Source organism: Chiloscyllium plagiosum, unplaced genomic scaffold, assembly GCF_037043375.1.
Source record: "Chiloscyllium plagiosum isolate Xiang-an unplaced genomic scaffold, Cpla_swu_hap1 HiC_scaffold_45, whole genome shotgun sequence".
Lineage (NCBI taxonomy): Eukaryota > Metazoa > Chordata > Chondrichthyes > Orectolobiformes > Hemiscylliidae > Chiloscyllium > Chiloscyllium plagiosum.
This window is the reverse complement of record NW_028270183.1, coordinates 55,148,702-55,219,087: the sequence shown is the minus strand read 5'-3', so window position 1 is coordinate 55,219,087 and position 70,386 is coordinate 55,148,702. Positions and strand designations below refer to the sequence as shown.

At 45.4% G+C, this 70,386-nt stretch overlaps 3 non-coding genes across 3 annotated transcripts; 2 read left to right on the top strand and 1 right to left on the bottom strand.

Annotated features, from left to right (window-relative positions):
• The first annotated feature begins 49,788 nt into the window (after window positions 1–49,788).
• trnas-uga (transfer RNA serine (anticodon UGA)) lies at window positions 49,789–49,870 on the top strand. Its single transcript has one exon. It is a non-coding gene; the product is annotated as a tRNA-Ser (tRNA).
• Window positions 49,871–56,146: 6,276 nt separating this feature from the next.
• trnas-aga (transfer RNA serine (anticodon AGA)) lies at window positions 56,147–56,228 on the top strand. The gene has a single exon. It is a non-coding gene; the product is annotated as a tRNA-Ser (tRNA).
• A 1,773-nt stretch (window positions 56,229–58,001) lies between these two features.
• Window positions 58,002–58,083, bottom strand: trnaf-aaa (transfer RNA phenylalanine (anticodon AAA)). The gene has a single exon. It is a non-coding gene; the product is annotated as a tRNA-Phe (tRNA).
• Between the last annotated feature and the right edge of the window lie 12,303 nt (window positions 58,084–70,386).

The window sequence follows — 70,386 nt, the reverse complement described above, 5'->3', positions numbered from 1 at the left end:
GAGAGAGTATGAGAGTATGAGTGTGAGAGAGTGAGAATGTGTGAGAGTGAGAGAGTGAGAGAGTGAGAGTGTGAGAGTGTGAGAGAGTGGGAGTGTGAGAGAGAATGAGAGTATGAGTGTGAGAGAGTGAGAATGTGTGAGAGTGAGAGAGTGAGAGAGTGAGAGTGTGAGAGTGTGAGAGAGTGGGAGTGTGAGAGAGAATGAGAGTATGAGTGTGAGAGAGTGAGAGAGTGAGAGTGTGAGAGTGTGGGAGAGTGGGAGTGTGAGAGAGTATGAGAGTATGAGTGTGAGAGTGTGAAAGAGTGAGAGAATGAGAGAGAGAGAGTGAGAGTGTGAGAGAGCGAGATTGTGAGAGTGTGAGTGTGAGAGTGTGCGAGTGTGAGAGAGTGAGAGAGTGAGAGAATGAGAGAGTGAGAGAGTGAGTAAGTGAGAGGGTGAGAGAGTGAGTGAGTCTGAGAACTTGAGACAGTGAGAGTATGAGAGAGTGAGAGATTGAGAGAGTGTGACAGTGAGAGTGTGAGAGAGTGAGAGATTGAGAGTGTGAGAGAGTGAGAGTATGAGAGAGTGAGAGACTATGAGAGTATGAGAGGGAATGTGTGAAAGAGTGAGAGTGTGAGAGTGTGAAAGTGAGAGAGTGTGAGAGAGTGAGAGAATGACAGAGTGAGAGTGTGAGAGAGTGAGAGAGTGAGAGAGTGAAAGAGTGTGAGAGAATGACAGAGTGAGAGAATGAGAGAGTGAGAGTGCAAGTGTGAGAGTATGAGAGTGTGAGTGTGAGAGTGTGAGAGTGTGAGAGAGTGAGATAGTGAGAGAGTGTGAGAGTGTGAGAGTGTGAGAGAGTGAGAGAGTGCGAGTGAGAGAGAGAGAGTGTGAGAGTATGAGATTGTGAGAGTGAGAGAGAATGTGAGTGAGTGTGAGAGGCTGAGAGTGTGAGAGTATGAGAGTGTGAGAGAGCGAGAGAGAGTGAGAGTGTGAGAGAATGAAAGAGTATGAAAGTATGAGAGTGAGAGAGTGAGAATTGTGAGAGTGAGAGAGTGAGAGTGTGAGAGTGTGAGAGAGTGGAAGAGTGAGAGAGTATGAGAGTATTAGTGTGAGAGAGTGAGAATGTGTGAGAGAATGATAGAGAGAGAGTGAGAATGTGAGAGAGTGAGAGAGCGAGATTGTGAGAGTGTGAGTGTGAGAGTGTGCAAGTGTGAGAGTGTGAGAGAATGAGAGAATGAGAGAGTGAGAGAGTGAGAGGGTGAGAGGGTGAGAGAGTGAGTGAGTCTGAGAGCGTGAGACATTGAGAGTGTGAGAGAGTGAGAGAATGAGAGAGTGTGACAGTGAGAGTGTGAGAGAGTGAGAGAGTGAGAGTGTGAGAGAGTGAGAGTGTGAGATAGTGAGAGACTATGAGCGTATGAGAGGGAATGTATGAAAGAGTGAGAGTGTGAGAGTGTGCGTGTGAGAGAATGTGAGAGTGTGATAGAATGACAGAGTGAGAGATTGAGAGAGTGAGAGAGGGAAAGAGCGAGAGTATGAGAGTGTGATAGAGTGAGAGTGTGAGAGAGTGAGATAGTGAGAGAGTGTGAGAGGGTGAGAGTGTGAGAGTGGGAGTGAATGTGTGTGAGAGTGAGAGTGTGTGAGAGTATGAGATTGTGAGAGTGAGAGAGAGTGAGATTGTGAGAGTGAGAGAGTGAGAGTGTGAGAGAGTGAGAGTGTGAGATAGTGAGAGACTATGAGCGTATGAGAGGGAATGTATGAAAGAGTGAGAGTGTGAGAGTGTCCGTGTGAGAGAATGTGAGAGTGTGATAGAATGACAGAGTGAGAGAATGAGAGAGTGAGAGAGTGAAAGAGCGAGAGTATGAGAGTGTGATAGAGTGAGAGTGTGAGAGTGTGAGAGAGTGAGATAGTGAGAGAGTGTGAGAGTGTGAGAGTGTGAGAGTGGGAGTGAATGTGAGTGAGAGATGTGAGAGTATGAGATTGTGAGTGTGAGAGAGAGTGAGAGTGTGAGAGAGTGAGAGTGTGAGATTGTATGGGAATATGAGCGTATGAGAGTGAAAGAGTGAAAGAGTGAGAGTCTGAGAGTATGAGAGTGAGATAGTGAGAGATTGTGAGAATGTGAGAGAGTGTGAGTGAGTGAGAGAGTGTGAGAGTGTGAGTATGAGAGTGTGAGAGAGCAAGAGAGAGTGAGAGTGTGAGAGAATGAGAGAGTATGAGAGTATGAGTGTGAGAGAGTGAGAATGTGTGAGAGTGAGAGAGTGAGAGAGTGAGAGTGTGAGAGTGTGAGAGAGTGGGAGTGTGAGAGAGTATGAGAGTATGAGTGTGAGAGAGTGAAAGAGTGAGAGAATGAGAGAGAGAGAGTGAGAGTGTGAGAGAGCGAGATTGTGAGAGTGTGAGTGTGAGAGTGTGCGAGTGTGAGAGAGTGAGAGAGTGAGAGAATGAGAGAGTGACAGAATGAGAGAGTGTGAGAGTGTGAGAGTGTGAGAGAGTGTGAGTGAGAGAGATAGAGAGTGTGAGAGTATGAGATTCTGAGAGTGAGAGAGAGTGTGAGTGAGTGAGAGAGGGTGAGAGTGTGAGAGTATGAGAGTGTGAGAGAATGAGAGTGTGAGAGAATGAAAGAGTATGAAAGTATGAGAGTGAGAGAGTGAGAATTGTGAGAGTGAGAGAGTGAGAGTGTGAGAGAATGATAGAGAGAGAGTGAGAATGTGAGAGAGTGAGAGAGCGAGATTGTGAGAGTGTGAGTGTGACAGTGTGCGAGTGTGAGAGAGTGAGAGAATGAGAGAGTGAGAGAGTGAGAGTGTGAGAGGGTGAGAGAGTGAGTGAGTCTGAGAGCGTGAGACATTGAGAGTGTGAGATAGTGAGAGATTGAGAGAGTGTGACAGTGAGAGTGTGAGAGAGTGAGAGTGAGAGAGAGTGAGAGTGTGAGATAGTGAGAGACTATGAGCGTATGAGAGGGAATGTATGAAAGAGTGAGAGTTTGAGGGTGTGCGTGTGAGAGAAAGTGAGAGTGTGATAGAATGACAGAGTGAGAGAATGAGAGAGTGAGAGCGTGAAAGAGCGGGAGTATGCGAGTGTGATAGAGTGAGAGTGTGAGAGTGTGAGAGAGTGAGATAGTGAGAGAGTGTGAGAGTGTGGGAGTGTGAGAGTGGGAGTGAATGTGAGTGAGAGTGAGAGAGTGTGAGAGTATGAGATTGTGAGAGTGAGAGAGAGTGAGAGTGTGAGAGAGTGAGAGTGTGAGAGTGTATGGGAATATGAGCGTATGAGAGTGAAAGAGTGAAAGAGTGAGAGTCTGAGAGTGTGAGAGTGAGATAGTGAGAGAGTGTGAGAGTGTGAGTATGAGAGTGTGAGAGAGCAAGAGAGAGTGAGAGTGTGAGAGAATGAGAGAGTATGAGAGTATGAGTGTGAGAAAGTGAGAATGTGTGAGAGTGAGAGAGTGCGAGAGTGAGAGTGTGAGAGTGTAAGAGAGTGGGAGTGTGAGAGAGTATGAGAGTATGAGTGTGAGAGAGTGAAAGAGTGAGAGAATGAGAGAGAGAGTGAGAGTGTGAGAGAGCGAGATTGTGAGAGCGTGAGTGTGAGAGTGTGCGATTGCGAGAGAGTGAGAGAGTGAGAGAATGAGAGAGTGAGAGAGTGAGAGTGTGAGAGGGTGAGAGAGTGAGTGAGTCTGAGAGCTTGAGACAGTGAGAGTGTGAGAGAGTGAGAGTGTGAGAGATTCAGAGACTATGAGCGTATGAGAGGGAAAGTGTGAAAGAGTGAGAGTGTGAGAGTGTGAAAGTGAGAGAGTGTGAGAGTGTGAGAGTGTGAGAGAGTGAGAGAATGACAGAGTGAGAGTGTGAGAGAATGAGAGAGTGAGAGAGTGCAAGAATGAGAGTATGAGAGTGTGAGAGTGAGAATGTGAGAGTGTGAGAGAGTGAGATAGTGAGAGAGTGTGAGAGTGTGAGAGAGTGAGAGAGTGTGAGTGAGAGAGAGAGAGTGTGAGAGTATGACATTGTGAGAGTGAGAGAGAGTGTGAGTGAGTGAGAGAGGGTGAGAGTGTGAGAGTATGAGAGTGTGAGAGAGTGAGAGAGAGTGAGAGTGTGAGAGAATGAAAGAGTATGAAAGTATGAGAGTGAGAGAGTGAGAATTGTGAGAGTGAGAGAGTGAGAGTGTGAGAGTGTGAGAGAGTGGGAGAGTGAGAGAGTATGAGAGTATTAGTGTGAGAGAGTGAGAATGTGTGAGAGAATGATAGAGAGAGAGTGAGAATGTGAGAGAGTGAGAGAGCGAGGTTGTGAGAGTGAGTGTGAGAGTGTGCGAGTGTGAGAGAGTGAGAGAATGAGAGAATGAGAGATGAGAGAGTGAGAGTGTGAGAGGGTGAGAGAGTGAGTGAGTCTGAGAGCGTGAGACATTGAGAGTGTGAGAGAGTGAGAGTGTGAGATAATGAGAGACTATGAGCGTATGAGAGGGAATGTATGAAAGAGTGAGAGTGTGAGAGTGTGCGTGTGAGAGAATGTGAGAGTGGAATAGAATGACAGAGTGAGAGAATGAGAGAGTGAGAGAGTGAAAGAGCGGGAGTATGAGAGTGTGATAGAGTGAGAGTGTGAGAGTGTGAGAGAGTGAGATCGTGAGAGAGTGTGAGAGAGTGTGAGTGAGTGGGAGAGGGTGAGTGTATGAGAGTATGAGAGTGTGAGAGTGGGAGTGAATGTGAGTGAGAGTGAGAGAGTGTGAGATTATGAGATTGTGAGAGTGAGAGAGAGTAAGAGTGTGAGAGAATGAGAGTGTGAGAGTGTATGGGAATATGAGCGTATGAGAGTGAAAGAGTGAAAGAGTGAGAGTCTGAGAGTGTGAGAGTGAGATAGTGAGAGAGTGTGAGAGTGTGAGAGAGTGTGAGTGAGTGAGAGAGTGTGAGACTGTGAGTATGAGAGTGTGAGAAAGCAAGAGAGAGTGAGAGTGTGAGAGAATGAGAGAGTATGAGAGTATGAGTGTGAGAGAGTGAGAATGTGTGAGAGTGAGAGAGTGAGAGAGTGAGAGTGTGAGAGTGTGAGTGAGTGGGAGTGTGAGAGAGTATGAGAGTATGAGTGTGAGAGAGTGAAAGAGTGAGAGAATGAGAGAGAGAGAGAGTGAGAGTGTGAGAGAGCGAGGTTGTGAGAGTGTGAGTGTGAGAGTGTGCGAGTGTGAGAGAGTGAGAGAGTGAGAGAGTGAGAGTGTGAGAGGGTGAGAGAGTGAGTGAGTCTGAGAGCTTGAGACAGTGAGAGTGTGAGAGAGTGAGAGATTGAGAGATTGAGAGTGTGTGACAGTGAGAGTGTGAGAGAGTGAGAGAGTGAGAGTGTGAGAGAGTGAGAGTGTAAGAGAGTGAGAGACTATTAGCGTATGAGAGGGAATGTGTGAAAGAGTGAGAGTGTGAGAGTGTGAAAGTGAGAGAGTGTGAGAGTGTGAGAGTGTGAGAGAGTGAGAGAATGACAGAGTCCGAGAATGAGAGTATGAGAGAGTGAGAGTGTGAGAGTGTGAGAGAGTGAGATAGTGAGAGAGTGTGAGAGTGTGAGATTGTGAGAGAGTGAGAGAGTGTGAGTGAGAGTGAGACATTGTGATAGTATGAGATTGAGAGAGTGAGAGAGAGTGAGAGTGTGAGAGAGTGAGAGTGTGAGAGAGTATGGTAATATTAGCGTATGGGAGTGAAAGAGTGAAAATGTGTGAGTCTGAGAGTGTGAGAGAGTGAGATAGTGAGAGAGTGTGAGAGTGTGAGAGAGTGTGAGTGTGTGAGAGAATGTGAGAGTGTGAGAGTATGAGAATGTGAGAGAGCGAGATAGAGTGAGAGTGTGAGAGAATGAGAGAGTATGTGAGTATGAGAGTGAGAGTGAGAATGTGTGGAAATGAGAGAGTGGAAGTGTGACAGTGTGAGAGAGTGGGAGAGTGAGAGAGTATGAGAGTTGAGTGTGGGAGAGTGAAAGAGTGAGAGAATGAGAGAGAGAGAGTGTGAGAGAGTGAGAGAGCGAAATTGTGAGAGTGTGAGTGTAAGAGTGTACGAGTGTGAGAGAGTGAGACAGTGAGAGAATGAGAGAGCAGAGAGAGTGAGAGAGTGTGAGATTGTGAGTGAGAGATTGAGTGTGTGAGACAGTGTGAGAGTGTGAGTGTCAGAGTGAGAGTGTGTGAGAGTGACTGAGTTTGATTGTGATTGTGATTGTGGGAGTGAGAGTGAGATTGAGTGTATAAGAGTGATAGTTAGACTGTGAGAGTGACAGTGTGAGTGTGAAAGTGTGAGTGACTGTGAGTGAGAGTGAGAGTGTGAGAGTGAGAGTGAGAGACAGTGATATTGAGTGCGAGTGTGAGAGACTGAGAGAGTGTGAGAGTGTGAGAGAGTGAGAGAGTGAGAGTGTGTGAGAGTGAGAAACTATGAGCGTATGTGAGGAATGTGTGAAAGAGTAGGAGTATGAGAGTGTGAAAGTGAGAGAGTGTGAGAGAGTGAGAGAGTGACAGAGTGAGAGTGTGAGAGAGTGTGAGAGTGAGAGAGTGAAAGAGTGTGAGAGAATGACAGAGTGAGAGAATGAGAGAGTGAGAGAGTGAAAGAGTGAGAGTATCAGAGTGTGAGAGAGTGAGTGTGTGAGAGTGTGAGAGAGTGAGATAGTGAGAGAGTGTGAGAGAGTTAGAGTGTGAGAGTGAGAGAGTGTGAGTGTGAGAGAGAGAGTGTGAGAATATGAGATTGTGAGAGTGAGAGGGTGTGAGAGTGTGAGAGAGTGAGAGTGTGAGATAGTGAGAGACTATGAGCGTATGAGAGGGAATGCATGAAAGAGTGAGAGTTTGAGAGTGTGCGTGTGAGAGAAAGTGAGAGTGTGATAGAATGACAGAGTGAGAGAATGAGAGAGTGAGAGAGTGAAAGAGCGGGAGTATGAGAGTGTGATAGAGTGAGAGTGTGAGAGTGTGAGAGAGTGAGATAGTGAGAGAGTGTGAGAGAGTGTGAGTGAGTGGGAGAGGGTGAGTGTATGAGAGTATGAGAGTGTGAGAGAGCGAGAGAGAGAGAGTGGGAGAGAATGAGAGAGTATGAGAGTGAGAGAGTGAGAATTGTGAGAATGAGAGACTGAGAGTGTGGGAGTGTGAGAGAGTGGGAGAGTGAGAGAGTATGAGAGTATGAGTATGAGAGAGTGAGAATGTGTGAGAGAATGAGAGCGAGAGAGTGAGAGTGTGAGTGTGAGAGTGTGCGAGTGTGAGAGAGTGAGAGAGTGAGAGAATGAGAGAGTGAGAGAGTGAGAGTGTGAGAGGGTGAGAGAGTGAGTGATTCTGAGAGCATGAGACAGTGAGAGGATGGGAGAGTGAGAGATTGAGAGAGTGTGACAGTGTGAGTGTGAGAGAGTGAGAGTGTGAGTGTGAGAGTGAGATAGTGAGAGAGTGTGAGAGTGTGAGAGAGTGAGTGAGTGTGGGTGAGAGAGAGAGAGTGTGGGAGTATGAGATTGGGAGAGTGAGAATGTGTGAGAGAATGAGAGAGAGAGAGAATGAGAGTGTGAGAGAGTGAGAGAGCGAGATTATGAGAGTGTGAGTGTGAGAGTGTGCGAGTGTGAGAGAGTGAAAGAGTGAGAGTCTGAGAGTGTGAGAGAGTGAGATAGTGAGAGTGTGTGAGAGAGTGTGAGTGAGTGTGAGAGTGTGAGAGTATGAGAGTGTGAGAGAGCGAGAGAAAGTGAGACTGTGAGAGAATGTGAGAGTATGAGAGTGAGAGAGTGAGAATGTGTGAGAGTGAGAGAGTGAGAGTGTGAGAGTGTGAGAGAGTGGGAGAATGAGAGAGAGAGAGTGAGAGTGTGAGAGGGTAAGAGAGTGAGTGAGTCTGAGAGCGTGAGACAGTGAGAGTGTGAGAGAGTGAGAGAGCGAGATTGTGAGAGTGTGAGTGTGAGAGTGTACGAGTGTTAGAGAGTGAGAGAGTGAGAGAATGAGAGAGTGAGAATTGTGAGAGTGTGAGAGGGTAAGAGAGTGAGTGAGTCTGAGAGCGTGAGACAGTGAGAGTGTGAGAGAGTGAGAGATTGAGAGAGTGTGACAGTGAGAGTGTGAGAGAGTGAGAGACTATGAGCGTATGAGAGGGAATGTGTTAAAGAGTGAGAGTGTGAGAGTGTGAAAGTGAGAGAGGGTGAGAGTGTGAGTGTGTGAGAGTGAGTGAGTGACAGAGTGAGAGTGTGAGAGAGTGAGAGAGTGAGAGTGTGGGAGTGTGTGAGAGTGTGAGAGAATGACAGAGTGAGAGAATGAGAGAGTGAGAGAGGGAAACAGTGAGAGCCAGAGAGTGAGAGTGTGAGAGAGTGAGAGAGTGTGAGTGAGAGAGAGTGTGAGAGTATGAGATTGTGAGAGTGAGAGAAAGTGAGAGTGTCAGAGAGTGAGAGTGTGAGAGAGTATGGCGGTATGAGCGTATGAGAGTGAAAGAGTGAAAGAGTGAGAGTCTGAGAGTGTGAGAGAGAGATAGTGAGAGAGTGTGAGAGTGTGCGAGAGTGTGAGTGAGTGAGAGGGTGTGAGAGTGTGAGAGTATGAGAGTGTGAGAGAGTGAGAGACTGAGAGTGTGAGAGAATGAGTGAGTATGAGAGTGAGAGAGTGAAAGTGTGTGAGAGTGAGAGAGTGAGAGTGTGAGAGTGTTACAGAGTGGGAGAGTTAGAGAGTATGACAGTATGAGTGTGAGAGAGTAAAAGAGCGAGAGAATGAGTGTGAAAGAGTGAGTGTGAGTGAGAGAGTGTGCGAGTGTGAGAGAGTGAGAGAGTGAGAGAATGAGAGAGTGAGAGAGTGAGAGTGTGAGAGAGTGAGAGAGTGAGAGAGTGTGAGAGTGAGAGTGTGAGAGTGTGAGAGTTTGCGAGAGTGAGAGAGTATGAGTGCGAGAGAGTGAAAGAGTGAGAGAATGAGAAAGTGAGAGAGAAAGTGTGTGAGAGAAGAGAGAGTGTGAGATTGTGAGCGAGAGAGAGTGAGAGGGTGAGACAGTGAGAGTGTGAAAGAGTGAGAGATTGAGTGTGTGAGACAGTGTGTGAGTGTGAGTGTCAGAGTGAGAATGTGTGAGAGTGACTGAATTTGTTTGAGATTGTGATTGTGGGAGTGAGAGTGAGAGTGAGTGCATAAGAGTGAGAGTTAGACTGTGAGAGTGACAGTGTGAGTGTGAAAGTGTGAGTGACTGTGAGTGAGAGTGAGAGAGCGAGATTGTGAGAGTGTGAGTGTGAGAGTGGGCGAGTTTGAGAGAGTGAGAGAATGAGAGCATAAGAGAGTGAGAGAGTGAGAGGGTGAGAGGGTGAGAGAGTGAGTGAGTCTGAGAGCGTGAGACATTGAGAGTGTGAGACAGTGAGAGATTGAGAGAGTGTGACAGTGAGAGTGTGAGAGAGTGAGAGAGCGAGAGTGTGAGAGAGTGAGAGTGTGAGATAGAGAGAGACTATGAGCGTATGATAGGGAATGTATGAAAGAGTGAGAGTGTGAGAGTGTGCGTGTGAGAGAATGTGAGAGTGTGATAGAATGACAGAGTGAGAGAATGAGAGAGTGAGAGAGTGAAAGAGCGAGAGTATGAGAGTGTGATAGAGTGAGAGTGTGAGAGTGTGAGAGTGAGATAGTGAGAGAGTGTGAGAGTGTGAGAGTGGGAGTGAATGTGAGTGAGAGAGTGTGAGAGTATGAGATTGTGAGAGTGAGTGAGAGAGTGTGAGAGAGTGAGAGTGTGAGATTGTATGGGAATATGAGCGTATGTGAGTGAAAGAGTGAAAGAGTGAGAGTCTGAGAGTGTGAGAGTGAGATAGTGAGAGAGTGTGAGAGTGTGAGAGAGTGTGAGTGAGTGAGAGAGTGTGAGAGTGTGAGTATGAGAGTGTGAGAGAGCAAGAGAGAGTGCGAGTGTGAGAGAATGAGAGAGTATGAGAGTATGAGTGTGAGAGAGTGAGAATGTGTGAGAGTGAGAGAGTGAGAGAGTGAGAGTGTGAGAGTGTGAGAGAGTGGGAGTGTGAGAGAGAATGAGAGTATGAGTGTGAGAGAGTGAGAGAGTGAGAGTGTGAGAGTGTGAGAGAGTGGGAGTGTGAGAGAGTATGAGAGTATGAGTGTGAGAGTGTGAAAGAGTGAGAGAATGAGAGAGAGAGAGAGTGAGAGTGTGAGTGTGAAAGTGTGCGAGTGTGAGAGAGTGAGAGAGTGAGAGAATGAGAGAGTGAGAGAGTGAGTAAGTGAGAGGGTGAGAGAGTGAGTGAGTCTGAGAACTTGAGACAGTGAGAGTGTGAGAGAGTGAGAGATTGAGAGAGTGTGACAGTGAGAGTGTGAGAGAGTGAGAGAGTGAGAGTGGGAGAGAGTGAGAGTATGAGAGAGTGAGCGACTATGAGCGTATGAGAGGGAATGTGTGAAAGAGTGAGAGTGTGAGAGTGTGAACGTGAGAGAGTGTGAGAGAGTGAGAGAATGACAGAGTGAGAGTGTGAGAGAGTGAGAGAGTGAAAGAGTGTGAGAGAATGACAGAGTGAGAGAATGAGAGAGTGAGAGTGCAAGAGTGAGAGTATGAGAGTGTGAGTGTGAGAGTGTGAGAGTGTGAGAGAGTGAGATAGTGAGACAGTGTGAGAGTGTGAGAGTGTGAGAGAGTGAGAGAGTGCGAGTGAGAGAGAGAGTGTGAGAGTATGAGATTGTGAGAGTGAGAGAGAATGTGAGTGAGTGTGAGAGGGTGAGAGTGTGAGAGTATGAGAGTGTGAGAGAGCGAGAGAGAGTGAGAGTGTGAGAGAATGAAAGAGTATGAAAGTATGAGAGTGAGAGAGTGAGAATTGTGAGAGTGAGAGAGTGAGAGTGTGAGAGTGTGAGAGAGTGGAAGAGTGAGAGAGTATGAGAGTATTAGTGTGAGAGAGTGAGAATGTGTGAGAGAATGATAGAGAGAGAGTGAGAATGTGAGAGAGTGAGAGAGCGAGATTGTGAGAGTGTGAGTGTGAGAGTGTGCAAGTGTGAGAGTGTGAGAGAATGAGAGAATGAGAGATTGAGAGAGTGAGAGTGTGAGAGGGTGAGAGAGTGAGTGAATGAGAGAGTGTGACAGTGAGAGTGTGAGAGAGTGAGAGAGTGAGAGTGTGAGAGAGTGAGAGTGTGAGATAGTGAGAGACTATGAGCGTATGAGAGGGAATGTATGAAAGAGTGAGAGTGTGAGAGTGTGCGTGTGAGAGAATGTGAGAGTGTGATAGAATGACAGAGTTAGAGATTGAGAGAGTGAGAGAGTGAAAGAGCGAGAGTATGAGAGTGTGATAGAGTGAGAGTGTGAGAGAGTGAGATAGTGAGAGAGTGTGAGAGGGTGAGAGTGTGAGAGCGGGAGTGAATGTGAGTGAGAGTGAGAGAGTGTGAGAGTATGAGATTGTGAGAGTGAGAGAGAGTGAGAGAGTGAGAGAGTGAGAGTGTGAGAGAGTGAGAGTGTGAGATAGTGAGAGACTATGAGCGTATGAGAGGGAATGTATGAAAGAGTGAGAGTGTGAGAGTGTGCGTGTGAGAGAATGTGAGAGTGAGAGAGTGAAAGAGCGAGAGTATGAGAGTGTGAAAGAGCGAGAGTATGAGAGTGTGATAGAGTGAGAGTGTGAGAGAGTGAGATAGTGAGAGAGTGTGAGAGTGTGAGAGTGTGAGAGTGGGAGTGAATGTGAGTGAGAGATGTGAGAGTATGAGATTGTGAGAGTGAGAGAGAGTGAGAGTGTGAGAGAGTGAGAGTGTGAGATTGTATGGGAATATGAGCGTATGAGAGTGAAAGAGTGAAAGAGTGAGAGTCTGAGAGTGTGAGAGTGAGATAGTGAGAGATTGTGAGAATGTGAGAGAGTGTGAGTGAGTGAGAGAGTGTGAGAGTGTGAGTATGAGAGTGTGAGAGAGCAAGAGAGAGTGAGAGTGTGAGAGAATGAGAGAGTATGAGAGTATGAGTGTGAGAGTGTGAGAATGTGTGAGAGTGAGAGAGTGAGAGAGTGAGAGTGTGAGAGTGTGAGAGAGTGGGAGTGTGAGAGAGTATGAGAGTATGAGTGTGAGAGAGTGAAAGAGTGAGAGAATGAGAGAGAGAGAGTGAGAGTGTGAGAGAGCGAGATTGTGAGAGTGTGAGTGTGAGAGTGTGCGAGTGTGAGAGAGTGAGAGAGTGAGAGAATGAGAGAGTGAGAGAGTGAGAGAGTGTGAGAGTGTGAGAGTGTGAGAGAGTGAGAGAGTGTGAGTGAGAGAGAGAGAGAGTGTGAGAGTATGAGATTCTGAGAGTGAAGAGAGTGTGAGTGAGTGAGAGAGGGTGAGAGTGTGAGAATATGAGAGTGTGAGAGAATGAGAGTGTGAGAGAATGAAAGAGTATGAAAGTATGAGAGTGAGAGAGTGAGAATTGTGAGAGTGAGAGAATGAGAGTGTGAGAGTGTGAGAGAGTGGGAGAGTGAGAGAGTATGAGAGTATTAGTGTGAGAGAGTGAGAATGTGTGAGAATGATAGAGAGAGAGTGAGAATGTGAGAGAGTGAGAGAGCGAGATTGTGAGAGTGTGAGTGTGACAGTGTGCGAGTGTGAGAGAGTGAGAGAATGAGAGAATGAGAGAGTGAGAGAGTGAGAGTGTGAGAGGGTGAGAGAGTGAGTGAGTCTGAGAGCGTGAGACATTGAGAGTGTGAGATAGTGAGAGATTGAGAGAGTTTGACAGTGAGAGTGTGAGAGAGTGAGATGAGAGAGAGTGAGAGTGTGAGATAGTGAGAGACTATGAGCGTATGAGAGGGAATGTATGAAAGAGTGAGAGTTTGAGAGTGTGCGTGTGAGAGAAAGTGAGAGTGTGATAGAATGACAGAGTGAGAGAATGAGAGAGTGAGAGAGTGAAAGAGCGGGAGTATGAGAGTGTGATAGAGTGAGAGTGTGAGAGTGTGAGAGAGTGAGATAGTGAGAGAGTGTGAGAGTGTGGGAGTGTGAGAGTGGGAGTGAATGTGAGTGAGAGTGAGAGAGTGTGAGAGTATGAGATTGTGAGAGTGAGAGAGAGTGAGAGTGTGAGAGAGTGAGAGTGTGAGAGTGTATGGGAATATGAGCGTATGAGAGTGAAAGAGTGAAAGAGTGAGAGTCTGAGAGTGTGAGAGTGAGATAGTGAGAGAGTGTGAGAGAGTGTGAGTGAGTGAGAGAGTGTGAGAGTGTGAGTATGAGAGTGTGAGAGAGCAAGAGAGAGTGAGAGTGTGAGAGAATGAGAGAGTATGAGAGTATGAGTGTGAGAAAGTGAGAATGTGTGAGAGTGAGAGAGCGAGATTGTGAGAGTGTGAGTGTGACAGTGTGCGAGTGTGAGAGAGTGAGAGAATGAGAGAATGAGAGAGTGAGAGAGTGAGAGTGTGAGAGGGTGAGAAAGTGAGTGAGTCTGAGAGCTTGAGACAGTGAGAGTGTGAGAGAGTGATAGATTGAGAGAGTGTGACAGTGAGAGTGTGAGAGAGTGAGAGTGTGAGAGAGTCAGAGACTATGAGCGTATGAGAGGGAATGTGTGAGAGTGAAAGAGTGAGAGAATGAGAGAGAGAGAGTGAGAGTGTGAGAGAGCGAGATTGTGAGAGCGTGAGTGTGAGAGTGTGCGATTGCGAGAGAGTGAGAGAGTGAGAGAATGAGAGAGTGAGAGAGTGAGAGTGTGAGAGGGTGAGAAAGTGAGTGAGTCTGAGAGCTTGAGACAGTGAGAGTGTGAGAGAGTGATAGATTGAGAGAGTGTGACAGTGAGAGTGTGAGAGAGTGAGAGTGTGAGAGAGACAGAGACTATGAGCGTATGAGAGGGAATGTGTGAAAGAGTGAGAGTGTGAGAGTGTGAAAGTGAGAGAGTGTGAGAGTGTGAGAGTGTGAGAGAGTGAGAGAATGACAGATTGAGAGTGTGAGAGAGTGAGACAGTGTGAGAGTGTGAGAGAATGACAGAGTGACAGAATGACGGAGTGAGAGTGTGAGAGAGTGAGAGAGTGTGAGAGTGTGAGAGAATGACAGAGTCCGAGAATGAGAGTATGAGAGAGTGAGAGTGTGAGAGTGTGAGAGAATGAGATAGTGAGAGAGTGTGAGAGTGTGAGATTGTGAGAGAGTGAGAGAGTGTGAGTGAGAGTGAGACATTGTGATAGTATGAGATTGAGAGTGTGAGAGAGAGTGAGAGTGTGAGAGAGTGAGAGTGTGAGAGAGTATGGTAATATTAGCGTATGGGAGTGAAAGAGTGAAAATGTGTGAGTCTGAGAGTGTGAGAGAGTGAGATAGTGAGAGAGTGTGAGAGTGTGAGAGAGTGTGAGTGAGTGAGAGAGTGTGAGAGTGTGAGAGTATGAGAATGTGAGAGAGCGAGATAGAGTGAGAGTGTGAGAGAATGAGAGAGTATGTGAGTATGAGAGTGAGAGTGAGAATGTGTGGAAATGAGAGAGTGGAAGTGTGACAGTGTGAGAGAGTGGGAGAGTGAGAGTGTATGAGAGTTGAGTGTGGGAGAGTGAAAGAGTGAGAGAATGAGAGAGAGAGAGAGAGTGTGAGAGAGTGAGAGAGCGAAATTGTGAGAGTGTGAGTGTAAGAGCGTACGAGTGTGAGAGAGTGAGAGAGTGAGAGAATGAGAGAGCAGAGAGAGTGAGAGAGTGTGAGATTGTGAGTGAGAGAGTGTGAGAGTGTGAGACAGTGAGAGTGTGAAAGAGTGAGAGATTGAGTGTGTGAGACAGTGTGAGAGTGTGAGTGTCAGAGTGAGAGTGTGTGAGAGTGACTGAGTTTGATTGTGATTGTGATTGTGGGAGTGAGAGTGAGATTGAGTGTATAAGAGTGAGAGTTAGACTGTGAGAGTGACAGTGTGAGTGTGAAAGTGTGAGTGACTGTGAGTGAGAGTGAGAGTGTGAGAGTGAGAGTGAGAGAGACAGTGATATTGAGTGCGAGTGTGAGATAGTGAGAGAGTGTGAGAGTGTGAGAGAGTGAGAGAGTGAGAGTGTGTGAGAGTGAGAAACTATGAGCGTATGTGAGGAATGTGTGAAAGAGTAGGAGTATGAGAGTGTGAAAGTGAGAGAGTGTGAGAGTGTGAGAGAGTGAGAGAGTGACAGAGTGAGAGTGTGAGAGAGTGTGAGAGTGAGAGAGTGAAAGAGTGTGAGAGAATGACAGAGTGAGAGAATGAGAGAGTGAGAGAGTGAAAGAGTGAGAGTATCAGAGTGTGAGAGAGTGAGTGTGTGAGAGTGTGAGAGAGTGAGATAGTGAGAGAGTGTGAGAGAGTGAGAGTATGAGAGTGGGAGAGAGTGAGAGACTGAGAGTGTGAGAGAATGAGTGAGTATGAGAGTGAGAGAGTGAAAGTGTGTGAGAGTATGGGAATATGAGCGTATGAGAGTGAAAGTGTGAAAGAGTGAGAGTCTGAGAGTGTGAGAGAGTGAGATAGTGAGAGAGTGTGAGAGAGTGTGAGTGAGTGGGAGAGGGTGAGTGTATGAGAGTATGAGAGTGTGAGAGAGCGAGAGAGAGAGAGTGGGAGAGAATGAGAGAGTATGAGAGTGAGAGAGTGAGAATTGTGAGAATGAGAGACTGAGAGTGTGGGAGTGTGAGAGAGTGGGAGAGTGAGAGAGTATGAGAGTATGAGTATGAGAGAGTGAGAATGTGTGAGAGAATGAGAGCGAGAGAGTGAGAGTGTGAGTGTGAGAGTGTGCGAGTGTGAGAGAGTGAGAGAGTGAGAGAATGGGAGAGTGAGAGAGTGAGAGTGTGAGAGGGTGAGAGAGTGAGTGATTCTGAGAGCATGAGACAGTGAGAGGGTGGGAGATTGAGAGAGTGTGACAGTGTGAGTGTGAGAGAGTGAGAGTGTGAGTGTGAGAGTGAGATAGTGAGAGAGTGTGAGAGTGTGAGAGAGTGAGTGAGTGTGGGTGAGAGAGAGAGAGTGTGGGAGTATGAGATTGTGAGAGTGAGAATATGTGAGAGAATGAGAGAGAGAGAGTGAGAGTGTGAGAGAGTGAGTGAGCGAGATTATGAGAGTGTGAGAGTGTGCGAGTGTGAGAGAGTGAAAGAGTGAGAGTCTGAGAGTGTGAGAGAGTGAGATAGTGAGAGTGTGTGAGAGAGTGTGAGTGAGTGTGAGAGTGTGAGAGTATGAGAGTGTGAGAGAGCGAGAGAAAGAGAGACTGTGAGAGAATGTGAGAGTATGAGAGTGAGAGAGTGAGAATGTGAGAGAGTGAGAGAGTGAGAGTGTGAGAGTGTGAGAGAGTGGGAAAATGAGAGAGAGAGAGTGAGAGTGTGAGAGGGTAAGAGAGTGAGTGAGTCTGAGAGCGTGAGACAGTGAGAGTGTGAGAGAGTGAGAGAGCGAGATTGTGAGAGGGTAAGAGAGTGAGTGAGTCTGAGAGCGTGAGACAGTGAGAGTGTGAGAGAGTGAGAGATTGAGAGAGTGTGACAGTGAGAGTGTGAGAGAGTGAGAGACTATGAGCGTATGAGAGGGAATGTGTTAAAGAGTGAGAGTGTGAGAGTGTGAAAGTGAGAGAGGGTGAGAGTGTGAGTGTGTGAGAGTGAGTGAGTGACAGAGTGAGAGTGTGAGAGAGTGAGAGAGTGAGAGTGTGGGAGTGTGTGAGAGTGTGAGAGAATGACAGAGTGAGAGAATGAGAGAGTGAGAGAGGGAATCAGTGAGAGTCAGAGAGTGAGAGTGTGAGAGAGTGAGAGAGTGTGAGTGAGAGAGAGTGTGAGAGTATGAGATTGTGAGAGTGAGAGAAAGTGAGAGTGTCAGAGAGTGAGAGTGTGAGAGAGTATGGGGGTATGAGCGTATGAGAGTGAAAGAGTGAAAGAGTGAGAGTCTGAGAGTGTGAGAGAGAGAGATAGTGAGAGAGTGTGAGACTGTGCGAGAGTGTGAGTGAGTGAGAGAGTATGAGAGTGCGAGAGTATGAGAGTGTGAGAGAGTGAGAGACTGAGAGTGTGAGAGAATGAGTGAGTATGAGAGTGAGAGAGTGAAAGTGTGTGAGAGTGAGAGAGTGAGAGTGTGAGAGTGTTACAGAGTGGGAGAGTTAGAGAGTATGACAGTATGAGTGTGAGAGAGTAAAAGAGTGAGAGAATGAGTGTGAAAGAGTGAGTGTGAGTGAGAGAGTGTGCGAGTGTGAGAGAGTGAGAGAGTGAGAGAATGAGAGAGTGAGAGAGTGAGAGTGTGAGAGTGTGAGAGAGTGAGAGAGTGAGAGAGTGTGAGAGTGAGAGTGTGAGAGTGTGAGAGTTTGCGAGAGTGAGAGAGTATGAGTGCGAGAGAGTGAAAGAGTGAGAGAATGAGAAAGTGAGAGAGAAAGTGTGTGAGAGAAGAGAGAGTATGAGATTGTGAGCGAGAGAGAGTGAGAGTGTGAGACAGTGAGAGTGTGAAAGAGTGAGAGATTGAGTGTGTGAGACAGTGTGAGAGTGTGAGTGTCAGAGTGAGAGTGTGTGAGAGTGACTGAATTTGTTTGAGATTGTGATTGTGGGAGTGAGAGTGAGAGTGAGTGCATAAGAGTGAGAGTTAGACTGTGAGAGTGACAGTGTGAGTGTGAAAGTGTGAGTGACTGTGAGTGAGAGTGAGAGTGTGAGAGTGAGAGTGAGAGAGACAGTGATATTGAGTGCGAGTGTGAGAGAGTGAGAGAGTGTGAGAGGTTGAGAGTGTGAGAGAGTGAGAGAGTGACAGAGTGAGAGTGTGAGAGAGTGAGAGAGTGAGAGAGTGAGAGAGTGAAAGAGTGTGAGAGAATGACAGAGTGAGAGAATGAGAGAGTGAGAGAGTGTGAGAGTGAGAGTGTGAGAGCGTGAGAGAGAGAGATAGTGAGAGAGTGTGAAAGTGTGAGAGTGTGAGAGAGTGAGAGAATGTGAGTGAGAGAGAGAGTGTGAGAGAGTATGAGATTGTGAGAGTGAGAGAGAGTGAGAGTGTGAGAGAATGACAGTGTGAGAGTGTATGGGAATATGAACGTATGAGAGTGAAAGAGTGAAAGAGTGAGAGTCTGAGAGTGTGAGAGTGAGATAGTGAGAGAGTGAGAGAGTGTGAGAGTGTGAGTATGACAGTGTGAGAGAGCAAGAGAGAGTGAGAGTGTGAGAGAATGAGAGAGTATGAGAGTATGAGTGTGAGAGAGTGAGAATGTGTGAGAGTGAGAGAGCGAGATAGAGAGAGACGATGAGCGTATGATAGGGAATGTATGAAAGAGTGAGAGTGTGAGAGTGTGCGTGTGAGAGAATGTGAGAGTGTGATAGAATGACAGAGTGAGAGAATGAGAGAGTGAGAGAGTGAAAGAGCGAGAGTATGAGAGTGTGATAGAGTGAGAGTGTGAGAGTGTGAGAGTGAGATAGTGAGAGAGTGTGAGAGTGTGAGAGTGGGAGTGAATGTGAGTGAGAGAGTGTGAGAGTATGAGATTGTGAGAGTGAGTGAGAAAGTGTGAGAGAGTGAGAGTGTGAGGTTGTATGGGAATATGAGCGTATGTGAGTGAAAGAGTGAAAGAGTGAGAGTCTGAGAGTGTGAGAGTGAGATAGTGAGAGAGTGTGAGAGAGTGTGAGTGAGTGAGAGAGTGTGAGAGTGTGAGTATGAGAGTGTGAGAGAGCATGAGAGAGTGAGAGTGTGAGAGAATGAGAGAGTATGAGAGTATGAGTGTGAGAAAGTGAGAATGTGTGAGAGTGAGAGAGTGAGAGAGTGAGAGTGTGAGAGTGTGAGAGAGTGGGAGTGTGAGAGAGAATGAGCGTATGAGTGTGAGAGAGTGAGAGAGTGAGAGTGTGAGAGTGTGAGAGAGTGGGAGTGTGAGAGAGTATGAGAGTATGAGTGTGAGAGTGTGAAAGAGTGAGAGAATGAGAGAGAGAGAGAGTGAGAGTGTGAGAGAGCGAGATTGTGAGAGTGTGAGTGTGAGAGTGTGCGAGTGTGAGAGAGTGAGAGAGTGAGAGAATGAGAGAGTGAGAGAGTGAGTAAGTGAGAGGGTGAGAGAGTGAGTGAGTCTGAGAGCTTGAGACAGTGAGAGATTGAGAGAGTGAGAGATTGAGAGAGTGTGACAGTGAGAGTGTGAGAGAGTGAGAGAGTGAGAGTGTGAGAGAGTGAGAGTATGAGAGAGTGAGAGACTATGAGCGTATGAGAGGGAATGTGTGAAAGAGTGAGAGTGTGAGAGTGTGAAAGTGAGAGAGTGTGAGAGAGTGAGAGAATGACAGAGTGAGAGTGTGAGAGAGTGAGAGAGTGAGAGAGTGAAAGAGTGTGAGAGAATGACAGAGTGATAGAATGAGAGAGTGAGAGTGCAAGAGTGAGAGTATGAGAGTGTGAGAGTGTGAGAGTGTGAGAGAGTGAGATAGTGAGAGAGTGTGAGAGTGTGAGAGTGTGAGAGACTGAGAGAGTGCGAGTGAGAGAGAGAGAGAGTGTGAGAGTATGAGATTGTGAGAGTGAGAGAGAATGTGAGTGAATGTGAGAGGGTGAGAGTGTGAGAGTATGAGAGTGTGAGAGAGCGAGAGAGAGTGAGAGTGTGAGAGAATGAAAGAGTATGAAAGTATGAGAGTGAGAGAGTGAGAATTGTGAGAGTGAGAGAGTGAGAGTGTGAGAGTGTGAGAGAGTGGATGAGTGAGAGAGTATGAGAGTATTAGTGTGAGAGAGTGAGAATGTGTGAGAGAATGATAGAGAGAGAGTGAGAATGTGAGAGAGTGAGAGAGCGAGATTGTGAGAGTGTGAGTGTGAGAGTGTGCAAGTGTGAGAGTGTGAGAGAATGAGAGAATTAGAGAGTGAGAGAGTGAGAGTGTGAGAGGGTGAGAGAGTGAGTGAGCCTGAGAGCGTGAGACATTGAGAGTGTGAGAGAGTGAGAGAATGAGAGAGTGTGACAGTGAGAGTGTGAGAGAGTGAGAGAGTGAGAGTGTGAGAGAGTGAGAGTGTGAGATAGTGAGAGACTATGAGCGTATGAGAGGGAATGTATGAAAGAGTGAGAGTGTGAGAGTGTGCGTGTGAGAGAATGTGAGAGTGTGATAGAATGACAGAGTGAGAGATTGAGAGAGTGAGAGAGTGAAAGAGCGAGAGTATGAGAGTGTGATAGAGTGAGAGTGTGAGAGAGTGAGATAGTGAGAGAGTGTGAGAGGGTGAGAGTGTGAGAGTGGGAGTGAATGTGAGTGAGAGTGAGAGAGTGTGAGAGTATGAGATTGTGAGAGTGAGAGAGAGTGAGAGTGTGAGAGAGTGAGAGAGTGAGAGTGTGAGAGAGTGAGAGTGTGAGATAGTGAGAGACTATGAGCGTATGAGAGGGAATGTATGAAAGAGTGAGAGTGTGAGAGTGTGCGTGTGAGAGAATGTGAGAGTGTGCTAGAATGACAGAGTGAGAGAATGAGAGAGTGAGAGAGTGAAAGAGCGAGAGTATGAGAGTGTGATAGAGTGAGAGTGTGAGAGTGTGAGAGAGTGAGATAGTGAGAGAGTGTGAGAGTGTGAGAGTGTGAGAGTGGGAGTGAATGTGAGTGAGAGATGTGAGAGTATGAGATTGTGAGAGTGAGAGAGAGTGAGAGTGTGAGAGAGTGAGAGTGTGAGATTGTATAGGAATATGAGCGTATGAGAGTGAAAGAGTGAAAGAGTCAGAGTCTGAGAGTGTGAGAGTGAGATAGTGAGAGATTGTGAGAATGTGAGAGAGTGTGAGTGAGTGAGAGAGTGTGAGAGTGTGAGTATGAGAGTGTGAGAGAGCAAGAGAGAGTGAGAGTGTGAGAGAATGAGAGAGTATGAGAGTATGAGTGTGAGAGAGTGAGAATGTGTGAGAGTGAGAGAGTGAGAGAGTGAGAGTGTGAGAGTGTGAGAGAGTGGGAGTGTGAGAGAGTATGAGAGTATGAGTGTGAGAGAGTGAAAGAGTGAGAGAATGAGAGAGAGAGAGTGAGAGTGTGAGAGAGCGAGATTGTGAGAGTGTGAGTGTGAGTGTGCGAGTGTGAGAGAGTGAGAGAGTGAGAGAATGAGAGAGTGAGAGAGTGAGAGAGTGTGAGAGTGTGAGAGTGTGAGAGAGTGAGAGAGTGTGAGTGAGAGAGAGAGAGAGTGTGAGAGTATGAGATTCTGAGAGTGAGAGAGAGTGTGAGTGAGTGAGAGAGGGTGAGAGTGTGAGAGTATGAGAGTGTGAGAGAATGAGAGTGTGAGAGAATGAAAGAGTATGAAAGTATGAGAGTGAGAGAGTGAGAATTGTGAGAGCGAGAGAGTGAGAGTGTGAGAGTGTGAGAGAGTGGGAGAGTGAGAGAGTATGAGAGTATTAGTGTGAGAGAGTGAGAATGTGTGAGAATGATAGAGAGAGAGTGAGAATGTGAGAGAGTGAGAGAGCGAGATTGTGAGAGTGTGAGTGTGACAGTGTGCGAGTGTGAGAGAGTGAGAGAATGAGAGAGTGAGAGAGTGAGAGTGTGAGAGGGTGAGAGAGTGAGTGAGTCTGAGAGCGTGAGACATTGAGAGTGTGAGATAGTGAGAGATTGAGAGAGTGTGACAGTGAGAGTGTGAGAGAGTGAGAGTGAGAGAGAGTGAGAGTGTGAGATAGTGAGAGACTATGAGCGTATGAGAGGGAATGTATGAAAGAGTGAGAGTTTGAGAGTGTGCGTGTGAGAGAAAGTGAGAGTGTGATAGAATGACAGAGTGAGAGAATGAGAGAGTGAGAGAGTGAAAGAGCGGGAGTATGAGAGTGTGATAGAGTGAGAGTGTGAGAGTGTGAGAGAGTGAGATAGTGAGAGAGTGTGAGAGTGTGGGAGTGTGAGAGTGGGAGTGAATGTGAGTGAGAGTGAGAGAGTGTGAGAGTATGAGATTGTGAGAGTGAGAGAGAGTGAGAGTGTGAGAGAGTGAGAGTGTGAGAGTGTATGGGAATATGAGCGTATGAGAGTGAAAGAGTGAAAGAGTGAGAGTCTGAGAGTGTGAGAGTGAGATAGTGAGAGAGTGTGAGAGAGTGTGAGAGAGCAAGAGAGAGTGAGAGTGTGAGGGAATGAGAGAGTATGAGAGTATGAGTGTGAGAAAGTGAGAATGTGTGAGAGTGAGAGAGTGCGAGAGTGAGAGTGTGAGAGTGTGAGAGAGTGGGAGTGTGAGAGAGTATGAGAGTATGAGTGTGAGAGAGTGAAAGAGTGAGAGAATGAGAGAGAGAGAGTGAGAGTGTGAGAGAGCGAGATTGTGAGAGCGTGAGTGTGAGAGTGTGCGATTGCGAGAGAGTGAAAGAGTGAGAGAATGAGAGAGTGAGAGAGTGAGAGTGTGAGAGGGTGAGAGAGTGAGTGAGTCTGAGAGCTTGAGACAGTGAGAGTGTGAGAGAGTGAGAGATTGAGAGAGTGTGACAGTGAGAGTGTGAGAGAGTGAGAGTGTGAGAGAGTCAGAGGCTATGAGCGTATGAGAGGGAAAGTGTGAAAGAGTGAGAGTGTGAGAGTGTGAAAGTGAGAGAGTGTGAGATTGTGAGAGTGTGAGAGAGTGAGAGAATGACAGAGTGAGAGTGTGAGAGAATGAGAGAGTGAGAGAGTGCAAGAATGAGAGTATGAGAGTGTGAGAGTGAGAATGTGAGAGTGTGAGAGAGTGAGATAGTGAGAGAGTGTGAGAGTGTGAGAGAGTGAGAGAGTGTGAGTGAGAGAGAGAGTGTGTGAGAGTATGACATTGTGAGAGTGAGAGAGAGTGTGAGTGAGTGAGAGAGGGTGAGAGTGTGAGAGTATGAGAGTGTGAGAGAGTGAGAGAGAGTGAGAGTGTGAGAGAATGAAAGAGTATGAAAGTATGAGAGTGAGAGAGTGAGAATTGTGAGAGTGAGAGAGTGAGAGTGTGAGAGTGTGAGAGAGTGGGAGAGTGAGAGAGTATGAGAGTATTAGTGTGAGAGAGTGAGAATGTGTGAGAGAATGATAGAGAGAGAGTGAGAATGTGAGAGAGTGAGAGAGCGAGGTTGTGAGAGTGTGAGTGTGAGAGTGTGCGAGTGTGAGAGAGTGAGAGAATGAGAGAATGAGAGATGAGAGAGTGAGAGTGTGAGAGGGTGAGAGAGTGAGTGAGTCTGAGAGCGTGAGACATTGAGAGTGTGAGAGAGTGAGAGTGTGAGATAATGAGAGACTATGAGCGTATGAGAGGGAATGTATGAAAGAGTGAGAGTGTGAGAGTGTGCGTGTGAGAGAATGTGAGAGTGTGATAGAATGACAGAGTGAGAGAATGAGAGAGTGAGAGAGTGAAAGAGCGGGAGTATGAGAGTGTGATAGAGTGAGAGTGTGAGAGTGTGAGAGAGTGAGATAGTGAGAGAGTGTGAGAGTGTGAGAGTGGGAGTGAATGTGAGTGAGAGTGAGAGAGTGTGTGATTATGAGATTGTGAGAGTGAGAGAGAGTGAGAGTGTGAGAGAGTGAGAGTGTGAGAGTGTATGGGAATATGAGCGTATGAGAGTGAAAGAGTGAAAGAGTGAGAGTCTGAGAGTGTGAGAGTGAGATAGTGAGAGAGTGTGAGAGTGTGAGAGAGTGTGAGTGAGTGAGAGAGTGTGAGACTGTGAGTATGAGAGTGTGAGAAAGCAAGAGAGAGTGAGAGTGTGAGAGAATGAGAGAGTATGAGAGTATGAGTGTGAGAGAGTGAGAATGTGTGAGAGTGAGAGAGTGAGAGTGTGAGAGTGTGAGTGAGTGGGAGTGTGAGAGAGTATGAGAGTATGAGTGTGAGAGAGTGAAAGAGTGAGAGAATGAGAGAGAGAGAGTGAGAGTGTGAGAGAGCGAGGTTGTGAGAGTGTGAGTGTGAGAGTGTGCGAGTGTGAGAGAGTGAGAGAGTGAGAGTGTGAGAGGGTGAGAGAGTGAGTGAGTCTGAGAGCTTGAGACAGTGAGAGTGTGAGAGAGTGAGAGATTGAGAGATTGAGAGTGTGTGACAGTGAGAGTGTGAGAGAGTGAGAGAGTGAGAGTGTGAGAGAGTGAGAGTGTAAGAGAGTGAGAGACTATTAGCGTATGAGAGGGAATGTGTGAAAGAGTGAGAGTGTGAAAGTGAGAGAGTGTGAGAGTGTGAGAGTGTGAGAGAGTGAGAGAATGACAGAGTGAGAGTGTGAGAGAGTGAGACAGTGTGAGAGTGTGAGAGAATGACTGAGTGACAGAATGACGGAGTGAGAGTGTGAGAGAGTGAGAGAGTGTGAGAGTGTGAGAGAATGACAGAGTCCGAGAATGAGAGTATGAGAGAGTGAGAGTGTGAGAGTGTGAGAGAGTGAGATAGTGAGAGAGTGTGAGAGTGTGAGATTGTGAGAGAGTGAGAGAGTGTGAGTGAGAGTGAGACATTGTGATAGTATGAGATTGAGAGAGTGAGAGAGAGTGAGAGTGTGAGAGAGTGAGAGTGTGAGAGAGTATGGTAATATTAGCGTATGGGAGTGAAAGAGTGAAAATGTGTGAGTCTGAGAGTGTGAGAGAGTGAGATAGTGAGAGAGTGTGAGAGTGTGAGAGAGTGTGAGTGAGTGAGAGAGTGTGAGATTGTGAGAGTATGAGAATGTGAGAGAGCGAGATAGAGTGAGAGTGTGAGAGAATGAGAGAGTATGTGAGTATGAGAGTGAGAGTGAGAATGTGTGGAAATGAGAGAGTGGAAGTGTGACAGTGTGAGAGAGTGGGAGAGTGAGAGAGTATGAGAGTTGAGTGTGGGAGAGTGAAAGAGTGAGATAATGAGAGAGAGAGTGTGAGAGAGTGAGAGAGCGAAATTGTGAGAGTGTGAGTGTGAGAGTGTACGAGTGTGAGAGAGTGAGAGAGTGAGAGAATGAGAGAGTGAGAGAGTGAGAGTGTGAGAACGTGAGAGAGTGAGTGAGTCTGAGAGCATGAGACAGTGAGAGTGTGAAAGAGTGAGAGATTGAGAGAGTGTGACAGTGAGAGAGTGAGAGAGAGTGAGAGTGTGAGGGAGTGAGAGTGTAAAAGAGTGAGAGAGTGAGAGAGCGTGGGAGTGAGAGCGTGAGACTGTGAGATTGTGAGAGAGTGCGAGAGTATGAAAGTATGAGTGAAAGAATTTGAGAATGAGAGAGTGAGAGAGTGAGAGTGTGAGAGAGTGAGAGATTGAGAGAGTCTGAGAGTGTGTGAGGGAGTGAGAGAGTGAGTGTGTGAGTGTGAGAGAGTGGGAGTGTGAGAGAGTGAGAGAGTATTTGATTATGAGATTGAAAGTGAAAGAGTGAGAGAGTGAAAGAGTCAGTGAGAGAGTGAGAGAGTGAGAGAGTGAGAGAGTGTGAGTGTGAGAGAGTGGTTGTGTGAGAGAGTTAGAGAGTGAGAGTGTGAGTTTGACAGTGACAGTGTGTGAGAGTGTGAGAGTGAGAGAGCGAGAGTTAGAGTGCGAGTGAGAATGACAGTGACAGCGATATTGAATGAGAGTGTGAGACAGTGAGAGTGTGAGAGTTTGAGAGAGTGACAGTGTATGAGAGTATGAGAGTGAAAGAGTGAAAGAGTCAGAGAGTGAGAGAATGAGAGTGTGAGAGAGTTTGAGAGTGTGATAGTGTGAGACAGTGAGAGTGTGAGAGACTGAGAGTGTGAGAGAGTGAGAGTGTGAGAGAGTGAGAGACTATGAGCGTATGAGAGGGAATGTGTGAAATAGTGAGAGTGTGAGAGTGTGAAAGTGAGAGTGTGAGAGTGTGAGAGTGTGATAGAGTGAGAGTGTGAGAGAGTGAGAGAGTGTGAGAGTGTGAGAGAATGACAGAGTGAGAGAATGAGAGAGTGAGAGAGTGAAAGGGTGAGAGTATGAGTGTGAGAGTGTGAGAGAGTGAGATAGTGAGAGAACGTGAGTGTGAGAGTGTGAGAGAGTGAGAGAGTGTGAGTGAGAGAGAGAGTGTGAGAGTATGAGATTGTGAGAGTGAGAGAGAGTGAGAGTGTGAGAGAGTGCGAGTGTGAGAGAGTATGGGAATATGAGCGTATGAGAGTGAAAGACTGAAAGAGTGAGAGTCTGAGACTGTGAGAGAGTGTGATAGTGTGAGAGAGTGAGAGTGTGAGAGAGTGTGAGTGAGTGAGAGAGTGTGAGAGAGCGAGGGAGAGTGAGAGTGTGAGAGAGTGGGAGAGTGAGAGAGTATGGGAATATGAGTGTGAGAGAGTGAAAGAGTGAGAGAATGAGAGAGGGAGAGTGAGAGTGTGAGAGTGAGAGAGTGAAATTATGAGATTGTGAGTGTGAGAGCGTGCGATGTGTGAGAGAGTGAGAGAGTGAGAGAATGAGAGAGTGTGAGAGTGGAAGTGTGAGCGGGTGAGAGAGTGAGTGAGTCTGAGAGCCTGAGACAGTGAGTGTGAGAGAGTGAGAGATTGTGAGAGTGTGACAGTAAGAGAGTGAGAGAGTGAGAGAGAGTGAGAGTGTGAGACAGTGAGAGTGTGAGAGAGTGAGAGAGGGAGAGAGTGTGAGAGTGAGAGTGTGAGACGGTGAGAGTGTGAGAGAGTGAGAGAGTATGAAAGTATGAGTGTTAGAGAGCGAAAGAATTTGAGAATGAGAGAGTGAGAGAGTGAGAGTGTTAGAGGGTGAGAGATTGAGAGAGTCTAAGAGTGTGTGAGAGTGTGAGCGAGTGAGTGTGTGAGTGTGAGAGAGTGGGGGTGTGAGAGAATGAGAGTGTGAGAGAGTGACTGTGAGAGAATGAGAGAGTATTTTATTATGAAAGTGAGTGAAAGAGTGAGTGAGAGAGTGAGAGAGTGTGAGTGTGAGAGAGTGAGAGTGCGAGCGAGAATGAGAGCGACAGCGATATTGAGTGAGAGTATGAGAGAGTGAGAGTGCGAGAGTTTGAGAGAGTGGGAGAGTGACAGAGTGAGAGTGTGAGAGAGTGAGAGAGTGGGAGAGTGTGAGAGTGTGAGAGTGTGAGAGAATGACAGAGTGAGTGAATGAAAGAGTGAGAGAGTGAAAGAGTCAGAGTCTGAGAGCGGGAGAGTGTGAGAGTGTGAGAGAGTGAGAGAGTGTGAGTGAGAGAGTGTGAGGGTATTAGATTGTGAGAGTGAGAGAGAGTGAGAGTGTGAGAGTGAGAGTGTGAGAGAGTATGGGAGTATCAGCGTATGAGAGTGAAAGAGTGAAAGAGTGAGAGTCTGAGAGTGGGAGAGAGTGAGATAGTGTGAGAGTGTGAGAGTATGAGAGTGTGAGAGAGCGAGAGAGAGTGAGGGTGTGAGAGAGTGAGAGAGTGAGATTGGGAGTGTGTTAGTTTGAGAGTATGAGAGTGAGAGAGTGAGTGTGTGAGAGTGAGAGTGTGAGAGAGTGAGAGTGTGAGACTGTGAGAGAGTGGGAGAGTGAGAGAATGAGAGAGAGAGAGAGAGTGAGAGTGTGAGAGAGTGAGAGAGTGAGATTGGGAGTGTGTTAGTGTGAGAGTGTGCGAGTGTGAGAGAGTGAGAGAGTGAGAGAATGGGAGAGTGAGAGAGTGAAAGTGTGAGAGGGTGAGCAAGTGAGTGAGTCTGAGAGCATGAGACAGTGTGAGTGTGAGAGAGTGAGAGATTGAGAGAGTGTGACAATGAGAGTGTGACAGAGTGAGAGAGAGTGAGAGTGTGAGAGAGTGAGAGAGTGAGAGAGTGAGAGTGTGAGAGCGAGAGTGTGAGACTGTGAGAGTGTGAGAGAGTGAGAGAGTATGAAAGTATGAGTGTGAGAGAGTGAAAGAATTTGAGAATGAGAGTGTGAGAGAGTGTGAGTGTGAGAGAATGAGAGATTGAGAGAGTCTGAGAGTGTGTGAGAGTGTGAGAGAGTGAGTGTTTGAGTGTGAGAGAGTGGGAGTGTGAGAGAATGAGAGGGTGAGAGTGAGTGTGAGAGAGTGAGAGAGTATTTGATTATGAGAGTGAGAGTGAAAGAGTGAGTGAGAGAGTGAGAGAGTGTGAGTGTGAGAGTGAGAATGTGAGAGAGTTAGAGAGTGAGAGTGTGAGTTTGACAGTGATAGTGACAGTGTGTGAGAGTGTGAGAGTGAGAGAGTGAGAGAGCGAGAGTGAGAGTGCGAGTGAGAATGAGAGTGACAGCGATATTGAGTGAGAGTTTGAGAGAGTGAGAGTGTGAGAGTTTGAGAGAGTGAGAGTGTATGAGAGTATGCGAGTGAAAGAGTCAGAGAGTGAGAGAATGAGAGTGTGAGAGTTTGAGAGTGAGAGTGTGAGAGAGTGTGTGAGTGAATGGGTATGAGAGTATGGGAGTATGAAAGAGAATCAGAAAGTGAGAGTGTGTGTGAGAGAGAGTATGGGAGTGAGAGAGTGAAAGAGTGAAAGAGTCAGAGAGTGAGAGTGTGAGAATGTGAGAGAGTGAAAGAGTGAGAGTGTGAGAGAGTGAGTGTGTGAGAGAGTGTGAGAGTGTCAGATTGTGAGAGTGTGAGAGGGTGTGGGTGAGTGAGAGAGAGAGTGTGAAAGTGTGAGAGTAAGAGTGTGTCAGCGTGAGAGAGAGTGAGAGTGTGAGAGCGTGAGAGAGTATGAGAGTATGCGAGTGGGAGAGTGAGAGTGTTGGAGACTGAGAGTGTGCGTGTGTGAGAGAGTATGGGAGTATGAGCGTATGAGAGTGAAAGAGCAAGAGTCTGAGAGTGTGAGAGTGTGAGAGAGAGAGATAGTGAGAGAGTGTGAGAGTGTGAGAGAATGAGAGAGTGTGAGTGAGTGAGAGAGAGTGTGAAAATGTGAGAGAGTGAGAGTGAGAGAGAGTGAGACTGTGAGAGAGTGTGGGAGTGTGAGAGTGAGAGAGTGAGAGTGTGTGAGAGTGAGAGAGTGAGAGAGTGAGAGTGTGAGAGTGTGAGAGAGTGGGAGAGTGAGAGAGTGAAATAGTGAGAGAATGAGAGAGAGAGAGTGAGAGTGCGAGTGTGAGAGTGTGCGATTGTGAGAGAGTGAGAGAGTGAGAGAATGAGAGAGTGAGAGAGTGCGAGTGTGAGAGAGTGAGAGAGTCTGAGAGTGTGAGACAGTGAGAGTGTGAGAGAGTGAGAGTGTGAGAGTGACAGTGTGAGAGTGACAGTGTGAGAGTGAGAGTGTGAGAGCGAGAATGTGAGTGTGAGAGTGGGAATGTGAGAGAGTGAGAGTGTGAGAGAGTGAGTGAGTGAGAGGGTATGAGAGTATGAGAGTATAAGAGAGAATCAGAAAGTGAGAGTGTGAGAGAGAGAGAGAGTATGGGAGTGAGAGAGTGAAAGAGTGAAAGAGTCAGAGAGTGAGAGTGTGAGAGTGTGAGAGAGTGAGAGTGTGAGAGAGTGAGAGTGTGAGAGAGTGAGAAACGATGAGCGTATGTGAGTGAATGTGTGAAAGAATGAGAGTGTTAGAGTGTGAGAGTCTGAAAGTAAGAGAGTGTGAGAGAGTGAGAGAGTGACAGAATGAGTGTGAGAGAATGAGAGAGTGTTAGAATGTGAGTGAGTGCCCTAGCCCCATTCTCCCACTTAGGGGTGCGCTCCTCTAATTCTCTCATCCATTTAATGATACACTGTACAAGTTCTCCCAGTTACTGCTATACTGCACCAATTACCACATTATCTGATGCACTGTTCTTACTGAGATAAACACTTACCCAATTCCTCCATTTCATCATTCTTTGCAATGACTCTGTAATTCATTGCTGCTCTGTTGAATTCTTAAAGGTAGGCATGGATATGGTGGAACGAATGGTCTGTCTCTGTGCAACACATTTCTATGATTCTATTGAGGGTCTCACTGCCCTGAAACAACTCTCCCATTCATCAATCCTGCACAAATCCTGAAGCTGCAACAACTATCCCATTGTGTATTAACACGCCCCAGTTCTCCCATTTAAAATTCAGTAGCAACAGCCTGAATTCTCCAATTGTTGACCTCCTGTATCAGTTCATTCCATTTAATTGTTCTTTTCCACATCGGGGTGCCCTGCTCATTTTTGTTTTCATTTTGTGGTACACTAATCCAAATCTCTAACTTTCTGATGCTTCCAACATTTCTTGTTTTCACTGATTCCCAGCACCGATTCTCCCATGAAGATATGAACTGCTCCAATTCTATAACATGTTGGCACTTCCAACAATTTTCTAATCTCCCAATAAATGATGCAAACCCATTCGCCCATTTCCTGGTAACTCCATGCAGTTTTCCCATTCCCTCATACCCGAATACTAATTCTCCCACTTCCTCCTTGGACAATAATAATTCTTCCGTTTCCACATGCCCTTACACTAATTCTCTCATTTTTTGATGCCCTAGACCAAATTTCCCATTTTGGGGTTCCCTAATTTAATTCTCTCAAGCACGAATTCTCTAATTTAGATACACGCTACACCAATTCTTCCATGACTTATGTCTCTACAATGATTCCCCCATATAGTGGTCCACTGCAGAATTTCTCCAATTTTGGTGTTTTCTGCATCAAATCTGCAAACCTGCACAAATGCTCCTTCTCGTCATGAACGAAACAAACTTGCACATTGGGTGTTGTCTTGCCCCAGCTCTCTCATTTGGTTGTTTCCTGGTATATATCTTCCACATAACGGTACCCTGCCCAAATTATTTTCATGTAGTGGTGCCCTGTATCGAATTTTCACTTTGCTGCTCTTTCCAACATTCTGCGACACACTGATTCTCTGTTCGAGTTCTCTCGTTCACATATGCTCTGTTGTAGTTCTCTATGTTATTTGCACCTCACACTAATTCTCCCATTCAGTCTCTCCGTAAACCAATTCTCATATTCACTAATGCCCCAACCCAATTCTCCTCGTGAGGTGTGCACTGCTCAAACACGGTGTGTCATAATACATCAGAACAGATCGATTAAAATTAAACTTGGACGGTCAGATGTTCCCTTTATTGAATCTCCATCATTACTCCTTTGTAACATTTGTCCGATGTCCAGATTCACAGCCCGTGTTCTCCAATTTCCTCTAATTCTTGAAGATAAAGTCCCAATTCTTTCATTTTATGATGCCCTGTGCCAGTTCTCCAGTTCAGGGTACTGCAATACTAATTTCCCCATTTACTGACTTCTGTAAGAGGTTCTCCACTCAGTGACGCCCAGTACCAATTCTCAGATTTACTGGTGCACAAGCTAAATCTCCAATTCAGTGTTGTCCTGCCCCAATTCTCCCACTCAGATTTGTACTTCCCATGTTTTCCCATTTAGAGCGACACTGGCCCAACTGTCCCATTTTCTGCTACACTGCCCCAGTTCTCCCGTTTAGTGCTACACTGCCTCTTTGACATTGTCAAATGTCCTCTGACGGTGTGGCACTGCCTCAGAGTTACACTGTGACGATGAGACACGGTCTCAGTCTGACTCTCTGACAAAGAGACACTGCCTCTGGCTGACCCTTTCACGGTGAGGCACTGCCTTAAGCTGACTCTCTGACGGTGAGGCAGTGCCTTTTCAGAATGAGGTTCTGGTGGTGAGTCATTGCCTCAGGACTGAAATTGCCGTCCTTCTTCAGGCGAATCGTTATCCTCGAGCTGCAATACACACAGTGCTGATCTCTCATCGTGAGGATCTCCTTTAATTCTCTGGCGGCAAGCATATAACCAGGAATGGGGCACTTCTTTGGTTCTGGCCATCTTGCAGGAGGGTGCTTAACATTCGTTGCTGGCCTTCTAATAAGGTTTTGTAAGAGCTCCGTTCTCACCCTGCAGTAGTGTGGCCGCCCTCCGTTTTTGCCTCACTGTGCTGAGGCAATTGGGGGACTGCATTAGGAACACAGCGGCAATATTCAGCCTGTGACTCTTTGTGCTGAAGGTTGGGGGTCCAGTGCTGTGGTATTCGAACTCTGTCGGAGTGATGGTATGGGAAAGGGCTCCCTTGTTGGGAGTGTCAGAGTTGGGGAAATGTCTTATTGTCTGAGATTCAGTCCTGAGGGATTGACTTTTCACGGAGACAGTGATGTTGCATTGTCTGAGAACTTACCGAGTGCGCTCGCTCCATTCTTGCATTTCGAATACCCTCTTCTAATTCTCCCATCCAGAATTTCCCTACCTAGTTTACTGCTAAACTTCACCAAATCTCCATTTTCTGCTACACTGCACCAATCCCCTCATTATCTGATGCCGTGTTCCAAATTCTCTCAGTGAGATAAACCCTTGCACAATTCTTCCATTTCGTCATCCCTTGCAGTGATTCTCCTGTTGTTTGGTGCGCTGTTAAATTCTTAAATTTTAAGCATTGACAAGTTCCATTTGTAACTTTGGGGCACGTCTCTATGATTCTATTTCGTGTTTCACTGCTCTGCACCAATTCTCCCAATTATCAATCCTGCATAAATCCTGGAACTGCACCAACCCTCCTATTAAAGATCTTCCTGACCCAGTTCTTCCATTTAGTATTTAATAGCACCTTCCTGAATTCCCTAACTATTGATATCGTGCATCAATTCATTCTATTCAGTTGTACCCTGATACAACTCTTCCACATGCCCTTCTCATTTATTTTTCATTTCGTGGTGCACTGACCCGATTGTCTATTTTACTGATGCTTGCAGGGTTTCTATTTTTCACGGATTCCCTGTCCCGATTTTGCATTTTGATGTGCTCTGCTCCATTTCTCTCACGTATTGGCACTCCCACCAATTTTCTAATCTCCCTGTTTACTGATGCCCACCAATTCATCCATTTATGCATATCCCTACACTAATCATCCCACTTCCTCACGCCCCGACACTATGTCTCCCACCTCCTCAAACTGCCAATAATAATTCTCCCATTTCCTCATATCCCGATACAAATAATCTAATTTCCTGTTGTCCTCGTCCAGATATCCCACTTAAGGGTGCCCTACGCTCATGTTTGCATTTAAAGGTGCCTTTCACGAATTTTCTGATTTAGTTCCACTCTGCACCATTTCTTCCATTAACTATTTCTCTGCAATGATTCTCCCATGTGATGGTCCACTGCCAGAGTTCTCCAATTTTGTTTTTTTTTCTGCATAAAATCTCTAAATTGGCAAACCTGAACAAATCCTGACTTTAATGATGAACTGCACAAACTCTCCCATTGAGTATTGTCTTGTCCCAAGACTCCCATTTGGTTGCTTCCTTATGTACATCTTCCACATAATCGTGCCATGCTCAAATTCTATTCATTTAGTGTTGCCAGAATCGAATCTCCACTTTCCTGCTCTTTATAACATTCCTCTGACCTACTCATTCCATGCCCGTGTTCTCCCATTACACATGCTCTGTTCCCATACTCTATGCTGTGAGTACCCCACACCAATTCTCCCATTCAATGTTACCCGAAACAATTATCATATGCATTGACAATCAAACGAAATTCTCCTAGCGAGGGGTGCCGTACTGTGACTCGCTGAGTTAGTGGTGCCATACTCCAATTAGCTGTAAACCTTCCACTGCACAGTTTTTCCATTCTCGTGGTTCGGACAACAAGTTTCCCAAATACAGCTTCACTTCCGTGCACCATTGTCCCATTTTAGAATCCTACAGAAATACTCTTTCAGTCAGAAACTGCACTCCAGCTGCATTGAGTATGATCCAGCACCATTTCTCCCAATTCCTGCACCAATTCTCTAATATTGTTTAGCTATCACCATTGTTAACAACTAACCCGATTATGCAACTTTAAAAAAAGGGTTTTGTGATTTACACATGAAAGAATTGAAATTATCACTGCATTCCAACAGATGAAATGCTTATCAGACAATCAATTCTTCAATGTATAATATCAGTTATATCACACTGCAAATGTTTGCTTTAAATTCTGTGTTACGATCGAGTCCTCCACAACCACCTGGTGAAGGAGCGTCGCTTCGAAAACTAGTGTGCTTCCAAGTAAACCTGTTGGACTATAAAATGGTGTTGTGTGATTTTAAACTTATTAAAATTTAATCTAGACGGTCCGTTTTTTCCTTGAGTTAATCTCCATCATAACCCTTAGCATTTATCCGATTTCCTGATTCGGTGCCTCTGTTCATCAATTTGCTGCAAGTCTCGAAGATATTAGTGTCTTGCACCAATTCGGTCATTTCCTGATGCCCTGCACTAATTCTCCAGTTCAGTGTTGTACAATACCATTTCTCCCATTTCCTGATATCTGGAAGAGGTTCTCCACTCAATATTGTCCTGTACAATTTTCAGATTTACTGGTGCCCCAGTCCAATTCTCTTATTCAACATTCTCTCCCCCATTTCTCCTTTTTGGTTTTGTGCTCGCCGTGTTTTCCCATTTCGAGTGACAGTTCGCCAATTCTCCCGTTTAGAGTTACACTGCCACCATTCTCCCATTTAGTGCTGCACTGCCCAAGTCTCCCATTCAGTGCTACACTGCACCAATGTTCCTGTTTAATGCTAAACTGCCCCTTTGACACTGAGGCACTTCATCTGACGTTGAGGCACTCTCAGACCCTGCCTCATGCTGACCATATGACCGTGTGGCACTGCCTCACGCTGACCCTCTGGCGGTGCTGCGTTGTCTCAGGCCGATCTTTGATCGTGAGGCACTGCCACAGGCTGACATTCTGATGATGAGGGATTCCCCCAGGCGGCAACTCTAACGGCGAGACACCGCCTCAGGAGTGAAATTGCAGTCCTCCTTCAGGAGTGCCCTCATTATCGATCTACAATAACCATAGTGCTGATCCTCTGATTTTGACTGACTCCTTTCACACTAAAGTGTCAGACAGAATCTCCAGGAATAGTGCACCTCCTCAGTTCTGGCCATCTGAAAGCGCGGGCTTATTCACACGATACTGGCCGTTTGACGGCGCTTTTGTACTGCCTCTGACCTCACACTCCAATAGTATGAAATCCCTCGTTTCTGGTCTTGTTGCATTTTTCAATTACGGAACAGAACTATTAACAAAGTGTCAATACACAGCCAGTGGCTCTTTTCACTGCAGTTGTGAGGAGCAGTACTGAAGTATTCTGAGATGCTTGGAGGTTTGGAGCAGGGTAATGCTTCCTTTTAGGAGGGTCAGTGATCAGGACGTGCCTTATTGTCTGCGATTGAGTCCTGAGCGAGTGACTTGTCAAACATTCAGAGCTGTGTTACAAATTGCGACGCTCCGAAAGCTAGTGTGCTTCCAATTAAACCTATTGGATTTTAACCTGGTGTTGTGTGATTTTTTAACTTTGTTCACCCCAGTCCAACACTGGCATCTCCAAATCATTCAGAGCTGTGATATTGTCTGAGAACTGGTGGAGTGCCCTAGTTGCATTCTCCCATTTATGGGTTCCCTTCTTTAATTCTCCCATGCAGTATGTCCTGCTCCATTTACTGCTGCACTGCACCAAATCTCCGATTTACTCCTGCCCTGAACCAAATCTCCCATTCGCTGCTGTACCTAACCGTTTCCCCCATTATCTGACGCCCTGTTCCAAATGTTCTTACTGAGATAAACACTTGGCTATGTTGCCAGTTCGTCATTCCTTGCAATTACTCTCCCATTCATTGGTGCACTGTTAAATTCATAAATATTAGGGATGCACAAGTTGGACAGAGTGTCTGTTTCTATGCAGCGATTCTCCATCACTTTATTCAGTGTTTCACTACGCTGCACACGTTCTCCCATTTATCAATCCTGCACAAATTCTGGAAAAACATCAACTCTTCCATTTAATATTATCCAGCCCCAGTTCTCCCACTTAGAATTTAACAGCACCTGCGTGAATTCTCCAATTATTGATGCCCTGTATCAATTCATTCCCTTCAGTTATTCCCTGTAAACCTCTTGCACGTATGGGTGCCCTGCTCAGTTTTTATTTTCATTTCGTGGTGCACTGACCCGAATACCCATTTTGCTGTTGCTTCCAACGTTTCTCCTTTACACTGATTCCCTGCCCCGATACACCTACTTAGACGTGGTCTGCTCCAATTCTCTGATATTTTGGCACTCCCACCAATTTTGTCACCTCCCACTTACGGATTATCCCATTTACCATACCCCTATACTTATTCTCCCATTGCCTCATACTCCGACACTGCTTTTTCATATAATGATCCTAATTCTGCCATTTCCTCATATCCCAGTAAGATTCTCTCATTTTCTGATGCCTGAGTTCAAATCTCGCATTTAGGAGTGCCCTACACTAATTCTACATTTTAATGGTGACTTGCACCAAATATCTAATTTAGGTCCACTCCGCACCACTTCTTCCATTAACTATGTAGCTGCAATGATTCTCCCATGTTTTGGTCCACTGCTGTAATTCTCCAATTTTGGCGTTTACTGCATCAAATTCTCAAATTGCCAATTCTGCACTAATCCACTCTTTCGTCATGATCTGAAGAAACTCTCCCACTGAGTATTGCCTTGCCCCAACTCTCCTGTTTTGCTGTTTCCTGACATACATCTTCCACATAATAGTTTACTGCTCAAAGGTTTTTTCATTATTGTCGCCCTGCATCGAATGGCCACTTTCCTGCACTTTACAACATTTCTCCGACTTACTGATTCCTGCCCGTGTTCTCCCATTAAATATGCTCTGTTCCAAGTCTGCATGCTTTAAGCATCCCACAGGAATTCTCGAATTCAATATTGCCCTGAAACAGTTCTCATGTTCATTGATAACCAAACCAACTTCTCCCAGTGTGGGGCACGCCACTCTGACTATCTGAGATAGTGGTGCCATACCCCAATTCGCTGTTAAAGTTCCACTGTGCAATTTTTCCATTTTGTGGTTCGTGCAACAATTGTCCCAAATACAGCTTCACTTCCGTGCACCATTCTACCATTTTCGAATCCTGCACGAATCTTCTTTTCGTCAGCTTCTGCACCTCCACAACATTTAATATTATTCAGCTCCAGTTCTCCCACGTCTTCCACCAATTCTCTACTTTCGTGACATCGGCACCAACTCTCCCATTATTGATGCCCTGCGGCAATTGTCCCATTGCGTTGTTCCCTGATACACTTCCTCCACGTATGGATTCCCTGCTCCAAAGTTTTTTTTCATTTCTTGGTGGGCGGACTCGAATCTCGACTTTACTGCTGCTTGCAACATTTTCCTTCTCAATGATTCCCTGCCCCTATTCTTCCAATCAGAGGTGTTCTGCTCAAATTCTTTAATGAATAGGCAATTTGTACTAATTTTCCAATGTAATGGCACTGTGCAACAATTCTCCCATTTACTGATATCCAACAATTCTCCCACTGCCTGACACCCTGACACCCTGACGCCTGTCATGGAAATTTAATCGACTCGAATCAACTGTTAGCAAGAGCAAAGGAAAGGCTTTATTTTTCAACCTCTGCATGCAGGGCGGCCAATATACTTGGCAAAAGTGTCTTATGTAAGGGCTGTGAACAAAATTCACATATTATTTTTATACTATTTTACATGCTGAAGGACAAGTGTTGGGAAACATTCGAGCTCATATTTTCTCATTCCCATGCCTTGGACATAATTGTCTTTATGTTTTCCGAAGCTTTTTTATGAACTCGGCTGCTCGCCAGGCCATGTAAAATGTTTGCAAAGTTCCACAAAGACAAGCTGACTCCTCGACGCAGAATTCAGCAAAGTATTTGCATATTTTAGCGAAGTATTAAATTTCGCAAAACATTCTCTGACAGATTTGACAGTAAGAGTTAATTTTGTCAATTTTCCATTACATTTTCCAAATTTTTGGCATTTTACAAGGACAACAACCAAAAAAAAAAGCCAGATAGCTATACATCGAAAATGATTTATGGACATCAGGCATTTCCTCAGACACCACCTAACTCTAACAAAGCTTTGTGGTGGTTTTTCCAATTCCCTGGTTTGTCCGATACACAGTCCATCTTCAGAAGTCACATTCGTCAACGTCGCTGTAGGGTGCGGACAAGCAATCGGATCTTCCTTCTTTGGGGCCACGGATAGTTTAACATTTCGTATCCTACTGCATTCATAAGCAAGTGTGCAGGCAGGTGCACAACTAGGGTCTTATTCAAAGCAGTATGAGTAAGACCAGTCCTACAACTGGTAGAACGATATGGGACCATTACCCCCATCCTCCATAAGGGACGTGAGCCATCGGGAGGCGGTCATATAGCTGCCTTCATACCATTCATTAAACCAGTAATATTTTGGGAGTCATCAGGAATATTAATACAGCATGAGGTACCTAACGTTTTGCAGACGCCCCCTCTCTCGGCCGTCAGGATGTCGAGTACTAATCGATTTTGTGTCACTGCTTCCTAACCGCCATTAACTCAGTGTTAATGAGTGCGAGGCATTCCTCCATCTCATTTGCGAATATACCATATGCGAGGATGTTCTGCGAGTGTGTACCCATTCCAATGCAGAGGGATGCCCCTTCGAGTTCGGCAATTGCTACCTTTTAGGGCGAACACTGTTGTGTTGGCGGACAGTATCGCGGTGTAGCACCACCCCTTTCTCCCCGGGGGAGTGGTGGGACCCTTTCTCGCCACCTGCCCATATTATACCTGCCATCCTGATTAGATTAGATTACTTACAGTGTGGAAACAGGCTTTTCGGCCCAACAAGTCCACACACACCAGCCGAAGCGCAACCCACCCATACATTTACCTAACACCTAACACTACGGGCAATTTAACATGGCACATTCACCCGACCTGCACATCTTGGTGACTGTGGGAGGAAACTCACGCAGATACAGGGAGAATGTGAAAACTGCACACTGTCAGTCGCCTGAGGCGGGAATTAAACCGGGTTCTTCGGCGCTGTTTGGCAGCAATGCTAACCACTGTGCCACCGTGCCGCTCATGGTCTGACCATTGATAAAGGAACAAGCAATATTTATGGTCGTATCATTTGCGTATTTTGCTGTACAAGAGTCATTGTTCAAGTACAACATCAAGCGACACTGGGAGATACCCAAAATGAGTCTCCCCCGATTGGTGTTGTGCGATGTCTCCTCAATCCCAGCTGCAAGTTTGTAATGGCTGGCGTGTATCCACGTGGCTGGTCCGGCGATGTTAACAGCTATCTGTGCTGTAAGGCGTACTTGAAACGGTCCCAGCCACCTTTTCGCCTTCCTGTTTTCCCTCCTGAAGTCTTTCGCCACTATTCAGGCTCCAGGTTATAGATAGTACACCTTCCCTTCTGCTGATTGGGGTAGTGCTGTCTTCACTTGATTCTGTATTTGGGACAGAAGTGTAGAGAGTTTCATGCATTAACACAACATCTCATCCTCACAGTGGCCTGTTTTCTGGCTTCCCTTACGTCTCGGGACAATTCCTGTGTTTGGCGGCCTACCAAACAAAATCTCAAACGAGCTAAGATTAGCTCTCCCTCTCCTCCTAGATCTCATACACATTAGCACAATTGGAAGTGCCTTGGTCCATGTCATCCCTAGTTCCTCACAGCATTTAGTCAATTTATTTTTTAAGGTATAGTTTTCTCTTTCCACTGCTCTACCGCTCGTTTTGTGGTAGGCACAGTGTTATCTCATGTTTATTCCCAAATACTCACTAATCTACTGTAGGGCATTATGGACAAATGGTGTCCCACTGTCACTACTCAGCCGAGAGTGTAGGTTTGCCCGCTGAGCTGTAGGTTTGATATCCAGACGTTTCATTACCTGGCATATGGAGGTTAGTGTGCTAGTGTAGGTTCGGTGGGCTTGGATCGGCGCAACATCGAGGGCCAAAGGGCCTGTACTGCGCTGTATTTTTCTATGTTCTTTGTTCGAGGTAACATTATCAGTGACGTACTCCAAGTGAAGAGAAGCTGTTGTCTCCTGCTTTCTAGTTATGTGTTTGTCCAGGATGGGGTTCCTGGGGTTTGTGGTGATGCCATTTCCTGTTGGTTTTCTGAGGGGTTGATCGATACTATCTAGATATATGTCTTTTTTATGGTGTTGTGGTTGGAGTGCTAGGTCTCAAAGAACTCTCTGGCACGTCTTTGCTTAGCCTGTCCCAGGATAGATGTGTTGTCCCAGACGAAATGGTGTTTTTCTTTCATCCGTGTGAAGGGCTACGAGGGAGAGAGGGTCGTGTCTTTTTGTGGCTAGCTGGTGTTCTGTATCCTGGTGGCTAACTTTCTTCCTGTTTGTCCTATGTAGTGTTTGTGGCAGTACTTGCATGGAATTTTGTATATGACGTTGGTTTTGTCCATGGGTTTTACTGGGTCTTATAAATTTGTTAGTTGTGTTTGAGACTGTTGGTGGGATTCCGAGGGGTCTTAGTAGTCTGGCTGCCACTTCTGAGACTTCATTGATGTATGGAAAGGTCGATAGGGTTTCTGGCTGTGTTAGGTCTACTTGTCGTGGTTTATTCCTGAGGAATCTGTGGACTCTATTTTTTAAGTATCCATTCTTCTTGAATACGTTGTATAGGTAGTTTTCCTCTGTTTTCCGAAGTTCGTCTGTGCTGAAATGTGTGGTGGTTCGTTGGAATTGTGTTCTGATACAGCTTCCTTTTTGCGTGTTGGGATGGTTGCTGGTGTAGTAAGGACTTGGTCAGTGTTTATAGGTTTGCTGTATATGCAGACACACCAGAGAATTCCAAGAGGCCTCACACTCCAATTACAACGCCATAAACAAACACATAAATCGAATTACCATCTGTCAACCCCTCAGAAAACGAATCCGAAATGACATCACCACGAACCCCAGGAATCCCATCCAGGACAAACATATAAATAGAAAGCAGGAGACAACATCTTCGCTTCTCTTGGAGGTCGCCACTGATGATGTTACCTAGCCAGGTAATGAAACGTCTGGATAACAAACGTACAGCTCAGCGAGCAGACCTACACCCTAAACCTCAACCGAAGCTATAAACGTTCACAAACCTTGGGACTACTAAGCCTCTCAGGGATGCTCCATCTCGGAATTATTTCAGTTAGGAAAGCTTGGGTTACGGCACTGTCATTCTGTTTTGCTGTGGGGAACGCTTGCACACATTTGGAAAACATATCAACTATTACCAGACAATACCTTTTTCCTTCGCAGGGTGTCAGTTTGGTAAAATCCAGTTGTAAATGTTCAAATTGTTTTTGGGGGTTCGGAAGTGCTACATGACTCATCTGTATTCCCCTCCCCACATTATTGTGGCACAGATAACACATCGTTCACAATATTTCTGGAAGTAATAAGTAAATCCCTCAATGTACCACTGTGCAGAAATGCTGTCATATCTCCCCTCTTTTGACACATGTTCCTTACCGTGTGTCAGTTTGGCATAAAATGGAAATAATGATCGTGGTAGAAAAGGATTAACATTGGGGCCACTCCATACCCCTTACCACAAACTGCACTCTGCTTTTTCCCACTCACACGTGTCTTCAAGCCTGGACTTCGACTGTGACTCCCGTACGTCTGCTGTTGGGGTAAGGATTTTGTCATTCCCATGTCAAACTGATCATTTACCGGCTGCTGGGCTGCCGTCCTTGCCGCTGAGTCTGCCCTTGCATTTCCTTGAGAAACAGAATCGTTATTTTTCGTGTGGGCTTCATATTTACACGCAGCGATTGATTTAGGCAATACGACCGTTTCCAAGAGGTCAGAAATCTGATCATGGTGTGTGATGGGCTTTCCGGTGAAGGTCAAGAAGTCCCTGTATTTCCACAGGGTTCCAACATCATGTGCAACTCCGAATGCGTATCTGCTATCGGTTAATTTTTTGCTGTCTTTCCCTTAGCCAATTTATATGCCCCAGTCAAGGCAATCAGCTCCGCTGCTTGCGCTGACAGTTGAAAAGCAAGTGATCCCGCTTTGAATATCTCTTGGGTAGTTACTACAGCATGCCCAATAAAATTCTGGCCTATCTCCTTGCTCCTGAATGCTGACCCATCCACAAAAGTCACAGTCTTTTGTGACTTTTGTGGTGAATTCTGCAAGTCTTGTCTAGGCAGCACATTTCATTAATTACAGCGATACAATCATGTGGGTCTCCATCTCCTTCTCTAGTGAGAGGATTAGCAGCATTAAGGTCGTTACATCGTTTTATTGCAATGTTAGGCTTCTCCAATAACACAGTATTGTATCTGAGTCAACGTGCTGCCAACGTATGTGCTGTCCTTTGCTCGGAAAGCAGTAAGGATACTGCATGTGCGATCAGTTTGGTTTAGTCGCCATAGCCGATTATATCCCTGGACACTGCAACAGCCTTTTCAGCTGCAACCACAGCTCGCAGGCATTTACGCAATCCTGCCGCTACGAGGTCTACCTTAGCCGAAAAATAAGCTGCCAGCCTGAATTTTCCCCCATGATCCTGTAACAACACAGATGTCATGCAGCCATGTTTCTCATCTACCGTTTGACAGAAGGCTTGTTTGGATTCGGAATCCCCAGTAGAGGTGTACTTTGAAACGTCTTTTTCAATTCAACTCCGCCGCTGGGATCCATTGCAACGGACCTTGGTTCTGCTACCCTTTTCCATGGGTCATGTCACTTCAGGGTGCCTCAAGATTTGTGTAATGTGGGATAATCGTTCTTCAGTAGGAGCGCTGCCCAAAAAGGACAGCAATTGTTTCGTCATGTGAGGCCTTGGAATTTGCTGAATTACTTGCACTCTGTCTTCACCAATGGCCTTCCCTTGTTCAGATATTAAGTGACTAAAGAACTTCACCTGTTGTTGCATAAATCGAAGCTTTGCGAGACTGGCTTTGTACCCTTCCCTCGTGCAATGCAAGGGAATCCTCACATTGTTCCTCTGTCGGTGCTACTATTAAGCAATCGTCTACAGATTGCAGAAGCACAGACCCAGGGGTTAAAGCAAGAGTCTGCAGACTCCTGCGTAGAGCCTCATTATATATGGTGGGTGACTCACAGTAACATTGACAAAGTCGTGTGAACTCATAAGATTTCCCTTTGAATGAAAAAGCGAACCGGAATTGACTATCTGGATGCACCGTTACACTAAAGAATGTATTTGCTAAATCCACAGCAGGAAACCATTTACTGTCCGGTCTAAATTGAACTAATACAGTATAGGGTTTAGGAACATTTGATGCGCGCGGGACAACACTGTTACTGACTGCCTGTAGGTCTTGAACAAACCTGCATTCCTCCGGTTCACTTGGAATTTTTGCCTTTTTGATCAGAAAAATGGGAGTTCTCACCGGTGAGTTTACATAGGGGATTATCTCTCTAGCCTTTGGGAAGGATTGAAAGACTGGAGTAACTACGTCCATGGCCTCGGGTTTTAATGGGTATTGTGCCCTGCAAGGACGATACTTCGATTTCGTGGTTACTCGTATTGGTTCACAACCTCGTAAAAGCCCCAAATCATGTTTGCCTTTTACCCATAATTCAGTAGGGACCGTTATTAATCTTGGGTCTGAGAAGTTTATCTTAGGGAAACGCCAGGCCAGCCTTCTCGGCTCTTCAGGGCTCGCGGGGGTTACCTCGACGGTTCTATTGCCTGAGTTGGACAAATTAATTTCTTCCTATATGTCCGCACATCTGCATTAAACCACATACCCAGAACACCCAACATTTCGTTCTTTATGCCTTTAGTACCCATGGCCCCAAATCCTGCCACCAGTCACTGGACACCTTCGCCAGTGACACGCGAGGAGCGTAGCCTTCCACATCAAAAATATAGAGTATACTTGCCGGCACAGGTACTTGACATAAGTTCACACTGACTGCACATCTGCCATCCCTTCAATAAAATTCGGACAATAACAACTGACCTGGTTTAACCAATCTCCTGAACCAATACTTCTCTTCTGGTTCCTCAGGGCCATCGTGGTGTATGTGTGCTGTGCAGTGCAGCATATTCCCGCAAAACAAATCGGTGGTAATAGGATTAACATGGTTACCTGCTTCCAGGGCGAGTGAATTTCTCAATGAACTCATTGCTCTCTGGCTTAATCGCCACTCATAGACATACACCAGGGGTCGTGGGTTGTATTTTGCAGTTTACACTTGTGAATCTTCCCTTTGAATTACCTGCAATCCCGTCGGAGTACTGAGCAAATACAACCCCAGTCTCACTATGAGATCCCGAGCCATCAAATGTAAAGGAAAGAATTCCACTTACAAAATTGAGAATGAGAATGTATACACATTACTGATTTCACACAATATGGGTGCGGTAAAACTCTCTCATATCACGACACCTGATGCCTCCATTGAGTTCAGGAACATTCCACTCATCTTTATTGGCGTGAACTCTCTGAACTGTCTTGATTTGATGAGTAAATGTACTGGCCATGTATCTACCAAAATGGTAACTGGTGTACCTTCCACATATAACATAGAGGTAGGCATCGACATATACGCATCATTGTTATATTGAACATATTGCCCACACTTCGCAATCTCAATGTTCAATATAGAGTTGGGACACATCTCAGTGCCCGTTAGGTTAGTAGAAGAGATTAGCATAAGGGATTCTTCGTTGCCAAGTATAAAGGAAAGAGATTTACCTGTACCTTGCTGCCTGCCCACCTCAACCTCAGTCGTCCCCTGTCAGTCACCATGCTGTCCAGCCTCCAGGACCGATTGAGGCTGTCTGTGCGGGCACTGTCTCGACAAGTGGTCCATTGCTCCGCAAACAAATCACCAGCCAGATCTATCTCTGCAAGCGCACTTCCGCGATCCCTTCCTCTTTTGCGAACTCCACCTGTGCCTCTCTCTTTTCCCACAGTTCCTCACTCCAACGGCTGAACGATCATTTGCATCATAATAAGTTGAGATTTTGTGATTGCTGTTCCATATTTAATTTCCGGTTATGGTTCTCTTGAGCCAGCAATTTTTCAGCATGTATCACGTATTGTTCTATCTAATTCAGCTTTCCCGGGTCCCAGGTAATACACGTATATTGTTACCTATTTTGTTGTTTCGTACTTTATTCCATTGATGAAGCTGCTCCCCTCAGGTGTGCCTCATACGGTGTGATCTCTGCCGTCGTTATGTCATTGGGTGGTATCAGTCCACAATACACGTTATCGACTTTCGTGAGGCGCTTAAGGTACTGAGACATTGTCTCGACTTCTTTAGGTATTCTTGCTTCAATTGATTGTGGGTACGATATGCTATTGGTGATTCAGCAGACCCTGGGGCGGCGACCGTTGACTTGGAATCTTCGCGAAGTGGATCTCGTAGGGGGGGCTGTAGCTCTTCGAGGGCACTCATTCAGGTCAGGATCTGATCCAGTTTAACACACTGTACAGCTTCATTAGGTTGTTTCCGTGTGTGTGTGCATGTGCGCTGGTGTTTGTACGTGTACTTGATCTATCTTTTATTCGAGATTTTCTTTCCCTGAAATCAGGTTCAGCCTTCAACATGTTATAAGCACTCCAATTCACAGGTTTTATTTTACCCTTCCGTTTCTCCTTCTCTCTCTCTCCTCCAACGGTGACCTCAACATTTGCAACTGCATGTTACTAAAACTTCCTTCCTCCAGAAAAACACATTCCTTGATTTACATTTTAACTGCTTTACAGAAACTGGGCCATAATTATTTAGCATATATTGTATTTTTTCTTGACCATTCCGAGTTGTCTGTCGACCCTCTTTTTGTTCGCTCTTACTGGAGCCGATTTTCATGGATATTGGAAAAGTGTTCATCTCTCTCTGTCTGTCTCTCTGTCTGTATATCTGTCTCTCTCTCTCTCTCTCTCTCTCACTCTCTCTCTCTCTCTCTCTCTCTCTCTCACGATACCATACTCTTCTCTTTGCCAATATAACTTGCTTTTACCTCTGGAGGTCCCCTCTCATTGGGCGCGACCGCCTCATTGCCTTGGTTTTCACAAACCAAGAACCCACGTAACCGGTACAGCTTTGGCGACTCCAACGCTGCCCATGGTGGCTCCAAGTCTCAACCACCGTTAATCTTGCTGTCACTTAAACTCTCTAGAGACGGCAATCCTTTCCATTGAGTATTACTCGAATACCGCGCGAGAGTTCACTGGTCACTCTTCCTGGTTCATTTATTCTCTTCGAACGAGTCTCTATGTCGGATTACTTTAGCCACAACTCTTACCCTGACCCTATTCGATTCGTAACGCGACTCTCGGGCGATCCACTTATCCCCAGTCCTCTCACGCAAAGGGACCAATTCGGCACTCGAGATAAAGTGAAAGACCTTCAAGGCAGTGGCGCGTACACCTCCTGGGAATCTTCAAAATCTTACCCAATCGCAGGGTCTCAGGCGAGCCCCCTAGTTTACTGCCGTGGAATTTCAATCGACTCGACGCAAAGAAAAAGTTTATTTTTGAAATTTGCAGAGTGGACCCGACACATTTGCAAGACGCCTCATGAAATGGACGCCTGACGGTTTTCACATATTCCCTTTAAACTATATATTGCCTTGCCTTATCACACCTCAAGCTAGGAACCTGGATCAGTCGGGTTTCTTTCCACACATGGAGTTGCTTTTTCTAATTCATTGACTGCTGATATAATAGATTATTGGCCTTGACAGTCAGCTGTAAATTAGGTTGAACTTTACATTTTTTCTGTCTTTTTGCAAAGTTAGGTCTATAGTTCTTTGTTCCAACCATGGTTTCACAGATTTCACAATAAATGATAATTTTCCATTGGAGGGGATCAGGCTGACAGTGACTCAATAAGTGTGATGGAGTGAGGATGATAGTGACACAATGAGGGTGAGGTGTCAGCGTGGTAGTGACGCAGACTGTGTGAGTAGATCAGGCCGATAGTTACGCAGTGAGGGGGGTCAGTGGGACAGTGACGCAGTAAGAGTGAGTGGTCAGGCTGATAGTGACGCAGTAATTGGAAGGATATCAGGCTGATAGTGATGCAGTAAGTGTTAATGTGTCAGGCTGATGCTGACGCATAAAGTGGAAGGGGACAGGGTGATAGTGACGCAGTAAGTGTGATGGGGTCAGGCAGAGACTGAGGCAGTGAGTGTGAGACAGTCAGGGTGAGTGTGAGAGAGTAAGTGTGTGCGTTCAGGCTGGTAGTGACACAGTAAGTTGAGAGCGTTAGGCTGATAGTGGCCAATAAAAGTGAGGTGATAAGGGGAATAGTGACGCAGTAAGTGTGAGATATCAGGCTGTTAGGGATGCGGTAAGTGTGAGGGGTCAGTCTGATAGTGAAGCAGTAGGTGTGAGGGGGTCAGGCTGATAGAGACACAGCAAGTGTGGTGGGGTCAGACTGATAGTGTCACAGTATGTGTGAGGGGTCAGGCTGATAGTGATGCAGTAAGTGTCCGTGAGTCAGAGTGATCCTAATGCAGGAAGTGAGAGGGGACAGGGTGATAGTGACGCAGTGAGTGTGAGGGGGTCAGCGTGATGGTGACGGAGTAAGTGTGAGTGTTTAGGCTGATATTGATGCAGTAAGGTGAGGGCGTCAGGCTAATACTGGCCAGTAAGTGTTAAGTGACAGGGTGATAGTGATGCGGCAAATGTGAGGAGTCAGACTGATAGACACGGTGAAATTATGAGGGGTCAGGCTGATAGTGGTGCGGGAAGTTTGCGAGTGTCAGGCTGATAGTGACGCAGTAAGTGTGTTGGGAGCAGAGTGATAGGAACGCAATAAGTGTGAGCGGCTCTGGATGATAGTGACAGGTCAGTATGAGGGGGAGGATGGTAGTGATGCAGTGAGTGTGAGGTGTCAGGATGACAGTGAAGCAGACTGTGTGAATGTGTCATTGTGATGGTGACATGGCAAGTGTGATGGGGTCAGGGTGATAGTGACGCAGTTGCTTTCAGGGGGTCAGGTTGTAGTGATGCAGTAATTGTGAGGGGTCAGGGTGATAGTGACGCAGTGAGTGTGAGATGTCAGTGCGATAGTGACACAGAACATTTGAGGGGCTAGGCTGATAGTGACGCAGTATGAGCAAGAGGTCAGGGTGACAGGGATGTAGATGCACTCACAGGGCCAGTTTGTAGTAAAACTGTAAGTGTGAGTGTCTCAGGCTGATAGTGATGAAGTAAATGCGAGGGGCTAAGGCGGATAGGGATGTAGTAAGTGTCCAGGGGTAGTGTTAGAAGTGACGCAGTAAATGTGAGTGACACATTACGTTTGAGGGGATCAGGCCGATCTGGACGCAGTAAGTGTGACGTTGTCAGGACGGTAGTTATGCTGTAAGTGTATGGGGGCACAATGATCTTGACGCAGTAAGAGTTGGAGTCAGGGTGATAGTGACGCAGTAAGCATCAGTGGGTAAGTCTGATAGTGATGCAGTATATGTGAGGGAGTCAGCCTGGTCGTGGCGCAGTATGTGTGAGATGGTCAGGCTGATATTGATGCAGTTACTGTGTTGGGGTCAAAGTGATAGTGATGCAATAGGTATAAGCGGTTAAGGATGATAGTGACACAGTGGGGTGTGAGATACCAGTATGATAGTGACGCAGTAAGTGTAAGGGGTAAGGATGAAAGTGACACTAAGTGTAAGGCCCTCACTATGATAGTGCCGCAGCAAGTCTGGGATGTCAGGGTGTAAATGACGTCGTAAGTGAGAGAGGGGCATTGCAATAGTGAAGCAGTAAGTGTGAGGGGTTCAGGCTGATAGTGACACAGTCAATGTGACGGGGCAGTGTATTATTGACAAGATAAGTGTGAGGCGTCAGTCTGATACTGACACAATAAATGTGATGGAGTCAGGCTGATAGTGACACAGTAAGTGTAAGGAGTCATGGTGATAGTAACATAGAAAGTGTAAGGTCGTGACTGATAGGGACAAAGTAAGTGTTTGGCAGTCAGGCTGATAGTGATGCAGTCAAAATGAGGGTCTCGAAATGAAAGTGGTGCAGTAAATGTGAGGGCGCCAGATGGATAGTGATGCAGTAAGTTTGAGGGGTTCACGCTGATATTAAGGAGGGAAGTGTGAGGGGTCAGGTCTATAGTGCTGCAGTAAGTGTCGGCAGGTCAGGCTGATAGTGATGCATTCAAAGACCAAATATCCAAGGATCACTGTAGTGCTGAATAGCGAGACTTCTCAAGGCTAAGACAAAAATCAATAGTTCTCATCCTGGTCATAAATCACAATGCTATATTTTAAAATTGTCCTCTCCTGCTTCGAGATTCACCAATGAGGGAACAGAATTTAATTGCACCACCCTGTTTATCTCTTCAAATATTTTGCAACTCTCAATGAGATTACCTCTCTTGTTTTGAAACTGTTTTTAAAAAGGCGGGATTTGCCCAATTTCAATTCAGAGGACTATCGTTCATCCATGATATCAAGGCTAATCACCATTCGAGATATTCCTCATATGGCATTAGTATCTTTCCTAAATTGAGGGTTATAATTCCTCATACTGTAGTCCAAGTGCGGTCGAACTGAGCCACCATACATTGGAAATAATGCTTCGTTCTCGTGCCCTGAAATCCTATTGCAGCTTTCACAACAGACTTCTACAACTGCTACTAGACTTCAATGACTTATTAAAAACTTCTCCAAGATTCATTTCTAAAACTCTGTACATTAGATTTTCTACTTCAAACCTTCGACAAATAATCTCCACACATTTCCCTCCTGACAAGTATGATAACGTCAAATCGTTGCTATTTATTAAATCATGAGGGACATGCATAGGTTAACTCGTCAAGGTGTTTTCCGGCTGGTGAGGAAGTTAAAATTTAGAAAACATCGGTTTAAAATTAATGGGTAAGAATTTAAAAGGGACGTCAGGGGCAACATTTTCAGACGTGTCCAGAATGAGCTGCCAGAGAAATTGGTGGAGACTGGTACAACTGTAACATTGAATGGCATCTGGATGGATATATGAGTAACAAGGTTTAGAGGGATGTGGGCCAAATGTTGGCAAATGGGACCTATTAATTTAGGATAACTGTCCACCATGGTCATGTTGGAAAGAAGGGCCACTTTCCGTGTTGTATTGTTCAACGACTTGATGACTCTAGAACAACGGCAAAAACTTTGCAAATAATTCCGTCAAGACGATTTCAAGTTCCAAATCTTCGGTTAATCTTCCTCACTTGTGCTCACAAGGTCATTACCTGATGTCAGAACTTACGGATTAGTTGCTGGATCTATTCCTGTAAAGTGGTTCTGCATTCTTTCTAATTCAGATTTTTTTTACGAATGTAGCTAGTGTTTATGGACTTAGCATCAATTTTTCTAATACCATATTTCGATGAATATTAAAACACAACAGCATATCTAATTTGGCACCAGATGATGAGAAATTGAGTCAAAATCGATCGGACACAGTGAGACAATGATCCTCTCTTCGTGTGGTGTACATCCGTGACTCTATAATTCGACGAAGAATCATTCCCACAACTTCAGCTGTGTCAGAATCTAGTTTGCGGTGAAAGCATGTCAATCTGCTAAGGTAACGTACGTCTGGGTCTTTGCAAAGGATTTTGCGAAATCTTTGGGTCTTGACAATTTGTTCTTCCAACAAATGAATTCAGTTGTTTTACTATTGAAATTGGCCTTCTTGCCACAGCTGTGATGGCCGAGAGGTTAAGGCGTTGGATTTGAAATCCAATGGGGTCTCCCGGCGTAGGTTCGAATCTTGTTCACAGCGTAGAGTCTTTAAAAGTCATTAATTCCTTTGCAGGATTTGGATTTCGTGGAGCTTGAGCTTTGCATTCAATCGAAAGTAAATTTTCAACTGTGAAGGATCCGAAGTAATTTCAAGACTGACCCAGTCATCTAATTGAATAAATTATATGTCGAGACACAAAAAGCCACCAACTTCCAACACGAATCAGTTTCAACACATTTGTCGAACTATCGTGAAATTTGGATGTTCGGGGGGTGGAATTCAGCAAAACAAGAAGCAATGCAATGCATTTACCTGCAGGTGATGATTTTTTTTAAGGATCAGTTGAAAGTCAAGCTGAGAAGGTTCAACCTAATTTACAGCTGACTCTCAAGGCCAATAATCTATTATATCAGCAGTCAATGAATTAGAAAAAAGCAACTCCATGTGTCGAAAGGAACTCGACTGATCCAGTTTCCTGGCTTGCGATGTGAAAAGGCAAGGCGATATCAGCGGAGTAGAATTTTCTGGAAATATTAGAAATGGACTGTTAACGGTCTTCTGTTGTGCACATTCGTAAGAAACTGTGCATTAAGAACTGAAATTGAAAATTAACGATGAAAATCAGACTTGACCCTCTGCTTGTGGTGTAGCTTTGTTCAGAACAATAGGTTGTTGTTGAGGCTAAAATTGACCAAAATAATCGATGGGGAACTTATCCACGGCCTTCGTTGGAGCAGTTGGTGTGGAGAGCTCAGCTTGAAGAACCAAATGCCAATTATTCATCCTGGCTGTCTGAATTGCTTAGATAAACATACTCCCAGTGTAATGAGAAAACCTTTGCTATCAGAGTTAGATGTTTTCATGTCAGCATGTTCCGATATCAGAAGACACTCCATGGAGTAGATGTGACTTAAATTTTGACTCTAACATCAGAGATGTTGACACATTTCTGCACCAAAACAGCACTACCATTGGTACCAAATCAAACTGAACAAAGGACTAGTCACTTAGACATTTCCTGTCTGCAGACTCTGCCAATGGACCGTTCAGGCCCGATGTAGGAATAGGGCGTTTTGACATCTGTTCGCAAGTGGATCACTTTATTCTTGCTCACGATCCATAAACCGTAATTCATTTTGAACGTCTTAGCCATCAGCATGGTCAGTGGTACATAATGCACAGGTTTGCTTCTCGAAAGAAAGAGCGAAATCGTATTCAATGCAGACGCAAATTCAAGTTGTCCCTGGTCGACCAGAAGACAGATGTCGCGAAACAAAGAGAATACGGAAAACAATCAATGTTTTCGGGGAGTTAAAAATATGTCCTGGAAGAACGGAAACATATATTTGGAACTAAAGTCACATACAACTTCCACAGACTAAATGTTCTTGAACCGTTACCTTAATTTGACCTTCATGTCCACCATTGCTGCAAAAAATATCTGAACAACTCTGCACTTTGTGTTCTTTGATATTCTCTCCTTCATGTTTCTCTTGATTTTGAAACTAAAACCGAGCAATAGTAATGCACCCTATTTCACTTGCAAAGATCAGAAGAAGATCAATTTATAAGAGAACAGAAATAAAGCTACGTCTGTCTTGCGAGAGAAAACACAGTTACCATTTCGACTCCAAAAAGTCTTCTTCAGAACTCTGCGCAATGAACTCGAAATAGTAGACCGAAAATGAAAAAAAGAAGCCAAAATGCCGCGAATACACCACCCGCAAGTGCCTCAAGTCCTACTCGAATATGCCGGATTACTACCATCAACATCAGTGGAGAACGGTACAAAGCTCATTCTGCAGTTGTCAACCTGTTATGACGCAGTTTGTAAAGTCAGAAATATGATTCGGTAAAAAGCGGGATGAAAGCGGGATATAGGAAGTCTGAAAAAAGCAAGTGCGTGCTTTGCTTTGAAGAAGGTTGGCAGTGATGAAAATGGAAATTAACGACAGGGAGGGGGCTTAATTAATACTCAGAATCGTTGCAACACACAGGGACGCAATTCTTTTTGCTAGGTTTCTGTTCTACCATTTTATAATCACGACTGCTGTCGGGTTTGGTTTCCATTCCAGGCTTAGGTGACTGCCTGATGGAAGTTTGCACATTTGCCCAATTTCTGTGTGGTTGCTCTGGTTTGCTGCCACATTCTAAACATTTGCAGGTTACTTGGAATCGCCATTGAACGCACACGGTTACAGAGACAGTGATGTGGAGAGTGTCTGGATAGGACGTACTTCAGATGAGTTTTGTGAACATAAATAGACAGAGTGGGGTTAGTCTGCTGTTTCCTGGGTGAGCTACATGGACAGAGAGGGGTCAGGGTCTTCTTCCCTGAGGGAGATACGTTGACAGAGGTGGGTTAGTTGCTCTTACCTGTGTCAGTCACGCAGATACAGTAGGGTCAGTCTGTCCTTCCCTGGGCGAATTTCTTTCACAGAGTGGTGCCAGTCTGCTCTTCCCTGCCTGAGTGAAATAGAAAGAGCGGGGTCAGTATTGTCTTCCCTCGATAATTTATGTTGACAGTCTGGCTTCCGTCTGCTTTTCCCTGGCGAGTTACATTGGTAGAATGGGGTTAGTGTTCATTCATTGGGTGAGTGCCATAGACAGAATGGGATCAGTCTGCTCTTCCCTGAGGGAATTACATTTATAGAGTGGGGTCAGACTGCTCTTCAGAGAATGACTTATATTGACCGTGTGGGATCAGTCCGCCCTTCCCTGGATGAGTAACACTGACTGAGTGGCGTCAGTTTGCTCTTCCCTCAGTGAGTTACATTGACAGAGTGGAGTCAGGAGTGGCGTCTTTGAGGAGTTGACAAAGGTAACTCGTCCCCTATATCTTTGGGATACTTAGGGATGGGCGGTGAATCTGATCTCATTGAAAGACAACTGTGTCTCAGAAATGCATTTCTAATAATTGCATGTACTAATACGACACTGCAAGCGGTCGGGAATAATTTGAGGAGAGGTGCAGGGTAGGATAATTAAAGTCAAATGCATGATGCCGAGGAGACATGACACAAGATGTGAATGTGGAGCTGATGGTGCAAGGCTCAGTTTCAGTGCTATTGGTTCAGCATTTATTTCTCACTGTTCGCAATGACTCACACACCACTGCTGTCAATTCACAACAATGAGCCTGTTCATCTTGGTTTGAAAATCCCTGCGTGTGTATTAACGTGGTTAATAGGACGCGAGGGGAGATGAGCACATCCGCTTTATTCTGTCAGTTTAAACAGATGAAAATATCGGTTGGATGGCAGTGCAAGAGGATACTGTCTTTTTCTTTGCCTTTTCAGTGGGGCATGCTCAGCATTGAAATGTCTGCTTTTGCACAAGCAGAGTTTGATTGCCATTCATACTGATCAACGCTAATACAGAAAACGCGTTTACGAATTCCTGTGATCAAGTGGTTCAGACATTGCACATATGGACGACAAATCTGGCTTTAACGTGGCGTCGTGGCTTAGCTGGTGAAAGCACCTCCCATCACACTGGTACCTGCTCATTGTATTGAAAGCTCGTTATTTCTCGCAAGTATTGTGTTGCTGATCGAGAAACTCAGTGTCTGTTTGAATTATTTTATATTTTGATTTCGAGTTCCGGCTTCATTTTCCTGGTTTCAATCCAGTAGTGTATGTTACTCTTTTTAACTACTATTTTAACCTGGAGATTCTTCCCGCAGTTCCACAAACCCTTCTGCTTCTCATCCTCTTATTCTCATTCCTTCATTCCCAGTCTTGTGGAAATTAAGTGGTGAGGCAGGAGACATTGCAGCATTCCCGGGGAATGTTGTGGTAATGGCATTGACATCACGACATGACCACCCTCATACTGTGCTGTCACCATTCATTTGTTCTACACCAACAGTAAATGCATCCTTGTTCTTCTTCAGCTATCATGTAATGACTTTCTTTTTCTGTTGGATAAGGAATTCAACTTTAACTTCGAAAGGGTCTTTAGATTTTGAGGAAGAAATGTCTCCTTGCCTTAGGTCGAAGTGACAGACGCATTATCCAGAGAATGTGAGACTACTTCGACCGACTCCAGCCAGACGTCAGAAAGCCTCTCAGCAGTTCGAATCTGAAACTGTCTCTGAATGTCAGGCTTTTCAAGAGCAGAAATGGGAAATGGGGCATATGCACAGCCAGAAAGTCGGAGAATGTGAAAAAGGCCCAGGAAAATACAGAGACAAATATAGAAAAAACAAAGACACATATTGAGGCAGACACTAAAAGAAACAATTTTCCATTCGGCGTGACTGCTAAATAACAGAAAGCAAAAGGAAATGTAGCCATTAAAACATAGCCATATGAAACCAGATTCTGCATTGTATCTGCTCGCCGTTTTCGTTGTTGCAGTGGCGAAAAGGTTGGCAATCGCGATGAGAAATGTTTTTTGTATTTCTCTCATTTCCTTCATACTGTCCTGGTGAAGGGGGCTGGTGATTGGTCCTCTCGATCAGATGGAGTCATCAGCGCATTGGTGACCTAATTTCATCACGAGTGCAATTGGTAAACTTCATTTTTCATGAGTTATTGCTGTTCCGTTTTGTTTTATGTTTGTTGAGCACTTCCTGTGGCTTGGCAATGCACTAAGTCTCCAGTATGTCCTGAATTGCCTTGCTGCCGTTTCTCTGAGCAGTTCATGACATAATCGGCTTGCACTGCAACAAAGACAGCATGCATGCTTCGGTGTGTCTGACAATGGTCCAGCCTTTCTGTTTTGCTTCTGTTCCACATGAAGAGTTGTCAGTTTCTGGATTCGTTGGAGAGCTGAAGGGGGTAACATTATCCGTGCGGTATTATTCTTCAGCCAAAATCTTTGATGGCAAAGTTGGGAAGGTGCCAAACGAACGGTCATTGGCAGAAAAAGTCCGGAAAGACCCTCATTGCTGGGTCAACTCGTCCCATCCACCTTTCAGAAATATAGGCAAATGCGCTGACTGCGTAACAAACAGAGTGCATTTTTTTTTTCAAAATGGTTCATTAAAACTGCGGGAGCAGATCAAAGATGCCGAGCACGGAAAAAGACCCTACTATCGAACCTGTCCCTGCTGAATAGATAACCGAAATTAATTGAACCATATTTGCCAAAATGTGTTCCTTATCTCTCCGAACGCTTCCTGTGTATATACCCATTCGGATGCCATTGAATTTGCCTTAAATGTGGCAAATCATTCTGCACACACAAAAATGTCTAAGTGAACTCGCTGAGTTTCTGCATGACACCATGATTAAACTTTGGGCCAAAGTTGGAAACTGCGACTAGAATAGATGGCTCTCTGATTAGCCGCAATGGACAAAGGGCGGAATGGCCTTTTCCCACTTTGTAAATCTTCGAAGACAAGTTGAAAATAATCTGCAACGAAAATGTTCTTGTGAGGATTTACTTGTGAGGATTCGGTACTCTCAGCACTGTGGCCCGGATCGTATTCCCGCTCAATGGTTGTATTGTTCAGCAAACATATCGGTGTACCAGTACTTCTGCCGATTTTCCGATGCTGGCAGGTCATTGGTTTTGTCCAAAACATTATGAAGGTTAACATAAAACAAATAGCTGCAGTAGCTGGAAATCTGAGCCAAAAACGAAAATTGTTTGCGGAACGCAGCAAGACTGACAACAGAAACGTCGACTTTCCTGCTCCTCGGATGCTGCCTGACCTGCTGTGCTTTTCCAGCATCACTCTGATCTAAAATCAGGTTTCCAGCATCTGTAATCCTCACTTTTACATTGTTCCTTCAGTGTCGCTGGTTCCCAATTCAAGAACTCCATCTCTAGAGGTTTCATGTCTTTACCTCCACGCTGAGGGGTTAAAGCGTGAAGAAATGCAATTCACCCCCTCCATCTCTGGGGTAATTCGGGACTGAAAATGAATCGTGTCACATTGAAATATATCAAGATGCGACTTAATGTTTGTCTTTTACTGGGAACCATCTCTTTCATTGTAACCATCAGGAACGAATATTTCGTTCACCAGAAAAAGAAATGAATATGTCACTAACCTTTGTTTGCTTCAGGTCCAAGAATATTCAGACCAATAGCTCCATTGCTTACCTCTGCTGATCATGTTCGCAAAGAGATCTAGCAAATTGCCAAGTGTGATTTTCCTTTCAATAAATAATTTTGACTCAGTTTGGCTGCAAATATCTTTTCCTACCTTTGTGCTTTTCTTCTTTTACATTGGTGTCTCGTACCTTACAAATGACAGCAAAGGTATGAAAGGAGATGGAAGCATTTAGCTCATCAAGTCAGCGAGAGCTTTCAATGAGATCACGGCAGATTTGGTCAATGCTCAAGCCAGCCACGCTGTCGGTAGTCATGGCCGAGTGGTTAAGGCGATGGATTAGAAACCCATTGGGGTTTCCCCACGTAGGTTCGAATCCTGCTGACTACGTTATGTATGCTGTCCTACTGGAACAATTTTCGCAAAACCTATTTTTCAAACCAGGCCAGTAATTTGATTCGACTTGGGAAACTCGAGTTCTTCATCAAAAATGTTCCATATTTAAAACATTATCTCTGTTTCTATTTCCAGATACACTGCTCGACACATCGGGTTTCTGCAGTTGTTATTGAACGTCCTAAGCAGAAGTGCTGCTTTTCATTAGATTCCTTTAATCCCTGTCCTCTGTTCTCTGACTCGGGTCAGTGGCAACACTTCCTCCTGCTCGTCAAAGTGCTCATTCCCCACCGCTCCCTCTCCCACCATTACAAACAACCGTAGGAAATTGCCACTTAACCATCTTTGTTCCAAAGTGAAACTCACCAGCCTCGGGAATCTCTCCACCAAACGGGACTTCTCATCCCTGGACATGGTGCAAGCCAGAGGATTGTGAAGAGATACTGTGAAAATATTGTCAGTTGGCAGTTGGAAAAATGTTTAAGAAGCAAACCATATAATTTAGGCTCCAGCTTTGGAAATCTTGAGAAACTCTTTGGGAAATGGAACCAGAGGAGGATGAAGAAGTGTGAATTATCGGACCGAATAGAGGACGGGACATTGACTCTGATGTTCTCGGGACAGAACTGATCTGAGACATTGAAAGAATTCTCGCTCACGTACGTGAGGAATGCAAACTTCATCTGGACTCTGGGACAATGAAAAACTCTGGAACACTCAAGACAAATTCCAAATATTGACTGGGATCACTACAGTACGAGGACTAGAGATGGGTCAGTTTTTGCCCAGTGTGTGCAGGAGGGCTTCCTGACACAGTATGTAGACATACCTTCAAGTGACGAAGCCACTTTCGATTTAGTACTGGGTACGAGCCTGGCCAGGTTTTAGATTCGGAAGTAGGTGAGCACTTTGGAGACAAAGATAACAATTCTCTCAGGTTTACTTTCGTGATTGAAAGGGATAGGTGTACTCCACGGAGCAAGATGTTCAGCTGGTGGAAGGGAAATTACGATGTATCGAGGTAAGATTTAGGAAGCGTAGAATGTGGTAGGATACTGCAGGGGGTGAGCACATTAAAATGTGGAGTTTATTCAAGGAAAAGCTCCTGTGTGTCCTAGATAAGTATGTACCTGCCAGACAGGGAGGAAGATATAGAACGCGTGAGCCATGGTTTACTAAGGAAGTGGAATCCCTGGTCAAGAAGAACAAGAAGTCTTATGTTAGGACAAAATGTGAAAACTCAGTTAGAGCGCTCGAGGGTTCCAACGATATCAGGAAAGACCTAAAAAGAGAGATGAGAAGAGCCAGGAGGAAACATGAGAAGTTGTTGGCAGATAGGTTCATGGTTAACCCTAAGGCTTTCCATGGGTATGCCAGGAATAAAAGAATGACGAGAGTTAAATTTGGGATAATCAAGGATAATAGTGGGAAGTTGTGTGTGGAGTCAGAGGAGATAGGGGAAGCACTAAATAAATATTTTTCGACAGTGTTCGCTATAGAAAATGAAAATGTTGGCGAGGAAGGGACAGAGATACTTGCGTCTCGACGAGAAGAGATTGAGGTTCACAAGGAAGAGATATTAGAAATACTGCAGAGTGTGAAAATAGATAAGTCAGCTGGGCCGGATGGGATCTATCTGATGTTGTTTAGCAAATGCACTGCAGGAAGGTACAATTCAAGCTGATGCTAACAACGGCTCGTTTTGAGCTGCAAAATAGATTTTCTGAACATTGTGCGAAAATTGTTCTAGCAGGAAAGCATTCATAACGTAGTGAGTAGGATTCGAACCTACGTGGGGAAACCCCAATGGATTTTTAATCCATCGCCTTAACCACTCGACCATGACTACAGACAGCGCAGCATGGTTGTGCATTGACTAATTCAGCCGTGATCTCATTGAAAGCTCTCGCTGACTTGATGAGCTTTCATACCTTTGCTGTCATTTGTAAAGTGCGAGACACCAAAGGAAGAAAAGCACAAAGGTAGGAAAAGATATTTGCAGCCAAACTGAGTCAAAATTATTTATTGAAAGGAACATCACACTTGGCAATTTGCTAGATCTCTTTGCGAACATGACCAGCAGAGGTAAGCAAGGGAGCTATTGATGTGAGTATTCTTGGAACGGAAGCAAACAAAGGTTAGTGACAAATTCATTTCTTTTTCTGGGAACGAAATGTTCTTTCCTGATGGTTACAATGAAAGAGATGGTTCCCAGTAAAAGACAAACATTAAGTCGCATCTCGATATATTTCAATGTGACACGATTCATTTTCAGTCCCTAATTACCCCAGAGATGGAGGGGGTGAGTTACTTTTCTTCACTCTTCAACTCCTCAGCAGGGAGGTACAGACATGAAACCGCTAGAGATGGAGTTCTTGAATTGGGAACCAGCGATACTGAAGGAACTAGGCAAAAGTGAGGACTGCAGATGCTGGAAACCTGATTTTAGATCAGAGTGATGCTGGAAAAGCACAGCAGGTCAGACAGCATCCAAAGAGCAGGCAAGTCGACCTTTCTATTGCCAGTTCTGCTGCGTTCCGCAAACAATTTTCGTTTTTGGCTCAGATTTCCAGCTACTGCAGCTATTTGTTTTATGTTAACCTTCATAATGTTTTGGACAAAACAAATGACCTGCCAGCATCGGAAAATCGGCAGAAGTACTGGTACACCGATATGTTTGCTGAACAATACAACCATTCCATGAGCGGGAATACGATCCGGGCCACGGGGCTGAGAGTACCGAATCCTCACAAGTAAATAACAAGACAAGGCGATAGATACTATAGTATTTGGTGCAAGTAAAACACCCTTTCTGAACATTTTCGTTGCAGATTATTTTCAACTTGTCTTCGAAAATTTGCAAAGTGGGAAAAGGCCATTCAGTCCATGTGCATTGCGGCTAATCAGAGAGCCATCTATTCTAGTCGCAGTTTGCAACTTTGGCCCAAAGTCTCGTGTGTTCTAATGTTTCAAGGGCAAATGTCAATGAGGTTATCCTATGTTCTTAAATAGCACAATAACGGGGCAGAAGTATGACACTTCCATAACGAATTCTAAGTCTTTTGAGGAACTCATGCTCATTTTCACCCACAGAGGGAGATACACAGTAAGATATCCCCAAACCGACGGAGGTGTCCGTTGTGGAGAGCTGTAATTTGAAATGGACAATAGGACAAATGCAAGTTTTAAATGCGGAAGCACAGAGGCGACGTCTCGCAAGGACTTCACAGGGGAGCGTCAACGTGGACCACGGTTAAAGCGAAACAAGTCAGACGCGTTATCTAGTCTACACACGGTCACCTAGTCTACAGTCCATGCGGTCACATGGTCTCCAGTACATGCGGTCACCTAGTCTCCAGTCCACGTGGTCACCTAGTCTCCAGTACATGTGATCACCGAGTCTCCAGTCCACACGGTCACCTAGTCTCCAGTCCACGAGGTCACCTAGTGTCCAGTACATGCGGTCACCTAGGCTCCAGTCCACGTGGTTATCTAGTCTCCAGTACATGCGGTTACCTAGTTTCCAGTCCACGTGGTCACCAAGAGATAAGCCGAGCATTGGCAGAATGTCGATATGTAATGCCATGGACTTTAACGGAATCAGAATTAAAAAGGTGAACAAGCAGCGAAGATAATCACCAACATTGCTTCTCTTCGAAGTTTCCAATTTGTGAAGCAGTGCCTTTCACTGGCAAAGGAGAAACATTTGTCCTCAGCTGCCTGCTTCAGGGTCGCCTCCTTCTCTGCTGGAAGTTTCCATCGTTTTATTCACAGTCACGACGCGATTTCATGATCCACTCCAGTGAAAAAGTGTCATGGTGTAGTCCAAGCAAGACCCTGCAGATACGCAGCGAGAGACCTCCGGTCATTTCGAGCTCAGGTTGTGGAATTAGACGAGATGCGTGACACCTTTTATTGGCGCCACCACATATTTAAAACATTATCTCTGTTTCTCTTTCCAGATACACTGCTCGACACATCAGGTTTCTGCAGTTGTTATTGAGCGTCCTAAGCAGAAGTGCTGCTTTTCATTAGATTCCTTTAATCCCTGTCCTCTGTTCTCTGACTCGGGTCAGTGGCAACACTTCCTCCTGCTCGTCAAAGTGCTCATTCCCCACCGCTTGCGCTCCCATCATTACAAACAACCGCAGGAAATTGTCACTTAACAAATCTTTGTTCCAAAGTGAAACTCACCAGCCTCGGGAATCTCTCCACCAAACGGAACTTCTCATCCCTGGACATGGTGCAAGCCAGAGGGTTGTGAAGAGATACTGTGAAAATATTGTCAGTTGAAGTTGGATAAATGTTTAAGAAGCAAACCATATAATTTAGGCTCCAGTTTTGGAAATCTTGAGAAACTCTTTGGGAAATAGAATCAGAGGAGGATGAAGAAGTGTGAACTGTCGGACTGAGTAGAGGACGGGACATTGACTCTGATGTTCTCGGGACATGAATTGATCTGAGACATTGAAAGAATTCTCGCTCACGTACGTGAGGAATGCAAACTTCATCTGGACTCTGGGACAATGAAAAACTCTGGAACACTCAAGACAAATTCCAAATATTGACTGGGATCACTACAGTACGAGGACTAGAGATGGGTCAGTTTTTGCCCAGTGTGTGCCGGAGGGCTTCCTGGCACAGTATGTAGACATACCTTCAAGGGACGAAGCCACTTTCGATTTAGTACTGGGTAACGAGCCTGGCCAGGTTTTAGATTCGGAAGTAGGTGAGCACTTTGGAGACAGCGATCACAATTCTCTCAGGTTTACGTTCGTGATTGAAAGGGATAGGTGTACTCCACGGAGCAAGAGTTTCAGCTGGTGGAAGGGAAATTACGATGTATCGAGGTAAGATTTAGGAAGCGTAGAATGGGGTAGGAAACTGCAGGGGGTGAGCACATTAAAATGTGGAGTTTATTCAAAAAAAAGCTCCTGTGTGTCCTAGATAAGTATGTACCTGTCAGGCAAGGAGGAAGATATAGAACGCGTGAGCCATGGTTTACTAAGGAAGTGGAATCCCTGGTCAAGAAGAACAAGAAGTCTTATGTTAGGACAAAATGTGAAAACTCAGTTAGAGCGCTCGAGGGTTCCAATGGTGTCAGGAAAGCCCTAAAAAGAGAGATGAGAAGAGCCAGGAAGAGACATGAGAAGTTGTTGGCAGATAGGTTCAGGGTTAACCCTAAGGCATAGGTATGCCAGGAATAAAAGAATGACGAGAGTTAAATTTCGGACCATCAAGGATAATAGTGGGAAGTTGTTTGTGGAGTCAGAGGAGATAGGGGAAGCACTTAATAAATATCTTTCGACAGTGTTCGCTATAGAAAATGAAAATGTAGGCGAGGAAGATACTTGCGTCTCGACGAGAAGAGATTGAGGTTCACAAGGTTTAGGTGATAGAAATACTGGAGAATGATATAACAGACAAGTCCCCTGGGCCGGATGCGATCTGTCCTAGGATCCTGTGGGAAGCAAGGGAAGAGATTGATGAGCCTTTAGCGTTGATCGTCAAATCATCGTGGTCTACAGGAATAGTGCCTGTGGAATGGAGCATAGCATATAGAACATAGAAGAATACAGCGCAGTACAGGCCCTTTGGCCCTCGATGTTGCGCCGATCCAAGCCCACCTAACCTATATTAACCCACTATCCTCCATATACCTATCCAATGCCTGCTTAAATGCCCATAAAGAGGGAGAGTCCACCACTGCTACTGGCAGGGCATTCCATGAACTTACGACTCGCTGAGTGAAGAACCTACTCCTAACTTCAGTCCTATATCTACCCCCCCTTAATTTAAAGCTATGCCCCCTTGTAATACCCGACTCCATACGTGGGAGAAGGTTCACACTGTCAACCCTATCTAACCCCCTAATCATCTTGTACACCTCAATCAAGTCACCCCTAAACCTTCTTTTCTCTAATGAAAACAGCCCCAAGTGTCTCAGTCTTTCCTCATACGATCTTCCTTCCATACCAGGCAACATCCTGGTAAACCTCCTCTGCACCCGTTCCAGTGCCTCCACATCCTTCCTATAGTATGGCGACCAAAACTGCACACAATATTCCAGATGCGGCCGCACCAGAGTCTTATACAACTGCATCATGACCTCAGGACTCCGGAACTCAATTCCTCTACCAATAAAAGCCAGTACGCCATATGCCTTCCTCACCGCACTATTTACCTGGGTGGCAACTTTCAGAGATCTGTGTACATGGACACCAAGATCCCTCTGCTCATCCACAATACCAAGTATCCGACCATTCGCCCAGTACCCCATCTTTTTGTTATTCTTCCCAAAGTGAATCACCTCACACTTAGCTACATTGAATTCCATTTGCCACCTTTCTGCCCAGCTCTGCAGCTTCTCTATATCCTGCTGTAACCTGCCACATCCTTCCTCACTGTCAACAACTCCTCCGACTTTCGTATCATCCGCAAACTTGCTCACCCAACCTTCTAACCCCTCTTCCAGGTCATTTATAAACATGACAAACAACAATGGTCCCAAAACAGATCCTTGCGGAACACCGCTAGTGACGGCACTCCATGAAGAAACTTTGCCATCAACTACTACCCTCTGTCTTCTTCCATCCAGCCAATTCCTAATCCGAACCTCCAACTCACCCTCAATGCCATATCTCCGTATTTTCTGTAGTAGCCTACCATGGGGAACCTTATCAAACGCCTTACTAAAATCCATATATACCACATCTACCGCTTACCCCTCATCAACCTCCATCGTCACCTTTTCAAAGAATTCAATAAGGTTTGTGAGGCACGACCTGCCCTTCACAAAACCATGCTGACTATCCTTGATCAAATTATGCCTATCCAGATGTGCATAAATTCTATCCCTTACAATTCTCTCTAAGACTTTGCCCACAACAGAAGTGAGACTCACCGGCCTATAGTTACTAGGGTTATCCCTACTCCCCTTTTTGAACAAGGGAACCACATTTGCTATCCTCCAGTCTTCTGGCACTACTCCTGTAGACAAAGAGGACATAAAAATCAAGGCCAATGGCTCTGCAATCTCCTCCCTTGCTTCCCAGAGAATCCTAGGATAAATGCCATCAGGCCCAGGGGACTTATCTATTTTCACCTTTTCCAGGATTTCCAACACCTCTTCTCTACATACCTCAAAGCCATCCATTCTACTTATTTGTGACTCAGTATTCACATCGACGACAATGCCCTGTTCCTGAGTAAATACTGAAGAAAAGTATTCATTCAGTGTCTCCCCAATCTCTTCCGCCTCCACACGCAACTTCCCACTACTATCCTTGACTGGACCTATTCCTACCCTAGTCATTCTTTTATTCCTAACATACCTATAGAAAGCCTTAGGGTTTTCCCTAATCCTACCGACTAAGGACCTTTCATGTCCTCTCCTTGCTGCTCTTAGCTCTCTCTTCAGGTCCTTCCTGGCTACCCTATAACTCTCAATCGCCCCAATTGAACCTTCACGTCTCATCTTGAGATAGGCCGCCCTCTTCCATTTAACAAGGGATTCAAATTCCTTATTAAACCACAGCTCCCTCGCACGACCCTTTCCTCCCTGCCTGACAGGTACATAATTATCAAGGACGCTCAATAGTTGCCCCTTGAACAAGCTCCACATATCATTTACACTCTTGCCTTGGAGTCTACTTTTCCAAGCCACACATCCTAAGTCATGCCTCACCGCATCATAATTTCCCTGACCCCAATAATAATTCTTGCCCTGTAGTACACACTTATCCCTCTCCATCACGAGAGTAAAAATCACCGAATTATGGTCACTATCCCCAAAGTGCTCACCTACCTCTAATTCTAACACCTGGCCTGGTTCGTTACCCAGAACCAAATCCAGTATGGCCTCACCTCTTGTTGGCCTGTCTACATATTGTGTCAGGAAACTCTCCTGCACACATTGAACAAACACTGACCCATCTGACGAACTTGAGCTATAGCTTTCCCAATCAATATCAGGAAAGTTAAAGTCCCCCATAACAACCACCCTATTACTGTCACTCATCGCCTGAATCACCTTCCCTATCCTTTCTTCAATGATTCTAGGACTATTAGGAGGCCTGTAAAAGACTCCTAACAGGGTGACCTCACCTTTCCTATTCCTAACCTCAGCTCAAACTACCTCAGATGGCAAGTCCTCATCCATCGTCCTTTCCACCACTGTAATACTATCTTTGACAAGCAATGCCACACCTCTCCCTCTTTTACCCCCACCTCTGACCCTACTAAAACATTTAAATCCTGGAACCTGCAACAGCCAATCCTGTCCCTGTTCTAGCCATGTCTCCGTAATAGCCACAACATCGAAGTCCCAGGTACCAACCCACGCTGCAAGTTCACCTACCTTATTTCGTATACTTCTTGCATTGAACTATACACACTTCAAGCCACTTTCCTGTTTACAGGCACCCTCCTTTGAAATTGATGCCATGTTCCTAACCTCCCTACACTCCAGGCCCTGCACCCTGAAGCTACAATCTGGGTTCCCATGCCCCTGCAGAGTTAGTTTAAACCCCCCCCCCCCCAAGAGCACTAGCAAACCTCCCCCCAAGGATACTGGTGCCCCTCAGGTTCAGGTGTAGACCATCCTGTTTATAGAGGTCCCACCGTCCCCAGAAAGAACCCCAGTTATCCAAAAACCGGAATCCCTCCCTCCTGCACCATCCCTGTAGCCACGCATTTAAGTGTTCTCTTTCCCTATTCCTCGAATCTCTATCACGTGGCACGGGTAACAAACCAGAGACAACAACTCTGTTCGTTCTAACTCTGAGCTTCCAACCTAGCTCCCTGAAAGCCTGTCTAACATCCTCGGCACTCCTCCTACCTAAGTCGTTGGTGCCAATATGGACCACGACTTCGGGCTGCTCCCCCTCCCCCTCCAGGACCCGGAAAACACGATCAGAGACATCACGTACCCTTGCACCTGGGAGGCAACATACCAAACGTGAGTCTCTCTCGTTCCCACAAAACCGCCTATCTGTGCCCCGAACTATCGAGTCCCCAATTACTACTGCTCTGCTCTTCTTCACCCTTCCCTTCTGAGTAACGGGGACAGGCTCCGTGCCAGAGACCTGAGCCCCGTTACTTACCCCTGGTAAGTCATCCCCCCCACAAGTATCCAAAACGGTATACTTGTTCTTGAGGGGAACGGCCGCAGGGGGTCCCTGCACTGGCTGCTTCCTCCCAGTCCCCCTCACTGTCACCCATCGATCTGCCATCTTTGGAGTTACTACTTCCCTATAACTCTGATCTATGACCCCCTCTGCCTCCCGAATGATCCGAAGTTCATCCAACTCCAGCTCCAGTTCCCTAACATGGTCTTGGAGGAGCTGGAGATGGGTGCACTTCCTGCAAGTGTAATCGGCAGGGACGTCGATGGCATCCCTCACCTCATACATGTTGCAGGAGGAACATTGCACTGCCTTCACTGCCATCCCTCTAAAGCTAACTTTTAAAAAAAAAACTAGGTCGAAAGAATACAACAAGCAAAATTCAGCACTTACCTACTTACCACAACAGATGTTATTATTAGGTTAGAGGAGGAGGGCGGGTGGGAGGCACTACCCGTGTAGTGCCTCGGGTTCCTCTCCTTCGCGCTTAGAAAGGGGGAAAAACCTACCCAGGTAAGCTTACACTAACTGCTTCTGGGTCTCGGCTGCCCCTCTGGTCGTCGTCACTTCCCCGTGGTGCTCCCGCTCTTTCTGTGAAGAGAGAGTGAAAGAGAAAAAAAAAAACACCGCTGCCCGCTACCGGTAAGAACTTTTAAAACCAAACGGTCTTACCTTCGCTGCTGCTCGCACTGGAAATGACCGACGGCTTCGAAGTGTGAGTATAAATACTCACCGCTTTCCTTCCCGGCTGCCCCTCTGGTCGTCGTCACTTCCCCCTGGTGCTCCCGCTCTTTCTGTGAAGATAGAGTGAAAGAGAAAAAAAAACACCGCTGCCCGCTACCGGTAAGTACTTTTAAAACCAAACGGTCTTACCTTCGCTGCTGCTCGCACTGGAAATATGTTGTTCCCGTGTTCAAATAGTGTCGTAGAGACAACGCTCGTAATTACAGACCAGTGAGTCTCACTGCAGTTGTTGGTAACGTGTTGGAAAAGGTTATTATAGATAGGATTTATGACCATCTAGAAAAGAATAATCTGATCAGGGACAGTCAGCACGGTTTTGTGATGGGTCGGCCTTGCCTAACGAATCTTATTGACTTTTTTGACAAAGTGACCAAACAGGGAGATGACAGTAAACCGGTTGATGTGGTGTATAATGGTTTCAGAAAGTTGTTCGATAAGGTTCCCCACAATAGGCTATTATACAAAATGCGGTGGAATGGAATTGTGGGAGAGATTGCAGCTTTGATCAGTAATTGGCTTGCCAATAGAAAATAGTGTTGTAGTTGATGGAACATGTTCTTCTTGGTGTCCAGGTACTGGCGGCGGACCACAAGGGTCGTTGTTAGTTCCACTGCTGTTACATGAGATCTAACCTTGCCAATCAGTCTCCCATGGGGAACGTTGTTGAACGCCTTACTGAAGTCCATATAGATCACATTTACTGCTCTGCCCTCATCTATCTTCTTTGTTACTTCTTCAAAACACTAAATCAAATTTGTGAGACATGATTTCACACGCACAAAGCCATGTTAACTGTCTCGAATCAGTCCTTGTCTTTCCAAATACATGTACATTCTGTTCCTCAGGATTCCCGCCAACAATTGGAGTATTCTTGGCAGTTGCAGTTTCATGTCGGGAATGCGAGGTCATATACTTTGTTGGCAAGAATCAAAAGACACGCTACTATTTAAATCGATAGAAACGCAAAAGGTGTGCAGTGCAGAGGAGTCTCAGTGTTCTTATACATGAAACGAACATATTTATTTCTTGCTGGCAAAAGAAAGCCTTTTCTGATGCTCACAATTAAAGAGATGGTTTCCAAAAAAATAGGAAAATTAAGTCACCAGTAGAGTAATGAATTACCAAGATAACCCTCGTAATGTTTTATGGGACATGTGGGATTTTTTTATTTCTGTTTCTCCAAACGTTTTTACAATGGAACCGAGAGTTATAGATGGGAAGTTAAGATCACGCATGACTATTGCCATTTTTGTCACACACACACAATATCTTTTCCTTGTACAATTTATTTCGCTTTGTGGTTACTGCGTGTGGGCTTGTAAACTACACATGCTTGTGAGATCATTCCTCACTGTTTTTCAACTCCAGCCAAACAGACTTTACATCGTTATTTCCTGAGTCAAGGTAATCTCTAATCATTGCATAAATGTCATTAAAACTTCGATATTTCACAGGCCTCTGTATATCATCTTACAATATTAATTGATCCTTTACTGTATTGCAGTTGCGCATAAGAAGAGAAAAATAGCATCGAGAAAGGTGGACCTCCGGTTCACACACCCGTTATTGAACCGAAAATGCAGATTACTGCCCATAATACGATCGTGGAAGCATGTGCCGACCTCTCAGGAAAAACAGAATAAGTGCAGTGCCACAGGGCATGTCAGAGAAAGCACCAGAAAGACAACAGAAATGCTGCTATGAGCTCCTATTTTGGATATATTTCTCAATGAGCAATAGAGTGTTACATGTAGTCCATTAGGAATTACCTCACACAAGGAAGTAACCAATGTTGCAGACGGTCATATCATCCGAGTTCCAAGCCCTGGAATCAGAGACATTCAATATTCTGTGCATAACTGCAAGGAACAGCTGTCCGAGGCGTTTACAGTCCAGATGAAATTATGAATGCAGCTCTGTAGTTGTCAGCCTCTTCCTCCTATGTCGTGTTTCGTGCAGTCCCAGCATGGAATCTCGTCAAACACACGGTTGACCTGCACATGATGCGTATTGGGCCTTGTTTTCTCATGAGTTGTTGTCTGACTGAGGCTCTCGGTTTCTGTGCTGTCATAAGTCCGAGTGTTCGGAGGAGCCTGGATATCGTTTTCCAGAATTTGTTTTTAATACAGGGAAGCATGATTTAAAAATTTCCTCAAAGCATATCCTCGCTGCGAACTTTGTGTGCCATGCATCTGCGAATGAAGGTGTGTGGATATTGGTTTTTGGCAAAGAATGTATGTGGGCGTCAGTCCAGCAGTCCCTAGTAGCAATACGTACAAATGGCAAGGGCCACACATTCGACTAGAATAGCACAACAATAATAGGACAGGGCAAGCAGAAGACAGCCAGACAATTCCTGGAAGCAGGGCACTCATCCACGGATTCCATCCGTTGGACCCAATCTGCAATCACAACAAACGGAAGCAGCGGGAATGAAACCAAATGAATTTGTACCAAAACATGAGAGCAGCGTTTCACAGGAACCTCTGCAGCGCTGAGAATGTCACCCAGACAGGCGACGAAAAGTCTGCAAACCATCTTCCTTGCGTCACCGAACTTTTCAACAAGAACTCCAGAAGCATCCGAACTTCACATCTTTCTGCTCCAAAACACTCCGTTTTTCCAAAACAGAGAATTGCACACTCAACTACCGCGTGTAAGATGAGAGTATCAGCCCCTACACTACCAAGGGCGGCAGTAAGAGCGAGGGGAAACAGCTGCCACTGTCATTCCACAGTTTTAAACGCTCTCTTTGAAAGGTACATTTTCGTATGAATGTCGAGGCAGCAGTAGAATATGGGAACTAAACAGCCTGCGCTGTGTATTCATATTCTGGACAATGTGAGTTGTTCACAGCTTTCCCTGAAAGTGAGTGGATGTCATTATTTCACCGCTGTTGTGAAGCCAGATCCTGGACTGAATCTGCTCCCTCGTTTTTTTGTTGTTGTGGCTAAAATGGGGGCACCCGCAACGTGAAACTTTGTTATATTTCTCTTATTTCCTTCATTACTGTCCTGGTGAGGGAGGCTGGAGATTGGCTCGCTCGATCAGATGGAGGCACCAACGTATTGTTGACCCAATTTAATCGAGAATATAATTGGTAATATTCACTTTGCATGGTACATTTTTTTGTTTTGTTTTGTGAATTGGCCACGCGAAATTGCCTGTAGTGTTAGGTGCAGGGGTAAATGTAGGGGAATGGGTCTGGGTGGGTGCGCTTTGGCGGGTCGGTGTGGACTTGTTGGGCCGAAGGGCCTGTTTCCACACTGTAAGTAATCTAATCTAATCTAATCTAAAAAAAAAACTTGAGCACTTTCTGTTACTTGTCAATGCACTAAATCTCCAGAATGTCGGGAAGCTCCGTTAGGAATTGCTTCGGTGCTGTTTGTGTGAGCAGTTCTTGACATACACGTCTCGAACTTCCTCACAGACAGAAGCAATGAGTTTGTGTGTCTGATAATGACTCTGCCTTTTGAGTTCTGCACCTTTTCCACGTTAAGAGCTGTCAGTTTTTGGATTCACTGGAGACTTGAGGGGAGAACACGATTTGTGAGGTTTTTTTTTAGTCAACGAAATTATTTGATGGAGAACTTGGCAATGTAACAAGGAGAATGGTCATTGTCTGTAAATGTCTGGAAAACATTCCTCTCTGTGTCATTTTAAAACATTACGCCGCAAGAAAAAATAAAATTCAAACACGCTGACTTAGTAACAAACAGCATGCGTTTTTGCAAGTGGTCTATTCAAACTGTTGTCAGGTACTGGAGTGTCACAGAATTGCCGATCACGGAAGCAAACCTTCCTATCCAACTTTCACCTGCTGAACAGATGACCGTAACTAATCGAAACATATTTGCCAATATTTGTCCCTTATCTCTCCGAACACTTCCTGTCTGCATACCCATTTACTTGCCTTTGAAGTGTTGTGAGTGCACCAAACTCTGCCACTAAATGTGGCAATTTATTCCACACGCACAAAAATGTCTGTATTAAAAACAAGTGTCGCTCACATCCCTTTCAAATTGTACTGATCTCACATAAAACCTATGCTATCTCGCTTTAAACTCACGTGACTTCTGAAAAAGTGTAGATTGACTATGTTCTCTGCTTGTCTACCTCATGATTTTGTAAACTTTTCTAAGGACATCCCTCAGGCCTGAAGCTCCGGGGAAAACTGTCGAAGAATATTCAGCTTCTCACTAATGTCCAGACCGTGCAAACCTTCCAAATCGTTGTAAGTATTTTTTTAATTATGCGAAAGTATTCATAGAAAGTGCCAGGGG